General features: G+C 35.5%; 4 protein-coding genes, 1 long non-coding RNA gene and 2 other non-coding genes across 10 annotated transcripts; 6 read left to right on the top strand and 1 right to left on the bottom strand.

Annotated features, from left to right (window-relative positions):
* The first annotated feature begins 17,119 nt into the window (after positions 1 to 17,119).
* Positions 17,120 to 19,135, top strand: LOC104091050 (transcription factor MYB93-like). The gene is made up of 3 exons (XM_009596303.4): positions 17,120 to 17,321; positions 17,468 to 17,597; positions 18,134 to 19,135. Exons 1-3 carry the CDS (start codon positions 17,189 to 17,191, stop codon positions 18,912 to 18,914), a joined length of 1,044 nt encoding a protein of 347 aa, XP_009594598.1. The 5' UTR covers positions 17,120 to 17,188; the 3' UTR covers positions 18,915 to 19,135.
* A 14,906-nt stretch (positions 19,136 to 34,041) lies between these two features.
* LOC104095251 (uncharacterized) lies at positions 34,042 to 36,305 on the top strand. The gene is made up of 2 exons (XM_070201479.1): positions 34,042 to 34,949; positions 35,741 to 36,305. Exons 1-2 carry the CDS (start codon positions 34,042 to 34,044, stop codon positions 36,303 to 36,305), a joined length of 1,473 nt encoding a protein of 490 aa, XP_070057580.1.
* LOC117276534 (small nucleolar RNA R71) lies at positions 34,313 to 34,415 on the bottom strand. The gene has a single exon (XR_004506796.1). It is a non-coding gene; the product is annotated as a small nucleolar RNA R71 (small nucleolar RNA).
* Positions 36,306 to 46,741: 10,436 nt separating the features above from the next.
* On the top strand, positions 46,742 to 52,026 carry LOC104095250 (cryptochrome-1-like). 3 transcript variants are annotated; one of them, XM_009601333.4, is made up of 5 exons: positions 46,742 to 47,538; positions 48,035 to 48,253; positions 48,692 to 49,398; positions 50,053 to 50,834; positions 51,511 to 52,026. In XM_009601333.4, exons 1-5 carry the CDS (start codon positions 47,220 to 47,222, stop codon positions 51,512 to 51,514), a joined length of 2,031 nt encoding a protein of 676 aa, XP_009599628.1. In that variant the 5' UTR covers positions 46,742 to 47,219; the 3' UTR covers positions 51,515 to 52,026. The 3 variants fall into 3 exon arrangements, with proteins under 3 accessions (XP_009599628.1, XP_009599630.1, XP_070056175.1); XM_009601335.4 differs by having other exon boundaries at positions 46,742 to 47,505; XM_070200074.1 differs by lacking the exon at positions 51,511 to 52,026 and having other exon boundaries at positions 50,053 to 50,838.
* A 2,708-nt stretch (positions 52,027 to 54,734) lies between these two features.
* LOC117276535 (small nucleolar RNA snoR83) lies at positions 54,735 to 54,853 on the top strand. The gene has a single exon (XR_004506797.1). It is a non-coding gene; the product is annotated as a small nucleolar RNA snoR83 (small nucleolar RNA).
* Positions 54,854 to 57,325: 2,472 nt separating this feature from the next.
* On the top strand, positions 57,326 to 64,848 carry LOC104095249 (probable protein phosphatase 2C 9). Of its 2 annotated transcripts, none has more exons than XR_011415549.1 (6): positions 57,326 to 57,710; positions 57,900 to 57,949; positions 58,530 to 58,769; positions 58,876 to 59,152; positions 61,120 to 61,411; positions 63,760 to 63,897. XR_011415549.1 is itself a non-coding variant. In XM_009601332.4 (6 exons), the coding sequence occupies exons 2-6, from the start codon at positions 57,911 to 57,913 to the stop codon at positions 64,449 to 64,451; spliced, it is 849 nt and encodes a 282-aa protein (XP_009599627.1). In that variant the 5' UTR covers positions 57,330 to 57,710; positions 57,900 to 57,910; the 3' UTR covers positions 64,452 to 64,848. The 2 variants fall into 2 exon arrangements, 1 of the variants encoding a protein (XP_009599627.1); XM_009601332.4 differs by lacking the exon at positions 61,120 to 61,411 and adding an exon at positions 64,314 to 64,848 and having other exon boundaries at positions 57,330 to 57,710; positions 63,760 to 63,914.
* An 894-nt stretch (positions 64,849 to 65,742) lies between these two features.
* LOC117276533 (uncharacterized) lies at positions 65,743 to 66,180 on the top strand. Its single transcript, XR_004506795.2, has 2 exons — positions 65,743 to 65,932; positions 66,091 to 66,180. It is a non-coding gene; the product is annotated as an uncharacterized lncRNA (long non-coding RNA).
* The last annotated feature ends 5,909 nt before the right edge of the window (positions 66,181 to 72,089 follow it).

A 72,089-nucleotide genomic window follows, 5' to 3' on the forward strand; every position in this document is an offset into this window, starting at 1 on the left:
CATCCAACATAAACCCGAGTGGACCTTCTTTCATATCAAACATTTCGGTTTATTGATGCCAATAATCCTCCTTCATATGTTAGGTGCTCTCATCATATAATCCGGTGGCATGGTAACATTAATAGGAACAAGGACACTTCCCCTAGGAACTGGTTCTTTCCATTCCCTCCTTGCTGCCTCGAACCCATGGGTTACTCATATGAAAAAACTAAGACATGATGAGGAATTTAGCCTCCTATCTTGAGCTCTATCGCACGATCTGGAGTATCAAAGAAGTGTGAAATTCCTAAATGTCCAAGTAGCCTCCCCATTATAGATGTGGTCGACAACACACTGATAAGAAGGACTCTACTGGACACGGCTTCGAGACATCCTATGACACTTTAAAACCTTAGGCTATGATACCAAGTTTGTCATGTCCCGAACTCGGGGAGCACGATCGGCGCTCAACCGAGTGAACCCAGATGAGCAAGCCTATTAGATTTCCTTCTGCCCAAACTCATTCATGAATAAATAGGAGATGCACTCCATTAATCAAACACGGAAAATATTTCATTAACAACTCCCATTTCATTCCATTAGCAGCTTCGTTCATAATTTCCAAAACATTACAAGTTTATAGATATAATGAAAAACATATTTTCCAAATACCAACATTTCTAGTTCAATTCCCCACATCAAACACCACCCACATCATGTATATGAAGCCTTTAGGTACAACATAAGAGTAATATGGAAATTCCGTCAACAAGGCCCCGGATATACCTCAAAATACAAAGTACAACATCAAATGATATCAGGCCCGGAATAGAGTAGGGCTCACCAAAACCTTCTGAATAGGGAGTAACTGCTAACGAGGACCAAAGTTGCCCGCTGATGAACCACCTGCATCCATTGAAGATGCAGTGCCCCCAATAAAAGGGATGTTAGTATATATGGAATAATACTAGTATGTAAAGCTAGTTGTCCTCCTTCAAAATAGAATGCCAATTTAAGAAAGGGAAAATCGTAGAAAGAATAAGTCACAATCAACAATATCCAAATGTCCAGTTAAAACATAACAATTTTCAAAATACAAAATTAATATATATTATTGATTGGGAGATCATTAGCACTGATATACCACCGTGTTTGTAGCACGGAGTCCGATCACGCTCGATTGGCTAAGCCATCTCCCCACGAACAAAGTGGTTCAACATGTGATGCGAAAGAAAAGTGTTACCAAGAGTAGTACCACCATATACGCAACATGGCGTCCGAGCTCCACCCGATCAGCTCGGCCACCCTCCCACATATGCCGTGTGGGTTGACTTTTCCCATCCACAATTATTACCAAATTCATCCCAATTAAGGGGAATAATATCAACCCATCAATCTCATCCCAAATAAGGGAAATAATCACAATCCACTCCTACACCGGCATGTGTAGTTTTAGGTGTGGGTTGTTACAACCCACCCTTCCTCGATTTGCTAATGATACTTCCCAAAATTATCTTTTTTTATTTTTGTACAAAAAGGTAACATATGTACAAATGTATTTACCTCACCATCTTTCACATTGTATGAATCTCCACTAATATTTTCAGCCAGTAACAACAACAATATTCCCTTGGCTCTTTTGGCCATTCACAAGATTCTTTATTCAAGGCACGGTGGCCGTATTTGATATTCCACACTTTGATTTCTTCCCTCTCATGTATCATCATCATAAATATCAACATATATAATATTCCGAAAATCACAACTTTAAGCTCATTAGAAATGAAGAATTTAAGCATAATATATTTTTTTCCAATAATGGAGTAAAATGACTGGCAATCGATGCGCAAGTTAAAATCATAAACAAGTAAGACGCCATTTATTCTTGAAATACCTTTTCCCAAAAAGGGCAATACACAATTTCTACTTGAAACTTACGGGAACATTATGGAATTCGATTCTAAGAAAGTAGTTTAGCCAATATACCTCGCTTTGAGCTTTCCTTAAATTACTACAATATTCCGAAAATCCTAGCAACTTCAATCTATTTTGAAACATAATAAAATTGAACACAAATTAGGAATATATTCATGGTCACGGCTCATTTGAGCATTTTATCAAACACTAGATGTGCAAATTGGTTGCAAGGTTCTTCTACAAGATTTCCTTCATTCCACAACCCAATCTTTACTTATTTGAGCTCAACAATCTTCCCACAAACCTTATTGGTATATGCATGTATAAATAATACTTTCATACTCAAGAATCATACTCCTAATCAACTATCTTCTACCTAAATTCGAAATTGAAAACTAGGGTATGTAACCTTACCTCTTAGATGAAGAACTTGGGGGATTTCTTATTGGATTTCAAGGCTTGAGCAAGATTTGATGAACAAGGGCTTAGGAATTCCTCCTCTCACTCTAGGGCACTTTCCCCTCTCTAAAATTATCAGATTATCCATCCAAAATGACCCTAAGATCATTTTATATGAACTAGGGCCGGGTTATGAAATTAGAAAAATGGACCCTCCAAAATCCGGACCGGGCTACAGACCAGGCTAGGACGCTATGTAGCGAGCTACAGACTAGGCTTCGCGAGCTCTGTAGCGAGCTACAGACCTTGTGTAGCGAGCTCTATAGCACGGTCTAGCGGGCTACAGACGTGGCTTCGCGAGCTCTATAGCACGGTCTAGCGCACTACAAACCAGGATTCGTGAGCTCTTTAGCATGGTTTAGCGCGCTACAAACCAGGCTTCACGAGGTCGAAACGATTCAACTCCCCAACATATTGTTCAACACAAAAAGTTAAAAAATATAATAAATTAGCCTACCTTGGCACCACGAGACCTTAAATTCCTTAGCGAAATTTTTCGGGGCCTTACATTCTCCCCTAATTAGGATCATTCGTCCTCGAATGAGGAGTAGAGTCCGTCCCCAAACACTTAACATAACTAATTTCTTCTTCCACACATCTTAAGCTTCAAAATTTGACTAACTCCCAATTTTTTCAGAAATTTCAGCAAAGTCTCTTTTGCAATTGGGCCTAACCACCTGCCAGAGAATCACCAAAACCACCCTAATAATACATCCACAACTCGACAAAGCATCCCAATATATATACCAATAACACTAATCTCAATATTAAGGGTATTACATTAACAGAAGTGGTATTTAGACATGAGTTGCACATATTTAAATCATAACACCTAACAAGTACCCTTTTGAACCATAACCATTTGGTTATACATGTAAGTGAGAATACTTCCTTTACTTTGACGGAGGAAGATCTCAATTTTCGGACTTATCTAATAGGAATGACAACTAAGTACCTCTTATAAGCCGATTACTCATTATCTTCACCTTCAATAGTTTCCACCGGAACGATAGACAAAGGATTTCCAACTACATTCTTAGACATAGACACATGAAAGACCGGGTACACGGAGAACAATAATAGGGAAACATCATACCCATAGTTTGGCTTATTTCCTTTAAGATTTCACTAGGCCTAATATGAACTACACCTGCTTCACCTTCCTTAACAATTCACCTAACACCTTTCATGGAGAAAATCTTAAGGATAACCCGTTCTCTTTCTTCAACTCTAAATATCTACGTCGAACATCCAATTAAACCTTTGGCGACCTCCAACAATTACTCTAAGATGTGCTGGCTTGAATATGACCATAAAACTTCTTATACAATATATTTGATCACGGGATGATGCTTCTTCATTAACATGTTTGAACCTTCAACCCCCATAGATTACTATAAATAGGAACAACGAGGTCCAAGATTAGGCTGGAATGTTTCAAGAATCCATCAATGTGCTGAGCAAGGCATTTTAGGAGGTTATATCGTAAGAGACATGAAGGTTACTACCAATAGTACTGACATGGTTAATCATTATGATGACATCATTGATTCGACAAACAAGGCATAGAGTTTTCTAGCAGCCATTGATAATTTAGGGACCATATTCATGATCTTAAGATGTAAAAGAAGTGAGTCATTTTAGACATATGATATATGGGAGGCATGATCGGGAGGATAAAAACATTAGCATTAGTTATTCTTGGAAGACAATGAGTTATGAAAAGGATAACAACAATGGTTTCATTCCATATGTGCCTTGTTCGGCAATAGTAGGCCTCAAAGAGAAATAGCCAAGTATGTGACACCAGTCACCTCTTGGAATATAGGAAAAATAAATTTAACTCGAAATGAGACTATTCTGGCACCCTGAATGTGATATGTGTTTCTAAATACATGAAGTTGTGTTACGCTCTTAACATTAACTGACACAAGGAATAGACATGCCACAAGCCCATTAGGTTGGAAAAAAAATTAAACACTTATGAGATTATTATCATCCTGACAGCTTAACCCTTCACAATAGTTGATCCTATATGAGAGGACTAGAGATACAATAAACTTGTCTTTCCAATCAATATGCTCATGATATGTGCTAAGAATTTAAACATCCACCTGAGGTTGGGAGGGAAAAGTCGCGGTAAGGCTGCTTAACTTTCAATCACACACAAGTGAAACCATGTAGCTAGGACATCTCAACATTGGGGTGAAATCATGTATTGGTTAGAGAGAATAAATATTTTGCTATGAGCTAGACATGTTTCTGCCATAATAATTCTCAAGCTGCAATACCATACCACTTCATGGGCAACAATAATACTCGGAACAAAGTGAGCTACTTACTGCGGAATGATCTAAGTGGACATGAAAGACATACTGAGATGGACAAATAAAAAGATCTTCATGTGACAAATTTGTGAAAATCTCAAATTTCCCAGAAACTTTATGCGGACAAGTGACCCCTTTCAATTGACATGTACACATATGATACGTGTTAAGATATACTCTCATGTTACTAGACAATGAAAATGTCTCATGATAATATTTACAAAGGAGTAAAGTGATTGTTCAAATCATATGAGTCACGTGTACAGGACAAAAAGACTGGCTCAAGAAAGATCTCGGCACTAGGCTGCCTTACATTAGATTCGATATCCCGTAGATAAACATTATGGTAGCGCGTGCACAAGTACAAGTGAGCAGATGTTATCCATTTGAATCAAAAGGTTCTTGTAAGAAATTCATCAGTTATAGTCCCTTGTTGAGAATTTAGGGAAGCAGTGGGAAGTATTAACCTACGGTCATAACTCATTCCAAGGAAATCATTATAGAACTCAATTCCTCAAGAGGTTGTACATAAGAGAATTTGTGATAAAGTGGTTTTATGAATAATGCGTCTCGTTCAAAGAGTAGGTACATGCAATGTTTTGTGATCTAGCATCTTGTTAAGACCATGTTTATGAAGGCTCTTCAATATGGATGTTCATATACAACAAGGAAAATAATGTGGGGTTTATAATGATGTACTAAGGAGTAAATTACTTGGTGATTTTAGGTTGATAGGGCAGTACCTTAACTGATGCCCCTCGACTCCATATCCGTAACATACATTGGTACTATAGTGACATACCCCTAAATGACATCTCCTACACTTCACACAACGAGGATGAGGTGCGTTAAACTGACTCGCTCCACCGACCTGATATTTACTCTTTTGCATACATTATAAGCATTCCCCATATCCTTCCTCCAGGACCACATGATGGGATTAACAATCACTGTAACAGCTCGTTGTATAGACTTTTGGAATTTCCCAAATCTACCACCCCTAACACGCTTCTGAGCATGCTCACAACATGATGCAAAATGCTCCTGCCTGCATATCAGGCAAATCGGGATGGGTGTATACATCCTAAGGGCATGTGTTCTTCTTGTGCCCCCTCTTTCCAAAACCATAACATATTCCAAGAAACATCCAACATAAACCCGAGTGGACCTTCTTTCATATCAAACATTCCGGTTTATTGATGCCAATAATCCTCTTTCATATGTTAGGTGCTCTCATCACATAATTCGGTGGCATGGTAACATTAATAGGAACAAGGACACTTCCCCTAGGAACTGGTTCTTTCCATTCCCTCCTTGCTGCCTCGAACCCATGGGTTACTCATATGAAAAAACTAAGACATGACGAGGAATTTAGCTTCCTATCTTGAGCTCTATCGCACGATCTGGAGTATCAAAGAAGTGTGAAATTCCTAAATGTCCAAGTAGCCTCCCCATTATAGATGTGGTCGACAAAACACTGATAAGAAGGACTCTACTGGACACGGCTTCGAGACATCCTATGACACTTTAAAACCTTAGGCTATGATACCAAGTTTGTCATGTCCCGAACTAGGGGAGCGCGATCGGCGCTCAACCGAGTGAACCCGGACGAGCAAGCCTATTAGATTTCCTTCTGCCCAAACTCATTCATGAATAAATAGGAGATGCACTCCATTAATCAAACACGAAAAATATTTCATTAACAACTCCCATTTCATTCCATTAGCAGCTTCGTTCATAATTTCCAAAACATTACAAGTTTATAGATATAATGAAAAATATATTTTCCAAATACCAATATTTCTAGTTCAGTTCCCCACATCAAACACCACCCACATCCTGTCTACGGAGCCTCTAGGTATAACATAAGAGTAATATGGAAATGCCATCAACAAGGCCCCGAATATACCTCAAAATATAAAGTACAACATCAAATGATATCAGGCCCGGAATAGAATAGGGCTCACCAAAACTTTCTGAAAAGGGAGTAACTACTAACGAGGACCAAAGTTGCCCGCTGATGAACTACCTGCATCCATTGAAGATGCAGTGCCCCCGACAAAAGGGATGTTAGTACATATGGAATAATAGTAGTATGTAAAGCTAGCTGTCCTCTTTCAAAATAGAATGCCAATTTAAGAAAGGGAAAATCGTAGAAACAAAAATTCACAATCAACAATATCCAAATGTCCAGTTAAAACATAACAATTTTCAAAATACAAAATTAATATATATTATTGATTGGGAGATCATTAGCACTGATATACCACCGTGTTTGTAGCACGGAGTCCGATCACGCTCGATCGGCTAAGCCATCTCCCCACGAACAAAGTGGTTCAACATGTGATGCGAAAGAAAAGTGTTACCAAGAGTAGTACCACCATATACGCAACATGGCGTCCGAGCTCCACCCGATCAGCTAGGCCGCCCTCCCACATATGCCGTGTGGGTTGACTTTTCCAATCCACAATTATTACCAAATTCATCCCAATTAAGGGAAATAATATCAACCCATCAATCTCATCCCAAATAAGGGAAATAATCACAATCCACTCCTACACCGGCATGTGTAGTTTTAGGTGTGGGTTGTTACAACCCACCCTTCCTCGATTTGCTAATGATACTTCCCAAAATTATCTTTTTTTATTTTTGCACAAAAAGGTAATATATGTACAAATGTATTTACCTCACCATCTTTCACATTGTACGAATCTCCACTAATATTTTCAGCCAATAACTACAACAATATTCTCTTGGCTCTTTTGGCCATTCACAAGATTCTTTATTCAAGGCACGGTGGCCGTATTTGATATTCCACACTTTCATTTCTTCCCTCTCATGTATCATCATCATAAATATCAACATATATAATATTCCAAAAATCACAATTTTAAGTTCATTAGAAATGAAGAATTTAAGCACAATAGATTCTTTTCCAATAATGGAGTAAAATGATTGGCAATCGATGCGCAAGTTAAAATCATAAACAAGTAAGATGCCATTTATTCTTGAAATACTTTTCCCCAAAAAGGACAATACACAATTTCCACTCACGAATATGTAAGAATGCAAAACACATTGAAAATACTCACAAAGCATAGCATTCGTTAAAACAACCACATATGGGCATGACTTGAGTACATATGCTTTTAGGCAATTCTATTTTTGAAATAATTTTGGAACAGTTGAATCAAAGCTCATTTCATAATCTTTCTCACATCATCTTATTTCATTAGCACCATTAGCCACAAGCATAACTTTCATTCTTGGCACATTGGCCACACTCTATATCCCCAATTCACTTATTTCATTTTTAAGCATCTTTATAGATTATCAGCAACAAGACATTTCCAATCAAGACTTCAGGTACACATATGAACAATTAAGAGTCTTAAGATTTTTCACAAAATTTGGCATAATAGCCTTCGTTTGAAACACGACTCAAATCCATAACATTTTAATACGCAACCCATACTTTGAACATATATGTTTCGACATAAGGCTCATTCATAATAGTAAAGTTTATAAGGGATAACCCCGAACATACAAATTAAGAACTTGAGCCAACCATACTTGAAACTTACGGGAATATTATGGAATTCGATTCTAAGAGAGTAGTTTAGTCAACATACCTCGCTTTGAGCTTTAACTACAACGTTCCGAAAATCCTAGCAACTTCAATCTATTTTGAGACATAACAAAATTGAACCCAAATTAGGAAGATATTCATGGTCTCAACTAATTTGAGCATTTTATCAAATACTAGATGTGCAAATTGGTTACAAGGTTCTTCTACAAGATTTCCTTCATTCCCAACCCAATCTTTACTTATTTGATCTCAACAATCTTCCCACAAACCTTATTGGTCCATGCATGTATAAATAATACTCTTATACACAAGAATCATACTCCTAATCAACCATCTTCTACCCAAATTCGAAATTGAAAACTAGAGTATGGAACCTTACCTCTTAGATGAAAAACTTGAGGAATTTCTTGTTGGATTTCAAGGCTTGAGCAAGATTTGATGAACAAGGGCTTAGGAATTCCTCCTCTTAATCTAGGTCACTTTCCTCTCTTTAAAATTATCAGATTATACATCCAAAATGACCCTAAGATCATTTTATAGGAACTAGGGCCGAGTTATGAAATTAGAAAAATGGACCCTCCAAAATCCGGACCGGCAGGCTTGGCACGCTCTATAGCGAACTACAAACTAGGCTTCACGAGGGATATAGCACGGTCTAGCGTGCTACAGACCTTGTGTAGCGAGCTCTATAGCACGGTCTAGCGTGCTATAGACCTTTCTTCGCAAATTCTATAGCACGGTCTAGCGTGCTACAGATCAGGTTTCGCGAGCTCTATTGCACAGTCTAGCGCGCTACAAACCAGGCTTTGCGGGGTCAAAATGTTTCAACTCCCCAATACATTGTTCAACCGAAAAAGTCCGAAAATACAATAAATTAGCTTACCTTGGCACCACGGGACCTTAAATTCCTTAGAGAAATTTTTCGGGGCCTTACAGGCGCCATCCGTAAAGAGGGTCCAAATTTTCGAGAAAGTTCCTGAGTTAACCAATAGCTCTATTTCGACCTCGGGTATTAGGGCCGGCGTAAAATCGGCCACAAAGTCTGCCAAAATTTGAGACTTGATGGCGGTTCGAGGTCGGTACTCAATATCGTACCCACTTATTTCTACGGCCTATTTGGCCAACCGGCCCGAGAGTTCGAGCTTATGCACAACGTTCCTCAACGGGTAAGTAGTTACGACACATATGGGGTGACACTGGAAGTACGGTTTTAGCTTCCTAGAAGCGCTTAGCAAAGCGAGCGCCAGTTTTTCTAGGTGAGGGTACCTAGTTTCGGCCTCACCTAAGGTTCTACAAACATAGTAAATTGGAAATTGCGTACCTTGCTCTTTTCGAACTAGGACTCCACTTACCGCTATCTCCGAGACTGCCAAGTATAAGTACAATTGTTCATTTGTCTTTGGTGTGTGAAGCAGTGGTAGGCTCGATAAGTACCTCTTGAGTTCCTTTAAAGCTTGTTTGCATTTCAGGGTCCACGAGAAGTTATTCTTCTTCTTCAACAGTGCATAGAATCGATGACTCTTGTTGGATAACCTCGAAATAAATTTCACCAGGGCGGCTATGCGCCGGTTAACCTTTGGACGACCTTCACATTGTCCACGACCGTGATATCTTCGATGGCTTTGATCTTATCGGGATTAATCTTAATTCCCTGATTGGATACCATGAATCTGAGGAACTTACCTGACCCAAATCCAAACGCATATTTTTCCGGGTTCAGCTTCATATTGTATCGCTTCAGTGTGTTGAAGGTTTCCTGCAAATGTTTTAACTGGTCCTCTGCTTGCAGGGACTTAATAACATGTTGTCATTGTAAACTTCCATTAATTTTACTATTTGTTCCTCGAACATCCTACTTACTAGGCGTTGGTATGTGGCATCGGCATTTTTTCATCCAAACGGCATTACATTGTAACAGTATGTGCCGTATTTAGTGATGAAAGAAGTTTTTCCTGATCACCCGAGTCCATCAGTATTTGGTTGTACCCGGAATAGGCATCGAGAAAACTGAGGATCTCGTGTCCGGCCGTGGCATCGATCATACGGTTGATGTTGGGCAAAGGAAAAGAGTCTTTGGAACATGCCTTATTCAAATCTTTGTAGTCTACACACATTCTTAGTTTATTCCCTTTTTAGGTACTACCACTACCTTTGCTAACCAATCCGGGTATTTAACCTCCCGAATAGACCCTATTTTAAGAAGTTTAGATACCTCGTCCTTGATGAAAGCATGTTTGATCTCGGACTCTTCTATTTGATCGGATGAAACTTCGGGTCCAGGCTCAGCTTGTGAATGGTTATCTCCAGCAGGCTCCATGTCATGTCAAGGGGGGACCAAGCGAAACAATCTTTGTTAGTTATAAGAAATTGAATGAGTTTTCCCCTGAGCTTGGAGCTTAACCCAGTGCCCAGGTATACCTTTCAATCGGGCAAGCGTTCTCAGAGTATGACTTGTTCCAGATCTTCGACCATCGATTTAGTGGCATCGGAATCATCGGGGGCTATAAAGGATTTGGGAACCCCATAATCATCATCCTCGGCTTCCCTTTGTTTGTCCGAATCTGTTGAGGATGGTATCGATGATTGCTATTTGACCCCATTTTTGACCATCTGGTTCGGATCCTTCGCTGTTGAGATTGCAGATGCCGTTATCACCTCCTCGACCGCGAATATTTTTCTTGCAGCCGGTTGTTCACCGTCGACTATTTTGACTTCGCAAGGTGTTGGGAATTTTAGTGCCTGGTGCAGTGTCGAGGTCCTTCTGCGTCCTCGTCATTGAAGAATAAAGGTCCTTCCGGAATGTAGTCTCGAGTTCGTTTCTCCCTAGTGATAGATACTTTGGTGCGTTTCAACATTGGACCCTGGGGATATTAACCCCACCGATGATCATGTTAATGACGTGTTAAGGTTCTTCTTGTTCTGCATTTTTGTTAGAATCCATGTTCCTGAAATGATTCCTAGCTCCGTCACTCAGGAATTCTCTAAGGTGCCCATTGTTGAATAGACGGGCTACTTCCTCTCTCAGCTGTCGACAATCTTCCGTTCTATGACTGTGAGTGCCATGATATTTGCACCTCTAGTTAGGATCCCTTTGGGTTGGAACAAACTGTAGAGGCCGAGGCCATTTGGTATCTTTGATGCACCCGATAGCTGATACAATGGCGGCAGCATCGATATTAAATTTGCATTCCGATAGCCTCGGTGCTTCTTTAGGCCTGACGGACGTGTCGAAGCCATTTTTGGTCGTGAGACCCCGATTGACTTGACCTCGATCATTTCTCCTTTCGTTTCTCATGGAGTTCCGCCCAGACCCACTACTTCTCCGATCTCTATTATATGGTTAGTACCGATCCCTTTTTGGCGTCGGTTCACGATCGATATCTCTCTTGACTCTGTCGAGGGTTCTGATGGGATAGACAGACCCCGAAGGGGCCCGACGCCCCGAGTTGATCATCTTCGACTATGATTTTTGATAGATACCGGTTATGCACGTCGGCCCACGTAACGGCCGGGTATTCTATCAGGTTCTCTTCAGCTGTTATGAAGCCACCGAGCTTCGAATATTGAGTCCCTGAGTGAAAGCTTGAACAGCCCAATCATTAGCGACCGGCGGCAGATCCATTCGTTCCATTTGAAAACGGGACACGAATTCCCTGAGCATCTCGTTATCCCTCTGTTTGACTTTGAAAAGGTCCGATTTCCTAGTCTCGGCCTTGATGGCACCAGCATGTGCTTTTACGAAAGAGTCTGCAAGTATAGCAAATGAGTTAATAGAATTAGGAGGTAAATTGTGATACCATATTATAACTCCCTTTGTTAGGGTCTCCCCAAATCTTTTCAGCAGAACAGACTCGATTTCGTCGTCCTCCAAGTCGTTCCCTTTGATGGCACATGTATGAGAGGTCATATGCTAGTTTGGGTCGGTCGTTCCATTATACTTAGGTATTTCGGGCATACGAAAATGTTTGGGGATTGGCTTCGGAGCCGCGCTCGAAGAAAAAGATTTTTGCAAGAACTTCCTGTAATCCAATCCTTTCAATATGGGAAGTACTCCTGGGATTTGGTCTACCCTGGAGTTGTAGGCCTCCACCTTTTTGTCGTTAGCTTCGATTTTCTTCTCCCCTGATTCTATCCGCCTTGTCAGGTCCTCGAGCATCTTTATAATCTCGGGGTTAGCCCCCAATTCATATTCATTTGACCTTTCTATGACCGGTTCATCCCTGCGGGTGACTTCCCAGGGCGGATCGGGCTCGACCCTGCGAGGTGCATGGCTTTGGTTCTGTAATTGAGCTATCACCGCCTGTTAAGCCTACAGCATTTCGAAGATCAACCGTAGACTAATCTCGTCTCCTTCAACGTTTTGTGTGTTTCGAGTTGCCGATCGGGCTCCACCATGAACGCTATTTTCGGGGTCGATGGGCAAGTTTGCATCGATAGCCACATGTGAATTAGCATCAATCGGGTCGGCGATCGGAATTCCAATGGGATCAGCAAGTGGTACCTCTTTCGGGCGCTATGTTGTTATTTTCACCTTGATGACCGGACTCGTTGTCAACATGCATGGGTGTTGATTGAGAGTTCGACATTTTGTATTTTAGCCTGGAACCAAAGACACTTCAAAGAGCAAGTGTAAAGTAATGTGTGTTATGGAAATTCGTATCAAATAACCATTATTATTCTTAGCCGCACGGTGGGCACCAAACTGTTTACCTTCAAAATCGGATAACAATTGAATTTGTACGTGGTTTTAAGGATATGTGATCTAACTTGATACAAAAATGAGAAATCAGATTAATATTGAAATAAACGATGAAAAGGTAAATGCAAACCACACAAGTTGAACAATCTTAGCCTTGAAGGTTGATCACCTTTGAGTCAAAAATGCTTTAATCGATGCCGGAACAGAATGATGAGATAATAAGAACTAGAAATAATAGTATATTGCTTAGGGATGCGTGTTACTATATGTGCAATGAATTATCAGACCTCCTTTATCTAGTAGAGGAGTCCTACTGTAGGTACATTTCTATTAAAGGTAAAAATCTCTTGATTTGCTAATTGTTAGCTCCTTGCCGATATGCGCCGAGATTCCCGCCGTAATATCCGCCCGGTCGCGGATATTTCGGTCTTCCGTTTGTTATTTCCGAGCTCGCTTGAGGCTAAGGTCGAGACCGTACTCAACGTTCCTCGAGGGCAGGTCTTCCAACCTCGGGTTCTAGCTTGGTGAGACTCGAGATCAATCTCCAGTCCGTGGTCGCCACGTTTCAAGCCAAATCTACTAAGTTGTAGTTGAGCTCGATTTCGACTGTATACACATATGTATCATATTTGAATCAAATGTGTATCACGTGTATATCCATGTATACCAGCGTGTGAGATACATGCGTGATACATGTGTCGCTTTTGAACTCGATTTTAACTACGAATTTTTATATCAAATCAGTCCAAATTACCTCCAATCTTTCCCAAATTTTGTATATTGACTTATCTATATGTTTTCAATGAATCTCAACCATACCCATTGAAAAAAGTCCTTTTTTATTTAACTTTTTGGAATCTTGTATATATACTTATTTTTTTGTATTTCATCACCTTATTTGTTACTTTATCCATGAAATTTCATTTCCGTCTTGGATCTAATGTTGCTAATCACGCTTAAAATATGAAAGGAGATCAATGTGTATGATTCTTTGAGAGAAAGAACCTTATTTCTTTGTTTTCAATTTTTATGTGTTTGGTTAGTTTTTGTACATTTATGATTAATGGCTAGAGGTTGGTAAGTTAGGACTTTTTGGGACATTCCCTATTTTTTATATCCAAGTAGCAATAGTCAAATATATATCTTCAGTATTTTTCACCCGTGCACTATTTCTCATCACAAAATTATACTTACTATATTTTTGACTAGCACTTCCCCACTGATTGCAAATGTCCCCTTTTAAACATCATTTAGATTTTATTCCTACTTCTAAAGATTGTACAAATATAACTATTGGGAAGTTACCTTTCTAGACAACGTTAGATTAAAGCTTAATATTCGCTCATATGTTAGTCAACCTTAAAGACAAAATATTAGAATGTCGTTTAATGTTTGCAATAATTTATAAAATTTTAGAGTATGGTCTAATATTTTCTTATAAGATTTACAGTTTGCTCAAAAACAATCTTCAAATCGCTGTTTAAAAGGTTCATAAGTTGCAAGAAAATAAAATAGGATCATTTACTAAGCAACTATCTCAAGAAGGGACAACCAACTAAAATTTCTGCTTCTTCGATCGACTAGGTCCATCTTGGACTACGTATATATAAGTTAAAGAGTAGCTTATACGATACTAAACAGTTTTTAATACTTAACCTTAGAACCTGTCGGAGAACAAAAGATTTTTGGTTGGCATAACAAGAAAGCAACAAAAGTATAAGAGTGTTTTATGATGTTCCAAAAATTAGGTGAAGATTTAGGACGTTTGCTATACCAACTTTACTTCTAACCAGCTTCTACCTCTTAGTCAAGTGACTCTCGTCACCCTCTGCCTTCAGTCACTTTCTACCCACACCTTAACTATTTTCTTATTCATTACAATATATTCAATCTACTTAATTTCTTCTTTAGAAAATCTTCAATATTATACTACTGCAAAATATGTATCTTTATTTTCCAGAACATTGGTGTTATTTTCTATAATTTTAATTTCCTTGATTTGTTAGCTTACGTGTTATCATTAACTAAGAATGACAAACACGAGTTTAATACGGCATATGTCATGGCTAACAATTACTTACTCCCCCCTTTATTTATGTTGGAGCTGGAGTTTTAAAAATTTTACTTTTCAATTTTCCTCACCCCCCCCCCCCCCCCCCAAAAATGGTCTTGAAAAACTCATTTTCGAAAAAATTTGAAAAGCTTACAAAATTTTATGGATAAACATATTTTTTTTTTTAAATAATTATGGAAAAACGGGCCTAAGAATTAGGTACGGTCAACCAACTTATTACTCGAATTAGGGGCCGAAAGGAAAAGCAAACTGAGTGCTTTCCATCTTAAGATAATTACATGTAAATGTTTTCGAGCATAGAGTGGTGTTGTGGTCAGAGGTGGACCTAGGTTTCGGGGCCGTGGGATGATGTTCAATATAAATTTTATTACTGTTCATAAAGATTGATACGGACACCTGTGTTAATATCTGATTATTTTTTGAAGATATTTGCAAATATATATAAAATTTTTATCGAAATTTCCGAATACCGGTAACCCCTCAACCATGACGTAACCTAGTAAATTAAAGTGATAACAAACATGCTATCACATGTTAAGCTATATTGAGAGTCTACAAAACTTTACATATCATATTATATCTGATAGAGAAGTAGGGGGCTAGGAATGGCCATTCAAGTCGGAGTGAATTGAGTCTATAGATACTGAAAGACGGAAGATAGTGATTTAAATCTTAATCTCTCATACAAGAAGCGTGGTTATCTCAATTCTCACTATCCCTTTTTCCTTTGTGTAATTCCACATTTTTTGGTAATATAAACTAAAAAAAACTAACCGCACCCTTGTGCCCTTAAAGAAGGAAGAACTTGAGGTTATATATTAATATAGGACAAAAAGGGGCACTAATTAAGAGCAGTCTAATGTTGACTTATTACCCGGATGATCACCTAAACACTGAAACCAAACCTAGATAAAAACTTTTTATCAAGTTTCGTAAATCAAAAGGTTAGCTGAATTGTACAAGTAAACTCTGTTACATCAAGAAGTTAAGCATAAGAGTGTGCATACACTCAATACAATTGAAAATAAAATTAAATGGGATAAAATTAAATGGCTCAACCGGACCAGGGTTTTAAGGAAATTAAAGTGATGGTGTTTGTTGTATAAAATTAATTTTGACTAATTAAAGTAATTTCAAACCATGCAAGCAAATGACGCAGTGAAAGCTCTTTCTATTCGTTGCATGGTTGCGTCTTTTTTGACTTGTAAATCACCTGGTCCCATTTTCACATCACCTGATCATTGTTTAATCCATTATTTCAATTATTTATTAAAAACTCGAGTTTTGTAGACTATCTATGGAGGTAATTGGCCAACCTAATTATATAACTAGTTTGGCCTACGGTGCATTATTTACTTATATATATATATATATATATATATATATATATATATATATATATATAGAAATTTATCAAACTAGGGAAAGAACATGGTAGGAGGCTTTTTCATAACTCATAAACTCTTGAATCTTTCTACATCATAGTTACCTCTCTACAATAGAAAATATGTAGTAGCACCCATATTTATAATACTACAAACTAAATTTGACTAGACTAACAAAACCTATTTCAATATGAATTTGGCAAATAAAATCCGACTAGACATGAATTAAGTAACCTAGTAAATACCCAATCCTAGACAACTTAGGAATAATAATTAATCTTGGTTTAACTTCCAACACACACACACACACACACACACACACACATATATATATATATATATATATATAAATTAAAGTCGTGTGAAGAAATGAAAAACAAGAAATCTACACCATTTAGGTATAGCAGGTTAGTGCATGGAGCATAATCTACGGACTAAATAATACAAAGAACAATCTATTGTCGGCAGTTTCCTCTAAACCTTGTCTAGAATTTTGACCAAGCAAATATCTAACTTAGATTAATGCTAAAAATAAATAATTTAGAGATTGTGCCTTGTCTACTTATTATAGTCCGCATTAGTTAATGAATAAAATTAAAAAATAAAATAACAGTCAAATCAAATCTTGTTAAATTGTATGAAGGACAAGAAACTAGCTAGACTTAGAATTGCATGTATAAATACTACAAACATAGCTTAGGTAGCAGCAGCAAGAAGAAACCAGCCAAACAAGTTAAAAGAAAAAATCTACCTCACAAAATGGGAAGGTCTCCTTGTTGTGATGAAAATGGCCTAAAAAAAGGGCCATGGACTCCTGAAGAAGATCAGAAACTTATTGATTATATTGACAAACATGGCCATGGCAGTTGGAGAGCTCTTCCTAAGCTTGCAGGTTAAGTATTATTCTCACAACAACAACAAAAAAATAAAAAATTCACACTCCATTTCACATCTTCTTTTTCTATATTTTCTCTTCTTTGCTTATATCAAATACTATCATTTTTCAATGATAACATTTGTTGTTTTCATATTCTACAGGCCTTAATAGATGTGGCAAGAGCTGCAGATTAAGATGGACTAATTATTTGAGGCCTGATATCAAGAGAGGCAAATTCTCTGAAGAAGAAGAACAAACAATTCTTCATCTCCATTCCATCTTAGGAAACAAGTAATAATATTCAGTACTTTATCACCTTTACTTTCGTTTTTCATGCAGGATTTTTGTTGTCATTTTTTATGCTCGTTAGTCATGTCATAAATGTATATGTTAGTAGAATATATAGAGAACTTCTAGTTTTTTTTTTTATTTCTATTTTTAACCGTATTTCATATAATATTAACCGGATAAGCTTACATGAAGCGACATGAACAATACTAAAAATTTACATAATAGATTCCAACTTATTCAGGATTCAAGAATAGCTTTGTTGTTTTAATTACCACCATGCGTGAGCGGAGCCAGGGTTGGGGAAGGAGGTTCATCTGAACTCCTTTTTACCGAAAAATTACATTATATATAGTAGGTCAAAAATATTTTTTTATGTATATGTAGTAGATGTTGAGTCCCTTTGATTTCTTAATATGTTTACTTCTTTATATATTGAACCCCTTACTGAAATTGCTACGGTTCGATCTTTATTAAATGTTCCATCTTTTTCTTATTTGTAAAAATTCATTAATGATTTTGTGATATTATTATTATAGATGGTCTGCGATCGCGACACACCTACCAGGAAGAACAGACAATGAGATCAAGAATTTCTGGAACACACATTTAAAGAAGAAACTGATTCAAATGGGATATGATCCAATGACTCACAGGCCAAGAACTGATTTATTTGCAAGCTTACCTAATATAATAGCTTTGGCAAACTTACTTCAGCATCATCCACTAGAAGATCATGCTGTAAGATTACAAACAGAAGCTGCCCAATTAGCTAAGCTTCAATACTTACAATTTCTATTCCAATCTTCATCAGCTTCAAATAATTACCCAATATCAAGCTCAAACACTCAATATAATCTTGGAGATTTTGGGGCATTTAATTTGTCAAATTCTATTAAGGAAAGTACTACCCCTTCTTTAAACTTATCCCATCTTGAAAATCAAACACTTTTCTCCAATGAAAACTCTGACTCTCAACTGCTCCAAAATCAAGATACTTCTTTGCATTTGCCAGACACACAACAAGTCCCTTTCAATTTCCAAACACATTTGAATAATAATATTAACACAAGTGATATTAATGGTCACAATTTTAATTTTGATCAAGGAAATGATTCAACAAGTTCCCCATTGAATAATATTAATCTTCCTTCTCCAACTTCTTCAAGTCGTTTGCCACCATTGACTGAAATTTCCATTAGCAATAATAATCAAGGAGATTCCAGCAGCACTTCCACCAATGCAGCTGAAGGAATTACTTCTTCATATAATTGGCCTGAACTTTTTTTCGAGGAGCACTTCATGCATGAGATTTCTTGATTGTTGGGCTTGGAACAAAGTTGAAGTTTTTGTGTATTAGTATGATTGTTGAGCGACATACATGGGACAGTGAGGATTTATATAGTAAATTTCAATGTTTGGGGGTGTACCTGTAAATAGAGGTTATATATCACTTTTCGGTTCTTTTTTTCTTTCTTTTTATATGATCCGTGTTGTTGTATACTTTGTTATAATGTAAATATTCCTTTTTCATATTTTAATTTTTTCCCGTATAATATTTTTCTATATCTTGGATTGTCTTAGGCTTAGAGAAAGGTTTAGGTATGGATTTTTCTATTTATTTGCCTCATTCAACTTTTTTTTTGATTGGGTAGAAGTTGCAGCGAGATGGCTATATATATATATATATATATATATATGACTATCCATCAATATGTTATATGCTTTGTTAAAATCCAAGAATAGTTTAAACGAATAACCTTTGTTGATGGTATTGATAGAAACTACGTTAAAATTCAAGCTAAGGCCCCAAAAAAAAAAAGGTAAAGAAAAATGAAAAGAAAATGATAAGAGGGTAAAATTCGAGAAGGAAAATCAACGCTTTAATTAATTAGCATGGAGCACATTATCCCTACAGAATATGACAAAGGTGGTGGACGTAATTGAGCTCTGGTTTCTCTTTTTACTTCATACAGATATATAACAAACACTTCTAACATCCCAAAAGAATGGGTAATATTTTCACTAGCTATTCTTCTTGTTTTGAAGAGAGAAAAAATCGCTCTACATGTTGCCACCCATTTCTCGTCCGAATTATTTGAACAGATCGATCCTCTCGTTCTGTTTGTTTTAGCAACTTATTCTGAGGTCTTCTCGCCACGATCAGCTCCCGGCACAACAAGGGGAGCGGCTATGGAAAAATAACAATTATATATAGCCGCTCTCAAAATAATAAGAAAAATAGATATATTTTGTATATATGCATTTCGGTATGTTACATACCAAAAATATACAAATTTATTATACTTTTGCGATTAACGAATATAAATAGTTTCAGTCGCGGACTAAAAGTGATATATGCCCTTTTTCTTTCACAAAAGTTTCTTTTGATACAGTTCATATAACTCATGGGAGGCGGGGGGGAGGGGTAGGGGAGGGATTTGTAGAACGGAAAGCTATATATTAGCGTGGGTTAGTTCAATTTATTTTCTAATTAAGACTAGGCCTGAGCTAAGAAATGATGCTCATGGTATTACACAACTAAGAAGCACCACTAGAAGTAAATTATGAAAATTATAGAAATAGAGAACGGTTAAATTTTTCTTGTAACACGAAAGCAAGAAAATTAGCTATTCCTTTCTTCTCCCTCCGTTCACTTTTACTTGTCCACTACGTTCACTTTTACTTGTCCACTATGGACTTTGCACACCCCTTAAAAATAATAAATGAAGTGCATAATTTACCATGATACTCATATTAATTAATGCATATTTTTAATAAATTTAAGAAAATGATTTGAAAAGAGTAACTAATATTGTGGGTATAACATGAAAAAAGAAATTGTCTTCTCTTGATATACTAAAGACAAGTAAAAGTGAAAAAATCTATTTTTAGAATACTAGACGAGTAAAAGTGAACGGAGAGAGTAAATGTTTAATAATTATGCATGTAATGATTGCATCCTATCGATCGATATTCTTCCACGTAAGTAATTAGTAAGTAATATATAGTCGCCGCGGCCTTCCAATTCTTTTTTTGGTTTTAATTCTTGAGTTTATATTTTAGATACTCATGATGTAAAAAGATTTACTCAAGCATGTCATTTATATATGGTAAGCACATGTACATCTTCTTCTTTTTTTGAAATTATACTAGGTATATTATTGTTGTTGTTATATACATCTTATTTTATTTTACATATAATCATTAATTGACAACTTGATAAAAATTGTAAGAGTGTATATAAGAGTGTGTGTATATATATATATATATATATATATATATATATATATATATATATATATATATATATATATATATATAACTACACTAATTATGTAAAAGATTTTGACATTATCAACGTATAACCTTAATTTTTTCTTCCATAGAAAGCCCTCAAACTATGGGGAAAAATATTAAGAAGGTGGTTTGCACGGGATTGCTCTATTTAGTGTACGTACCCACATGATATAATCTTTAGGATTTAATGCATATAACTTCTTTGCTGACTTCTCAACAGAAGATATTGATGGCCTAATGATTACATTAATTAGATGATTGGAAACACAATTAATTAGTAACATACGAACAAAACATCTCTTTCTTGATGTTGCCATTTATAGCCACTATAATTTTTAGATGGCTATTCCATGACTATTGATGAGGGCAACGGGCATCCTACAGAATATCCATCACGCTCAAATAGGCTACATCATTTAATTATTTATTTATTTTAAAAGAAATTTTAATTTTTTTACATGACATAAGAAACTTTGAAAAAAATCAAACAGATGGTAGGATTAGGTGATTTGAAAACCTTCTTTCTTCACCATCCAACTATATACGGGGAAGAAGAAAAAAACCTAACGCTATCTAAAATTTTCTCACCTTTGCTTTGACAACCTCGACTCAACTTAATTGACATTAATCAAAGGTACTAAACATCTTAATCATGAATTAAACCACACACTAAAAAAAATCAAGAAAAAGTAAAAGAGACCATGAGGAGATCGACAAGTGTGTGAAGAAAGTCTTATTAGTAAATTGAGACTTTGTTTACTCATGGGTTTGTGTGAATTTAAAGTCTTTGGCAGTCAATTTCTTCATAGAAAAGAAATACCCTTGCTAACTACTTGAAGGGAGATTTATAGCTAGGGCTGCCAATTACACATACAATATAATCTACTAATTTTAATATTGGGTAATCTACGGTCGTTAATTAATTACTAGCTTATGTGCTCAAATTATGTACATCTTTGTCTAGCCAAGATCAAGAAACTATCACTTTCATCAGATCGGATTTTTATCTAGAAGTACTTATTATAATACAAACAGTAAAGATAAAAAAATATTGGAAGAGAGATTCAAAGTGATTGCGAGTGAGATGATACATTAGCATCGAATCTTTCTGAAATCAATTGAATCAAATGATAGATAAACTTGATCATTAAGAAACTTGGAGGGTGGTCAAACGCACGCCCTTCCGTCGAAAAATTATATTGCGTTTAATACTACTTTATACGTGGTATAAATACTAGTTTATATAATTATATATTATATTTTGAACACCCTTAACATTGTTGAGTGAGACAGTTCAACGGTTCAGGGTATTCAAAGTGTTGTTCACGGGTTCAAAGTCCTGCCCATTTTATTTGTCAAAACTAAACAGAGACCACCATGTATGGTCTTTTTTTTTTTGTTATTGTTTAGCTAAATGTTGCGTAGTTTGATTTAAAAATTTTGGTATATCATTCATCTACCAAAAAAAAATTATTAACTTGTTTAAAGTTTGAACACCCTTGATGGGGAGGGGTCACAGGTTGACCCTCAAAATTATTAAATGGAGTGGAGAATATATATATATATATATATATATATATATATATATATATATATATATATATATATATATATATATATATGTGTGTGTGTGTGTGTGTGTGTGTGGGGAAATAATTTCGAAAGTGGAAATGACTTCCTTACATGTGAATGTGTACAGACAAATCAAATGATCCCATCAATTGGGGGAAAATGGGCCAAGCCCACATGCAAAGAACTATTTTTTGCTTATCTTTGTTGAATTAATCTCATGTGTTTGCACAATATAACCATATTAGAAGTGTAAATAGTGCAATTCAACTACTGCTGTTAAACGAGAAAATAACTAAGCATGTATGAGCGTTTAAAAACAAAGTTTATTGCTCCTAGGGCTCTTTAATTTCTCAAGCAAATAGTGAGTACAAGTTTATATGTGGAATTCGCTGAGATGTTGGCAAGAGAATGCTGATTATTTGTCCATTTTAATTTTTTACCTTTAAAAGACCAGATTTCAGAGTATCCAAAAATGTATCTTTTTAGCCGCTCCCAAAATAATGTCAACAAAATATTTTATATATATATATATATATGTGTGTGTGTGTGTGTGTGTATTATATAAAAATAATATACATATTTTATACACTTTTTGGCTAGCGAATGTAAGTAGTTTCGACTGATCGGTCAATTCTATATTTATCCTTGCTTCAAATGGTGTCGTTTGGCATTGCTTTGCCAACATTTTCTAATAGATGTGTGTGTACACATATATTGTCTAATTTATAGGACTACTTTTTCGTTCTACAACTTCGTATAAAGGTGAAATTACATGGATCTTTACTAAATCGAATAAAATTTTCTGCGTGGTCCATATATTTCCTTTTGTCTTTAAATACATTGAAACAACATCTATGCCACAATGGAGGAGATCCGCAAAGATATGTTAAAAATTTACCTTCAAAGGTAACTTTTTAAAGGGTGAGTCGATTTATGCATGTTGTATTCGTTTTGCAAATGAAAAATTTAAGTGTTTTATTTTCGCAAATATGGTACCCTAATTTTTATTCAATTATCTAGCTTAAGGCCCCATTGGTTTCAAATACGTCTGACACGTGTATTTTACAACTTAAATCAATTCTTTTTCACTGTTTATCGATTGAGGTTAACTTCAATATCATAAACATATGTTTTAGTTTCTCTAAAACGTTAAAGAATTTTCCAGTTGTATCTCACTATGAAACGCTCCTTTTGTCTTTCCCATCTACTTTTCTTGATGAGTATTATTGCTTGTTATGAAAATTGGATGGATTAATGATTGGGACCCACATCCAATCGTGTTATACAAATCAAATCGCACTCGACCTAGTATTTAATTTTTGAAACTTCCATTAGTTCATAAAAGCAAGGTTATTTATTAAAACTTTAAATTCTTAAATGGGTTAATAAATATTTTATAACTATTCCTTATATAATTGTTTGTATTGTCAAAGCAAAACATTACTCTACCTGGTCCACTTTAATTTATTTTTTCGTCTTTTTCTTGTGGTCTCAAGAAGCAATTAAGTTCTTTTTTTTCAAAATTGTCCTTGAAATAAAGAGTCTTGGGGTATCTATTATATTTTCAATGAACAAATTAAAGAGATAGTAAAGGTTAATATAGCCAATTTTATTGTTAATGAATGTCAAAAGGTAGATTCTTTAATATGTGTGAAAACATTCAAAAAATCAACTAAAATGGACTGGAGGGAGTAATATTTTCGTTTCCAATCTTCTAGTTCTTTATTACTCCCTTCGGTCTATTTTAATTGATTTTTTGATAATTTTTGTGGTCCATAATATTTAATTTTTTCAGATATCAAGAAGTAATTAATTTTTTTTTTTCAAAGTTACCCTTTGAGTTAATAGCCTAGGAGTAAGGTTCATATGATCAATTTAATTATTAATTAATGATAAAAAATAAATTCTGAAAATAATAAATAATCAATTAAAATGAAAAGGGATTAGTAATATTCTACTGCTTCAAAAGTGGTTTAATTAATATGTCGGTAAAGCATAGAACAAAGTGTGCTCTTTTCTGGTGGATTCTTTTTCAATAAGTCTGCCACAAGTGAGTTTATTGATGTGAGTGTGAGCCATGATTTGCTTCAAAATGGAAAAATTATAAAAAATTTACTTCCCATAATAGGCAACAGCAGTTTGATATGCACATGCCAACTCATAAAAGAAGAAATCACCTTAATTAGTGCAAAAAAATGACATACTAATTTCTTTTATTTTAGTCTTTAATATATTTCGCTTTCTAAACCAAGAAAAACAAAAGGTGAAAGACAAGAAGGCTTCATCATGAAACTCCAAACAAATGTAGAGGGAAGATCGGATCCAAACCCTTTGACCAAAACTAATATTTCAGTATTTGCCCTCATTAGAAATACTGAAGTATACTTAAAATACTGGTGAAACACTATAAGTTTGATTGAGAAATATTTTTAGTGAAATAATAGTTTTCCATGAATGTTTAATTTTGGGGAAAATCCAGCTATGTCCATTTATAAGTAACTTATAACAAAAATTGGTCAATTCATAAAATATTACTAATATTAGTTAATTAGCTATTTGTAACCAAAAAAGGTCAAATTTTTTATTTCTTTTGAGTTGATGTTATTAGAATAGATTGGGCACACTTTAAGGAACTTGAATCTCAATTTTGGGATGATTTGGTAGAGTTTTGAGGTGGTTTGAATTAAAAATTCAAAGTATAAGATGAACATATCACACCGTGTATCACATATGCATCATACTTGTATCAGTTGTATATCACATGTATATCCATGATACATGCGTGATATATGTTTGATACATGTATCGAAAAAGAATTTTTTGAACTCGATTTTAACTACAAATTTTGATATCAAATCAATCCAAATCACCTCCAATCTTCCTCAAATTTTGTATATTGACTCATCTATATGCTTTCAATGAATCTCAAACCATACCCATTGAAAAAAGTCATATTTTGCTTAGATTTTTGGATTCTTGTAAATATGTGTGTGTGTATACATATATATATATATATATATATATATATATATATATATATATATATATATATATATATATATATATATATATATGTGTATATATTTTATCACTTTATTTGCTACCTCATTCATGAAATTTTCTTTCCGTCTTACATCTAATGGTTGTTAACCACGCTTAAAATATGGAAGGAGATCTTTGTGTGTGATTCTTGAACAGAAATAACCTTATTTCTTTGATTTTTCAATTTTTATATGTGTTTGGCTAGTTTTAATAAGTCTATGATTAATGGCTAGAGATTGATAAGTTGAGACTTTTTTGGGACATTTCTGTAAGATTACCTTTAATTTTTTTCAAATGAAATTTATTATTTATGTCAAAATACAGCTTGCCAAATACTATTTTTTATAACGTCTACTAAATATTTTCCAAATGTATTCTGCAAAGAATAGGAGACAACCATTAAAAATAGGTTAAATACATTGTTCCTTATGTTGCTCGGATTCGAGCATGGTATTCGATTGGATCTAGAGGTCGGATCCTTTATAATCTAAATTTTAAGATTTGAAGGTATTGCTCGAGTGCACGATTTAGACTAAAAATTAATTCAAAATTTCAAAAAAAAGATTTATAAAAATATCCTAAATTATGATAAATATTCTGTGGAAAGCTTATAAGTTGTGGTGTACGGTCAATAATTTAATCTTTCGTTTAGAAGATTTCTCAAGTTCTAGGCTAGCACTAGCAGGTAGCAGCTAAATTCAATCTTTTATTTTTACTCAAATTTGTCGATAAGATATGGTCAAAGTACTCGATCCCGATATGAATTGTTGCTAACTATTTATACGATGATGGTTAAAATAAAGAGTCCGCGCAATATAGATCGTTGCCAACTCTTTATATAATGAATTATTTTTCTTTCTTTTTAACAAATTAAGAAGTCCTTGTTTACTAGTGGATTCTTCTTTTTCTATGAACTTTTGAGTGTTTTTCTTTTTCTGTTTTTGGTGTGCTCGCTAGTTTAGAAGGACCAAAAGTTGGTAATCAGGCTTCGACAGGTAATGTTTGAATTGAATAGAGTACCAAGAAAAATTTATTTCCTACTCCGTAAGTATTTTTCATATTAAAGATAAATAGTTAAATCTAATTGATGTGATGCCAAAATGCTTTACTTTTATCACATTACCCGCCCTATATTTTATTGGTCTAATGAGTTATTGTGCGATATTTGAGCTAAATTGTGTTATTTTATGTGTAGGAACATCGGAAGAAATCATCAAATGAAAATTGCACAAAAAGAGAACAAAAATACAAGAAAAGAGCACAAAAGCATCAAGTATCCAAACCGTGCTACAGACCAGGCTTTGCAAGGTCTATAGCCAGGTTGACCGTGCTATAGACCAGGCTTTGCGAGGTCTACAGCCAGGTCGACCGCGCTATAGACCAGACTTCGCGAGGTCTATAGCCAGGTCGACCGACCAGGCTTCGCGAGATATATAGCCAGATCGACCGCGCTATAGACCAGGCTTCGCTAGGTCTATAGCACGGTAATTAAAAGTCACGGGTTAAAATAGGCTCGACATGAGTTATTCTAGGGTTGGACATGATTTTGGAGAAGAAATAGATTGCCAAGCACTGTGGAGCAAGAATCAAACGAGTTTTCCCTTCCTTTATCTCTTTACTTTGTAGTTCCATGTCTTTAAACATTATGTTAATTGTTGTTGTAGTTATGAGTAGCTAAACTCTTTAATCTAAGGTTTGATGGAACCTATTGGAGGATGATTCTCTACTGCGTTTAATATAGATTTGCCTTTGATTTTTATCTACTTATTCAACTATATTTTTATTGTTGTTAATTGAAAAGCTCTCAATTAACTGTGCCTATTTAGTGTGTGTATTTCTTGAGAGAGAGTACACATTTAGGTAGTTGTTGAACAACATCACTCCTAACTTAGTTGAGAGATCGATACGGAGGGTTTAAAGATGATATTAGAGATAACGAAGCCTTGGTGCGATCGTCGTGAGCGGTAAATTAGTGCCAGCTAGCGTAGTTCGAGAGAATGCGTTTAGTAAATTGTAATAGTTACTCAAGAGATAGCTACGGCACTTAAAGTACTCATGATCGGTAGAAAATATTTAAGCGAATTTATAGGAAACGTAGCGAGGAAGATTCCGACAATAGGGGAAATCATAACCTTAGACTTTTTCAAATCCTGTCTACAATATTTGCCTTGTTAGTTACAAATTACTGTATTTTTAATTACTTTGATCTTAGTTAGTAAACTCTCAAATTGTTATATAATCTTTCTGAAGGTTAATTGCTTGAATTCGTGCAAAACTATTAGTTGTAATTGGCACGTTATTTCCCTGTGGGATTCGACTCCGGACTTATAAATCGGATTATATATGCAGCGACCGCTAGACCTCTTAGGAGGCATAGTTAGGCGTGATCAAATTTTGGCGTCGTTGCCGGGGAAGCAATAGTGTTACTAATTACAGCTATAAGAATTGTTAGGATTCTTAGTTTAGTCAATTTTCTCCATTTGTATTCATTACATTGAAATTCTAACGTTTGTGGTCTTGTGTATTATAGGTGTATGCCTAGAAACTCTTCAAGAACCGGTGAATTATTTGAAGCATTGCCGGATCCTGAGAAAACTTTCAAGACATTAAATCGTGCAAACTGTAAGCACCTAATTTTTGACTATATTTGAATTTTTATCACCTTCTACTATGTAAATATTTTCAGAATTTAATATATATTTTATAAATATATATATATATATATATATATATATATATATATTTAGAGAGAGAGAGAGAGAGAGAGAGAGAGAGAAAAAATTATTAATAAGTTAAAAGGTCTATTAGTATTATTTTTATTATTATTTTTATCTTTACTTTTAAATAAAATGAATTAAAAACCGAAAATAAATAAAAATTAATTATTATGTTTTTTAAAAAATAAATTTCGGATGGGAATTAAAAAATAGAAAAAGTAGAAATATAAAATTAAAAAGTAAAAGTAAAACTAGGTAGAAATTGTTTAATAAAAAAAATAAAAGAAAGTGGAAAATTAAAAAATAAAAGTAAAAGAATGTGAAAATTTAAAAAATAAAAAGTAAAATAAAGTTGGAATTAAAAAAAAAAGAAAGGTTATCTGATTTTTTTTTTTATAAAAAAAAGGTAAAAGTAAGTGGAAAATAAAAAAAGAAAAGTAAAATAAGTGGAAAATAAAAAAAAAAGTAAAAAAGTGGGATTTTAAATATATTAAAAGTAAAAAAAGTGAGAAATTAAAAAATAAAAGTAAAGGAAAGTGGGGAATTATTTTTTTAAAAAAAATAAGAAAAATGGGAAGTGAAAATTCTTTTTAATTAAAAATAAAAAAAATAAAAAAATAAAAATAAAAATCTGAAAATACCGAAATAAATTTCTATAAATAGAAGAGAAATGTGATGAAAGAGAGAGAGAGAGAGAGAGAGAGAGAGAGAGAAAGGAAAAAATAGGGAGGAAGGAATTGAGAAAAGTTTATTTTCTTCTTCTAGGATAAGGAAATTTCTACTCGTGTCATTCTTTCTTCGGCTTTCTTTCGAAAAATCCAGCAGCTTCACCACCCCAAAACTACCATCCCTTGACCACTTTTGAGCCATCATTAACCCCTCCCCCCTCCCCCCCAAAGAAAAGCTCCAAAAATAGCCACTAAATCGTCAGTTTTGCAAGGTCGTTTGAGGTTGCAAGTTGAGATTTGCCGCTCGAGTTTTCCGTGGTCCGAAGGGTCCAGTTGAGAGCTATCCGATCATTGAGTGGTTGTAATTTAGATCCACAATCATCAATACAAAGGTTCACTTCTCTTTCTATTTTATTTTTTTCTCATTAATGTTTTGGGTCACTCAGTTTTAATTTAATTTTGAGTATGATATGATCGAGTTCGCATCTGAGTGTGCTAAGATTAATTTATTCTCATGTTGAGTATTTGTTAAGATTAATTTATTGTCCTTTTTAGTAATTCATATGGTTAATTTTATTGATGAATATGTATTAATTCGTTACTTTTTTTGTTTATTCAATGAAGTAATGGCTTTCCATTTTAACATGCTTCAGTTTCATTTTGATCTCCTGTCTTAGCGACTAAATTGATCCTGCCTGTATCTATCTTTTCCTGCCATAAATTTAGTCTAATTTCAAATATTGGTTAGCAGTAAAATTATAAGAGATTAGGTTGGGCCATGATTGGTGTAAGACTTTTAATTAGACTTCCCTAGCGTATTTATGGGGTAATTGTTGCACATGACCAAAAACAAATAAACATTCACAAGCTAGCCAACTTTTTTCATAATTAATTTACTTCATTTCCTCCATAACAATATACATACCTCATGACCTTACAATAATGTCAAAATTAGTAATTGAATAATATTCGAACACCGTAACTTGATTTAGGTGCGATTAATAATAAATCATCGTGACTATGGGTACGGATCTTGTGGTATAGTCATGATACGTAAACCCCAATTCAAGTGCACGTTTCACGCGACTTGATCATAACTTCAAATAATAATAAAAATAAACATGTTGTAAATCGCGGGTGCATTTCACATGGCGCGGTTTGCAATGTGTACCAAAATGACAAGTGTGCGATATCGCGACTTGTTCAAATAAATTCCATAAATATTAAAAAGCGGTAAAGGACAAAAATGCACAATAGGTTTAAAACATATAATAAATCAGATAATTACGCCAAGTATTAATTGTTAAGCGACCGTGCTAAAACCACGGAACTCGGGAGTGCCTCACACCTTCTCCCAGGTTAACAGAATTTCTTACCCGATCTTCTGTGTTCGCAGACCATAAATAAGAGTCAAATTTCCTCGATTTGGGATTATAAAATAAATCGGTGACTTGGGACACCATAAATTATTCCATGTGGTGACTCTAAATAAATAAATAATCCCATTTTGAATAATGTCACTTAAATTGGAAAAACTCTCTATACCCTCGGGAAAAAGGAGGTGTGACACAAACAAGAAAGAAAAACAACATCATCACCCAAGAGAACAAATTGAACCAGACATGGGTGACTGTGATGACCCAAAATATTATTTTTAAATTTAATGATTAATTATGTGATCTAAACACTATTTACCATTACTCGACTTGCGTGTGCAGTCCGTAAAAATTTTCCGGAAATTTTTCAGGTGAAAAATGGATTAAAATGTGAATTAGATGCTTAAAACACAACTGAGTTGACTTTGATCAATATTTTGAGCAAACGGACTCGGATCAATATTTTGACAGGTCCGGTAGGTCCGTATCGTGAATTGGGACTTAGGCGTATGCCCGAAATCAAATTCTGAGGTCCCTAGCCCGAGATATGGAATTTTGATGAAAAATTTAAAGTTTAAGTTCAAATAGTGACCGGATGTCGAATTATGTGTAAATAAACCCAAAATAGAATTTTGATGATTCCAACAGCTCCGTATGGTGATTTTGGACTTAGGAGCGTGATCGGAATTTTATTTGGAAGTCCGTAGTGGAATTAGGCTTGAAATGCCGAAAGTTGAATTTTTGGGAAGTTTGACCGAGGGATTGACTTTTTGATATCGGGGTCAAAATCCGATTCTGAAAATTTTTATAGCTCCGTTATGTCATTTATGACTTGCGTGCAAAATTTGAGGTCAATTGGACTAGATTTGATAGGTTCCGGTATTGTTTGTAAAAATTGAAAGTTCAAAGTTCAAGATTTTGATTTGAGGTGCGATTAGTCGTTTTGATGTGGTTTGAAGCCTCGACTAAGTTCTTATTGTATTTTGGGACATGTTGGAATAATTGGTTAAGGTCCCGAAGGTCTCGGGTGGAATTCGGAAGGTAAACGGAATAGATTTCGGACAAAGAAGGTTGCTGGAAATTTGTAGAAATTTCGCCAGAAATTTCTGGTATGTGGAGCCAATTTTGGAAGCTTATATCTCGTAATTCATAAGGAATCAAAACATTGTCAAAACATGAAAGTTGTAGTCGTTTGTTTATAGTTTCCCTAAAGTTAAACCATTCATTATTTGGACATTTGTACAGAAAGTTATGATGGATTGAATGAAGGCTGGTAGAGCAGCTTCGCCAGAAATTCTGATGCATGGAGCCGACTTTGGAAGCTTATACCTTGCAATTCATAAGGAATCAGAAAAGTTGCAAAACATGAAAGTTGTAGTCGGTTGATTCTGATTTCCAGAACGTTAAACCATTTATTATTTGGACATTTGTACATAAAGTTATGATCAATTGAAGGAAGGCTAGCAGAGCAGTTTCTGATGGACTTTTAGTGACGAAAAAATGGACTTTTAGTGACGGATTGGCAGAAACTTAAGGACCAAAAAATGGTCATTTCATTCATTTCGTTTTGGATTTTTGGAGCACGGTTCTTGAGCGATTTTTGGGCGATTTTCACGGAAAAACATTGGGGTAAGTGTTCCTTATCCTATATTGATTATATTTCATGATTCCATACTCATTTACATCATGAATCCGTGAATTTATGGAAGAAAAATCAAGATTTTTGCAAAATCTTCCAAAAATAAAAATTTAAGATTGGGAGGTCGAGTTGTTATCGGATTTTGATAAAATTGGTATGGGTGGACTCGTAATTGAATGGGTTATCGAATTTTATATGTTTCGTCGGATTCCGAGATGTGGGCCCCACGGGCAAATTTTGAGTTAATTTCGGATTTTAATGAAAATGTAACATTTTCTTATGAAATTGATTACTATAATTTTTGTTGACTGCATCGAATTAACTATGACTAGATACGAGTCGATCGGAGTCGGAAAATCGAGAAAAAAGCATAATACTTGGTTAAATTGGAGCAAGTCGAGATAAGTGACTTGTCTAACCTTGTGTGGGAAAAATTTTCCCTAGAATTGATATTAATGTGATTATTGAAATGTGTTGAAAGTCATGTACACGAGGTGACGAGTGTGTACACGGGCTAAATTATGAAAGATTATATTTTTAAATTGTGTAGATCACTGTTGCGCATTTATTAAATTATTTTATCTTGTTATATTCTTCATCATTGATCTGAGATATATACTTCAAATTTGTTTGATCTTTTCTTACTAATTGTTTTACCTGTTTAGTTGAAACTTGGTTTCTTTTATTCTGTGCATTATTTGAAGGTTGATTTTCTTTAAATTAAATATTATTAATATGAAGTATTTGACATTTTTAAACTTGATATTGAAGCAACGTAGTAAAGATTTTGAAATATTATTTTCCTAAATTATTTACTCCTGAATATTTTTATACTCATTGTGAGGGAGCCGTGAGCTCTTTATTGTGGAAGAATATTATTGTTGAATTATTAAGACATGAGTCGTGAACTCTTTATTGTGGAAAAATATTATTGTTGAATTATTTTGACATGAGCCGTGAGCTCTTTATTGTGGAAAAATATTGTTGTTGAATTATTTTGGCAAGTTAAATTATTTGAGCACCTGAGGTGCAAATTGTGATATATTGTGATATTGATACGCATGCGGTGGTATAAGGTCTGGGTGTTGAAACGCATGCGGTGAGATAAGGGTGGCTTGATACGCGTGGGTAGTAGGGGAACTACTAGAAGTCATGCGGTGTGATAAGGATAGCTAAAACGCGGGATGCTATTTCGGAAAAAATATTTTCTTTAAAATAAATTGTGAAGGCTCCCGCTGTGAGATAAGGAAATGAGATATTGTGAATTTGTTTATAATTTGGGATTACGAGGCGGTACCTCGGGAGTGCCCTTATTGATATTGATTTATAGTCCCAGTTGCCTTTGATTATTGTTGTGATTTTCTTCAAGTTGGAAATAATTCTGTTTTGTTTTCACGAGGTATTTAATTGCCATTATTTGATGTAATTAAATATGACATACTACTTGATTCATTTCCATTATCATTTTATCTTATAATATTATTTTCATTTTACCATGCCATTATTTATTCTCCAGTAGGGCCTGACCTGACCTCGTCACTACTCTACCGAGGTTAGGCTTGGCACTTACTGGGTACCGATGTGGTGTACTCATACTACGTTTCTGCACATCTTTTGTGCAGATCAAGGTACATCTTATCAGACCACGCATCGGTAAACTAGCTGTACGAGGAGACTTCGAGGTATATCTGCCAGCGTCCGCAGACTCCAGAGTCCCCTTCTATCTTACTATGTTGTCTTCCTTATTTGCTTTAGATTCTAATATAGAGAGACATAGAGAATAAATTCTTAGAAGCTTGTGACTTATTTCTACCGGATTTTGGGAGTTGAAATTGTTTGAATTGTAGTTTATTTATTTCAGATATTTATTATTATTCCGCATTGATAGGCTTACCTTGTCTTAGAGACTAGGTGCCATCACGACATCCTACGGAGGGAATTTGGAGTCGTGACAGTGACGCTTTGGATAATCAAAACAATCGAAACAATGTGAATGACCCGAATAATCAGGGTGTGGCGCCTCTTGTGCCAGAAGCAGCTTTGTATGATTGGGCACAACCCACTGCTGAAAATTTGGCAACTGCAATTGTAGTCCCTCAGATACAAGCAGAGTCATTTCAAATCACAAACAACATGCTATATCTGCTGCAAAACAAGGGACTGTTCTATGGATCTTACATTGAAGATCCACAACAGCATCTGAAAAAATTTCTGTCAATTTGTGTCATGCAAAGGCAACCAAATGTGACACCAGAAGCAATAAGACTGTTGTTGTTTCCATTCTCAATGATAGGAGAAACCCAAACTTGGCTTAATTCTCTCCCCATAAATTCCATCACAACTTGGGAGGAATTAGTCAAGCGGTTTTTGAATAAGTTCTACCCACCCAATAAGACTGCCAAGCAGGTTGATGAGATATTGAGCTTCGGGCAGAAACCATGTGAAACATTACAAGAAACGTGGGAGAGATTCAAAGGTATACTGGTTAAGTGTCCACATCATGACATCCTAGATCACATGTTGGGACAACGGTTTTACATGGGATTGGCGGACAGCTTGAAGGCCAATGTTGATGCTTCAGCAGGTGTAGCATTTTTAAGCAAGTCATTTAGAGAGTGTACGGTCCTGCTAAATAAAATGGCTCAAAAATCGGGATGGATGACAAGAGATTCCACAATCACCCATATAGTTCACTCAGTAGCATTGGACCCGAACAATTCCATAGCCGAAAATATGGCCACTCTGCTGACGCAAATGAGTATCCTCACCAAGAAGATTTATGAATCATGTCAGAAGCAGGTACGCATAGTTGACACGACTAATGGGGGATTATGTATACCACGCATTAACCAACCATACGTGTGTTCATGGAGCGGTGAAAGTGACAACCAGAATTATCAAGAGAACATGAACTATGTGGGCAACTATGGAGGACAGAGACAAGGTGGTCAGAACTGGGGCAGCAAAATCAGCAGTATAGACCAGCACAACAACAGTACAAAAATACCAACAATCCTGGAGCTATGCGACCACAAGGTCAAGTAGTACCTTACCAAAAGCAACAAGGATACATCCAGCAAAATCAGCAACCAACTAATCAACAACCTCAACAACAGCAGATAGTGAGATAGGATGATGGGTTATCTGAAATTAAAGAAATGTTGCAACAACTCATTGGGGCCAAAGGGAAAATGGAAGAAAAGGTCCACCAAATGCAAGAAAAGGTAGTGTCACACGATTCGGCTATCAAGGGTATTGAGATTCAACTAGGGTAATTATCTATGGCCCTTAACAATCATCCTCAAGGAACGTTACCTGCGGACACACATGTCAATCCAAAAGAGCAGGGCCCGAAGCCGCTTATGGCGGCGATCTTGAGAAATGGTAGAGATCTTGATTTAGAGCAATAAATTGCTCGTGAGAGCGGGTCAACTGAAACACTTGTGTCAGTGCCAATTGAGTTAGATGAGTCAACTGGGCTAACATAAGTAAGAGTGCAACCAGCCCACGAGGAAATAAATAAGGAAAAAGAGGTTGCAGAGGAGACTGAGAAAATACAAGAGAAGGTTTTCGAAAAAGCGCCTGAGCAGGGTCTAACTCAAGCCACGGAAAAGAAGCGACCTTCAGCACCCTTCCCGCAGAGGTTGGCCAAATATCAGAAGGATGAACAGTACAAAAAATTCATGGAAATGCTGAAGCAAATTCAGGTAAACATTCCTCTAATTGATGTTTTGAGGGAGATGCCCGGTTATGTAAAAATGATGAAGGACTTAATGTCTCGTAAGTTCGACTTCCAAGACTTGGAAACTGTCACATTGACATAAACTTGTAGTGTTGTTGTGTCAAGACCTATAGCTGAGAAGTTATCCGACCCTGGAAGCTTCACAATTCCATGCACCAGAGGTAGCTATGCATTTGCCAAAGCATTATGTCATTTGGGAGCAAGTATAAATCTGATGCCATTATCTATCTATAAAAAGTTAGGCATTGGAAGAGCAAGGCCCACATCCATGTTACTGCAACTAGCTGACCGAACAGTGAAAATACCATCAGGTATACTTGACGATGTACTTGTGCATGTTGGAAAATTCGTGTTTCCAGCAGATTTTATCATTCTAGACTGCAAGGTTGATGATGAGATTCCCATAATTTTGGGAAGGCCGTTCTTGGCCACAGGGAGAGCTCTGATTGATTGTGAAACAGGGGAGCTGAAGATGAGGCTGAATAATGAAGAAATAACATTTAATGTGCAAAAGTCTATGCGACGACCCAGTGAGTTCGCAAATTGCTCTTTGTTAGACACGGTGGATGCAATCATGGAGGAAGATGATGATACACCTAATGCAAAAAAACCCTCTAACAGCCTGGCTTATGAACTTAGAAGAAGTAAATGGTGAGGACTTGGCGGAATGGGTGTTGGCTCTTTAAAGGCAAGGGTACTGGAAAAGAGAGCTCGAATTCGAGCCTTTACACTCAGAAGAAAAAAAGAACTCTCCAGCCAAGCCATCGATCGAAGCACCACCACAATTGGAGCTGAAACCGCTACCATCTCACCTTAGGTATGCTTTCTTGGGACCTAATTCAACTTTACTTGTTATTATCTCATCTGGTTTGTTAGATGTGCAGGTAGAATAACTTTTGCAGGTATTGAAAGAGTGCAAGAATGCAATTGGTTGGACCATTGCAGACATTAAGTGTATCGGCACAGCCTTCTATATGCATAAAATTCTACTGGAAGATGGGCACAAACCTTCCAGAGAACATCAAAGAAGGTTGAACCCTAACATGAAGGAAGTTATAAAGAAGGAAGTGATCAAGTGGTTAGATGCGGAAATTATTTTTTCCATCTCAGATAGCAACTGGGTTAGCCCAGTTCAGTGTGTGCCAAAGAAAGGTGGGATGACTGTTGTGCAAAATGAGAACAATGAATTAATCTCAACAAGAATAGTCACGAGATGGCGAATTTACATGGACTACAGAAGATTGAACAAGGCCACCCGAAAAGATCATTTCCCTTTGCCGTTCATTGATCAGATGCTAGATAGATTGGCAAGGAAGTCCCATTTTTGCTTCTTGGATGGATATTCGGGGTACAACCAGATATCTATTGCCCCGGAGGATAGAGAGAAAACTTCATTCACCTGTCTATATGGCATTTACGCTTTTCGAAGAATGTCGTTTGGCCAATATAATGCACCTGCCACATTCCAAAGGAGCATGATGGTCATCTTCACAGATATAGCATATGATATAATGGAGGTTTTCATGGATGATTTCTTAGTGGTGGGAAATTCTTTTGATGATTGCCTTAGAAATCTGAAAAGAGTGTTACGGAGATGTATGGAGACTAATCTGGTGTTGAAGTGGGAAAAATGCCATTTTATGGTACATGAAGGTATAGTCTTGGGACACCTAGTGTCAAGTAAGGGCATTGAGGTAGACCGTGCCAAGATTGATGTAATAGAGAAGCTGCCACCACCCACTTCCGTCAAGGCAATAAGAAGTTTCCTTGGTCACGCCGGTTTTTACAAGCAGTTTATAAAAGACTTTTCCAAGATTGCTAACCATTTTTGTAAATTGCTTGAAAAAAATCACCCTTTTGTGTTTTCTGATGACTGCGGGGTAGCTTTCAAAAGATTGAAGAAGAGGTTAGTGTCTGCACCTTTCATAGTTGCACCCGACTAGGAACAACCATTTGAGCTGATATGTGATGCAAGTGACCATGCCGTGGGAGCAGTACTTGGACAGAGAAAAAATAAAATCATGCATACAATCTACTATGCAAGTAGAAAATTGAATGACGCCCAACTGAATTACACAGTGACAGAAAAAGAGATGCTAGCAGTGGTGTTCGCATTTGAAAAATTCTGGTCCTACTTGATAGGCTCGAAGGTAATTGCTTATACTGACCATGCTGCTCTCGGGTACCTAAATGATAAAAAGGAAGCAAAGTCACACCTGATTCGATGGGCTCTACTGCTGCAAGAGTTTGACTTGGAAATTCGTGACCGAAAAGGAACGGAAAACCAAGTTGCTGATCACTTGTCCATGCTTGAAAGGAGCTGAAATGAAGGTTGAGGTGGAAGAGATCATGGAGACTTTCTCGGATGAACAACTGTTAGCCACGAGACTTGAGGAAGCACCATGGTATGCTGACATTGCAAACTACCTGGCAAGCTGTATTGTTCCCTATGAATTGTCTTCTGTGCAAAAAAAAAAGTTCTTTCGTGATTGTCGCATATATTTCTAGGATGAACCATATTTGTTTCAGATTTATATTGATAACATGATCCGGAGATGTATTCCCGAGATAGGCCAAGCTTCTGTACTGCAGGCATGTCATGCTTTGCTTTATGGAGGTCATTTCGGATGAGTAAGGACACCTGTTAAAGTTTTGGAGTCGAGCTTCTATTGGCCGACGTTGTTTAAAGATGCACACTTTTAGGTAAAGAGCTGTGATGAGTGTCAAAGGACGGGGAATATTTCCCGTCGATATGAGATGCTCATGAACCCAATCCAAGAAGTGAAAGTATTTGATGTATGGGGAATCGACTTTATGGGACCATTTATTAGCTCATACAACAACAAGTATATACTAGTAGCAGTGGACTATGTCTCGAAATGGGTAGAAGTTGTAGCACTCCCAACAAATAATGCAAAGGGAGTTATTGGTTTTCTAAGAAAAAATATCTTCACCCGATTTGGAACTCCAAGAGAGATCATTAGTGATGGAGGAACTCACTTCTGCAACCGAGCCTTCGCAAAGTTGCTGGAAAAATATGACGTACGCCATAAGGTTGCCACTCTGTATCACCCACAAACAAATGATCAAGTTGAGGTGTCAAACAGAGAAATCAAGAGTGTTTTGACCAAAACTGTAAATGCTACTCGGACTAATTGGGCAAAAAAATTGGATGATGCATAATGGGCCTACCGCACTACATTCAAAACTCTGATTAGTATGTCACCGAACAAATTGGTGTTCGGAAAGGCGTGTCACTTACCGGTGGAGCTAGAGCATAGAGCTTTTTAGACATTAAGGCAATTAAATCTTGACATGGAGGCTGCTGCTATTAGTAGAGTCACATAACTTCATGAACTCGATGAGTTCTGTTATCATGCTTTTGAAAGCACCAGGCTGTACAAGGAAAGGATGAAGATCATGCATGATAAGCATATTCAAGAGAGGATTTTCAAAACTCGGAGATGTCGTGTTGTTGTATAATTCAAGATTGAAACTATTTCTGGGTAAGCTGAAATCTAGATGGTCGGGACCATTTAGAGTGGTGCAAGTACTCTCAAGTAGAGCTGCAGAAATTAAATCTGAGGATGGAACGAACAGGTCTAGAGTCAATGGGCAAAGGTTAAAATATTACCTCGGCATGGAGGACGAAAAAGTTATATCGTTGATTCATTTGAAGGAGCCTCAAATATTGAGTGAACCTTAAGTTTGACTACCTGCGTTGTGCCGCGACGTTAAATCAGGCGCTCGTTGGGAGGCAACCCAATTCTAGTTTATTTTAGCTTAACTATAAATTTTAGTTTGTTTTATGCACTAACAAGTTTTTAGCTAAATCTTGGTGTCTGAACAGGTAATGGAGCACGATGGAAAGTCATGGCACTTGGAGTCGTTCACAAAACGAAATAAAAATTACATGCGTACGCTCCAAACAATGCTGCGTACCTTGCGTCACCTAGTTTAATGCACAACGCACCAGGAAGCAAACCTCACGTCGCAAACATTTCACCTCGCGACACAGCTTGCAATGCTTGCTGCCCAGCATGCTTTCCAGCTCGCGTCGCCCAGTCTTCAGCCCGCTATACAACTCGCCCAGTGAGGGTTATAGCGAGACCAATCTCGTGGCAGCCTCGCGTCGCAAGGGAAACAATGAGCAAAAACCTAGCAGCAGACCTCGCATAGCCAGGAAAGAACCTCGTGTTATGCCTCGCGTCGCCTGCTTTGCAGCTCGCTAAGGAGCTCGCCTCGCCAGGCAAGATTCTCGCTGGGAGTTCGCATCGCCAGGTTCTCAGCACTCATTAAAGATCGCCTCACACGGTCCTTTGCTCGATGAAATCCTCGCCAGCCATGTTTCTAGCCTACTATTGGTTTCGCCTGGCCATCTCCCATTTTCGCTGTAAAAACTCAATTGGCCAGCCCACATGCACGCTTCAGAGATCGCCATGGACCTCACATCACCTACTGTCCATTGCTGTAAACCTATTATCCATTGCTCACTTGGGAGCTTGCCCAGCCTAAGGACAATGAACCACTCCCTTTCTCGCTAAACACCACGCATCACCAGGTCTTAAGCGTGTTGTAGAGCTCGCCCAGCAAGGGATTAAGCGAGGTCAATCTCGCGGCACAGCTTGCATCGTCTGCTGCCCATCGTGTTTTCCAGCTCGCGTTGCCAGGTAATTACCTCGCGTTTAACCTCGCGTCGCAAGAGATACAGTGAGCAAAACCTGGCATTAAGCCTCGCGTCGCAAATGATACAGCTCGCTAAGCAGTACCTCGCATTAGCCTCGCATCGCGCGGGTTACAACGAGATAGAGCTCGTTTTTGCCTCGCGTCACACGGGTTATCACAAGGTCAATTTTCTTTGATTTTCAATACCATGCATCAGACCTCACCCAGCCAGACTACCACCTCACATTTAACCTCGCTTCTCCTGCCTCGCATCTCGCTATGGAGGTCGCTTCACTAGGTAAAATATGCTCGTTGGGAGTAAGCGTCGCCAGGTAACGTGTTTTAATTTTTTAAACTTTGTTTTCTAACTTCTTTCTATTAAAACACTACACAACACACACACCTCACTCAACACAATACACTGACCGTCCTTTTTCCCTTCCTTCTCACACACAAATTTCATTGAAGACAATTTGCATCCACTTTTTCACTCACTTAAGATATCAATTGCAGAACACGTCAATCCTCCTAAGCATCTAAGGTACGAGTATGCCTCCAAAAAAAAGACGATGGTAAAGGCAAGAGCCGGAGCAGTCCGACAAGGATGATGATGATGATGCTGAGGGAGCAGAGGATGAGGATTGGACAGGTGTAGATGGAGGCTTCGACGATGAGAGCGAGGATGATGACTGATCAAGGAGTTTTTCCAACGACCTTACTTGTTTTTGTGTTTATGAATTTATATATGTATTGAGGACAATGCATGATCTAGGTGTGGGGTGGAAGGTATTCTCTGACATTTGTAAATATTAGATAAACTATTTAGTTTGTGTGTTTAATATTTATTTTATTTTTGTATTTCCCCTTATTTAATAAATAAATAAATAAATAAAAGTAAAAAAAAAATGAAATGACTTGACTTTTCCCGACGATGGATCTCTTAGGCAGTTTTCTTGAGGGACTTAAGTCTTACAAAAAAAATAATATATATATATTATTACTATATATATATTTGTAGATAGTAATAATCCCTCGTGGTTTTTCATTGTGCATCGGTTCTTTTCCACGGGATGTAGTTGAACCGGGTAGTAGTTTTTGTTTTGTCTTTAGATTAGAATAGAATTTAGGGAATAAAAGAAAGGGAAAAATGAGAAATGCTAGGCGCCTTTGACTAGTTTGATAGTAGTATATTTAGGCTCTAGCATGTGTAGTACCTACCCTATGATTTGAAAATGTTTATTATGCCTTGTTGAGTAATAACGTGTTTATTGACGCATATATCTCATTTTCTTGGCTTGTGTCACGTTGTGTTTGATGCTTAATATTTTGTGGCTCTGTGAATACTTGCAATTGTTTGAGAATAGGAATGGAACCGTCCTTGGTGAGTCATGTGCCATGTGTGGTAAAAAATTATATAGTCCGTGTCATTGCATTAGAGTCTAGAACTTGCCCGGCATCTGAGTTGAAGCGAAATTTTAGGTTTAGCTCGGTTTGAAAAATAATTTTAGGCTTTCTTTGATCTTTTTAAACTTAATGCCTACCACAAATAAAATTTATCCCTAATCAACCCTTTTGAGCCTATAGACTTTTATTTGGCAACAACACTACAAGCCTATGCCCATTTGTTTTTAATTAATATTATTTTGATCCTTGTACCTCGTAAAGTACTTTAATTGTGAAGTGAGCGCTAGAAGAAGTAAGGACTAAGTGTGGGGTGGCTTTCGAGTGGAACCAATGAAAGAAAGAAGGGTTCACTTATTTTGTAAAATAATACACACTAGCGAAAACTAAAGAAAAAAAATATTGTTCTTGCTAGTGGGTGTGAATTAAAGTAGTGCTTAAAGAAAGAGAAAATACTTTGGGGTTGATATTGTTTGTGAAAATGCAGTTGGGTTGAAGAAATATGCGCTTAAAATTAATTATGTAATGTGTTAAAGTGTTTAGGAGGGTTAGTCACTATTCCTAAATTTATCCTACCCGTCCTTAAGCTAACATTACAACCATAAAAAGTCCTAATTAATTTTAGATCGAGCAAGCCTACATTAGTAGAGGTTTACATAATGGGCAAGCAAGCCTATGGTACTTTGTGCATGCATTGGACTTCTTTGTGAGAGTAAGGAATTTTTTTGATATATGAGAATCCTTAAAATATATTTGAGCATTTTATTCGAATGTGTGGATTCAACTTACTCTCTTGTTCTTGTTGTGAGGGCACATGATTTTGCAAGGGATATGTGACGTTATTAGATTTCTCTATGATGTTAAGTGTTCAAGCCATGAATGCATTGTGATATTGAGTCGGTTTGTGAGGTTAGGATTGTTAGAAACATATTGTCCTTTTATTGAATAAAGATTTGAAGTATGGCATAAAGTAAAGGGAATTGTGTGTCAAAGACATATGCTAAAGTTTAATTGTTGCTATCAACCATAGTCATAGGTATGGGGTGCTTCGGATGGGCTAAAAGAAAATAAAAGTGCTCTAGGAATTGGTGGTTGACTCGATGACGATCAATGTTTAAGTGTGGGGTGGTGATGTGATACCAAAATGCTTTACTTTTATCACATTACCCGCTCTATATTTTGTTGGTCTAATGAGTTATTGTGCGATATTTGAGCTAAATTATATTATTTTATGTGTAGGAACATTGGAAGGAATCATCAAATGAAAATTGCACAAAAAGAGGACAAAAATACAAGAAAAGAGCACAAAAGCATCAAGTATCCAAACCGTGCTACAGACCAGGCTTTGCAAGGTCTATAGCCAGGTTGACTGTGCTATAGACCAAGCTTTGCGAGGTCTATAGCCAGGTCGACCGCACTATAGACCAGGCTTCGCGAGGTCTATAGCCAGGTCGACCGCGCTATAGACCAGGCTTCGCGAGATATATAGTCAGGTCGACCGCGCTATATACCAAGTTTCGCGAGGTCTATAGCACGGCAATTAAAAGTCGCGGGTTAAAAGCCCCAAACCCGAAATTGGACCGGGGGATTGACATAAATACTCCCCAAATGAGTTATTCTAGGGCTGGACATGATTTTGGAGAAGAAATAGGCTGCCAAGCACTGTGGAGCAAGAATCAAACGAGTTTTCCCTTGCTTTATCTCTTTACTTTGTAGTTTCATGTCTTTAAACATTATGTTGATTGTTTTGTAGTTATGAGTAGCTAAACTCTTTGATCTAAGGTTTGATGGAACCCATTGAAGGATGATTCTCTACTGCGTTTAATATAGATTTGCCTTTGATTTTTCTCTACTTGTTCAACTATATTTTCATTGTTGTTAATTGAAGAGCTCTTAATTAACTGTGCCTATTTAGTGTGTATATTGCTCGAGAGAGTACACATTTAGGTAATTGTTGAACAACACCACTCCTAACATAGTTGAGAGATCGATACGGAGGGTTTAAAGGCGGGATTAGAGATAATGAAGCCTTGGTGCGTTCGTCGTGAGCGGTAAATTAGTGCTAGTTTGTGTAGTTCGAGAGAATACGTCGAGTAAATTGTAGTAGTTACTTGAGAGAGAGCTACGACACTTAAAGTACTCACGATCGGTAGAAAATATTTAGGTGAATTTATAGGAAACGTAGCGGGGTAGATTCCGACAATAGGGAAAATCATAACCTTAGACTTTTCCAAATCTTGTCTACAATATTTGCCTTGTTAGTTACATATTACTGCATTTTTAATTACTTTGATCTTAGTTAGTAAACTCTCAAATTGTTATATAATCCTTCTGAAGGTTAATTATTTGAATTCGTGCAAAACTATTCATTGGGCGTAAACCGGATTTTATTTGCAACGACCGCTAGATCTCTTATGAGACATAGTTAGGCGTGATCACTAACAAACTTTCATCTTTTACACGATTATCACAATTTTTTTAAACAAAATCAGTTTCTGTTAACCAGAATTAGTATTTGGTATTGGAGAAAAACAATCATTTTTAAATAATAATCTATTTTAACAAAAACGTAAAAAGGGAATTGAGTTCATTAAGAACAGTAACAAGGACAAGAAACATAAAGCCTCATCTGAGGTGAAGCACTTTCTCAGGTTTCTTCAAATTACATTTCAATTCAAATATACTCTAATAAAACTCTGACCAAAGAAGAATGGAAAACCCCCCTAATTAAACTGTGTATTCAAATATTTTCTTCTTATTCGTGATTTCTTATTGTGAAAATATATTTGTCTAACTAATTTACATAAGATTGGGTAAAATGTTAAATTTCCCCATGCAATTTTTGAAATTGAGCATCTTCATCCTCTGTTAGACTTTTGGTCTAGTACTACCATGCCGTCAAGAAAATATCTCGTTTTTTCCTATGAGCATAACTTCAAATCATAATCAATAGCTTAGGAATAAATGTGGATATTTTTTCTCGAAAACATTGGAATCCACCTATTTCAAGCTAGAGCTTTATTAAAAACAAGAGCAAATACAAAGACAATTTGCTAACAATAAAGGTATAGAATGAACAAAAAGTATAACGGAAAGTAAAATTAAACAATTTCAAATTATACATGCAAAAGGAAAAAGAAAAAAAAGGGGCAAAAAATGGCATGTGCCTATAGAAGAATGTAACTTGCACATTTAAATAGACGGGAAGTTATTAAGATTTTGCCTTATTAATCAGAACTTCAAAAGTGGTTCTAAAAAAATAAAGCTGTGATTGTGGAGACTTACCGTAACCACCACTCGACAAAATAAATGCGTACCAGATAGTTAGATACCAGTGGCGGAGATATTCATTAAAAAGAACTCATCCTATTGCAAATATGTTTTTTTTTTAAAATACGCTAAATCGCTTGAAAATAATATAAAGTAATATAACTTGGATAGAACATAAGACTTTAAAATAGACATGATCTTATAAATTGACACTCCTGTATAAAATACTGCGCAACTTCACTTACTTCTACTAATGTTGCAGCTGATCTGATAATAAAAGGATAATTCGGTGCATTATGCGCGGAGTTCGGAAAAGGGTTATGCTATAAGGGTCTATAGTATACAATTTTATCTTGTATTTTTGCGAGAGGTTATTTCTTTCACGAATCGAACCTATAACTTTCTGATCATATGACAATAATTTTATCAATCACGCCCAAACTCCTCGATAAAATAATAATAAATAAGAGAATACAACAACGTGTGAAAGTAGCAGTAAGGAGAAGGGGTGGGGGAGTGCCCACATTACAATTACAAATCTATCACACTTTAAATAGCAACAGATGAATGGAATCTAATGCCCCATTCAGAAAAAGAAGAAAAGGCCCACCCTATAGAAAAATACCAAATCCAATATAGTCAGCACACCTATCTCTTCTCCATGTTTGCTGTCCCCTTCCAACTCCCCAACTTAAACTATTGGCAATCCCTACTTGAAATCCATTATTATCTCATTCACATTGGAGTAACAATCTTTGGTAATCTAGAATCAGATGCGACCAAAAAAGTTCCTGTGAATCAAACTTTGCCACTTTTACTGCTAAAAGCTATAATAAAGTTTTTGATGCTTTTAAGTTCCATGCGCTGACCACTGACCATGTAAGAAATATTAACATAATTATATTGATTAAAATTTAGTTGTTAGTAACTCCAATTAATAAGTATTCGTTTATAATTGTAAGTGACTTGTCATAACATGTTAAATTATAGTCAGATGAAGCGTTCCGACATCGAGTTCATCTTAATCTAGTATTTTCGATATGGATTTATAAAAATTCACTGAAATTATAAAAAATACAGTAGTAAATATGAACCTATTATTTTGAAAATACAATAAGTTTAATGCTTAGAACCTTAAAGGTTAAACCTTTAGGGGTCATCTGGTTGAGAAATAAGTTATCCTAGGGTTAATTATCCCGGAATTGTTATTCCACCATCCTATAAAGATAAAAATTACAGAAAAATTCGGGATTAGTTATATCGCAATTTTATCAAAACCAAACGTGAGATAAACTCGTTTCAAATTTTATCCCGAGATTAATTATCCCTTTTAACCCTAGTACGAAATGAGCCTTGAAGCTTGAATCTAGAATACACCTATGTGTTAAATTGCATTATTAGGCAAAACATATGTTATACTGTCAGTATTATGACTTTAAAATCCATTACAGATAAGGAACACAATGTCATTTCATTTTGGTTGATAAGGTGCACAATGTCATTTCATTTTGTGATGTCCCATTGTCTGATTAAAACAAAAGCAACCAAATCACCGTCAATTTGCAATGATTCATGATAATCAAACATCTAAATTATATGACTTTATTGTACATAAGAAAGCCAATCTTGAATTTAACAAAGAATTTTCCACCCTGTCAAAAGAGAGGGAGGATTAGAGAAGGCACTAGATGAGAAGCTTGTGTGGAATTTTGTTTCCTTCTTAGGATAAGAAAGAAGATATAAAAAATAAAATCTAGACAAAAACCATAAAGTAGTGGCTGCAATTTGCTCATAACTTCTCTTGTTACCCCACCACCTTAACCAATCACATTCACTCTCTCTTTCTCCTCTCCCCCCCTCTCTCTAGAACCTGTTTTTATTTTTTGTAGTAACTTGTTCAGAATAGCATAATTCATTCAAGAATTGAGAGGATTAATTTCTTGTACGTATAGATAACATCTAGGGAAGTTAAAGATAGGTTCTTTACTCAATCCTTCCTATAAAGTTCACTTTTTTTTTTGTTGATTATGGTTTGTAATCATTATCTCCTTAGTGAAAGCTACAGGGAGCAGTGAAAAAAAGAGATAAGATTAATCCCATTATTCTTCTACTATCCAAGAAAAAGACACACTAACATGGTGTTTACATAGAGAGAAAAATATAAAGAGAAAGAAAGAAAGAGAGTGAGAGTTGTGGTTGGTGTTGAGGTTGAGGTTGAGGTTGTTGAAAGAGGATGTCAAGTGGTGGTAGTAGCATAGTATGGTTTAGAAGGGATCTGAGAGTAGAAGATAATCCAGCTTTAGCTGCAGGAGTAAGAGCAGGAGCAGGAGCAGTAATTGCTGTATTTATATGGGCTCCTGAAGAAGAAGGGCATTATTATCCTGGTAGAGTTTCAAGATGGTGGCTTAAGCAAAGTTTGGCTCATCTTGATTCATCTTTGAAAAGTCTTGGCACTTCCCTTGTTACTAAAAGATCTACTGATAGTATTTCTTCTCTTCTTGAAGTTATCAAATCTACTGGTGCTACTCAGCTCTTCTTCAATCATTTATATGGTCAGTTCTGTTTCTCTATAAAAAAATAGAATTCCCTTTTATAGTATTTAATTATTCTGTTTGACTTGATTATTTCTTTCCTATTTTTTATGTTGTTATTTAAAAGTTTAATATATTGTTTTGAGATTACTTTAATTGAGATTGGTGCTTTCTGTATGTCCTTTAAGAATAAGATAATGAATTGTCTTCTGGTAAGTATTAAATTATTGGCATATGATTTCCTAATTAACTAATGAAATTTAGGTACAGTGCTTGTATCAGAATCACATTAATCTGGATTTGTTGTACTAAACATATTGCATATCCTTGATATTTGATAAAATAGAAACAGAAATAGTATTGCTAAACATTTGGTATGACCTTAGTTGAATGGTAAATTGCTAATAGAAATGGATGGCTTTTATTTTAAGCATCTCATTTCAGTAGTAGGAGTAGAATACAGCCATTTTCATCCACTGCCTTATCCTGACCAACACCTATATTTCTTTTGCTTTAGATCCAATTTCACTTGTTAGAGATCATCGCGCAAAAGAAGTGTTAACAGCTCAAGGTATATCTGTGCGCTCCTTTAATGCCGATTTGCTCTATGAACCATGGGAAGTTAATGATGAAGAAGGTTGCCCGTTCACAACATTTTCTGCTTTTTGGGAAAAATGCCTTAGCATGCCTTATGATCCTGAAGCTCCACTTCTCCCGCCTAAGAGGATTATAACTGGTTTGTTCTCATTTGAGCTTCCCCTATCTCTTATTGGCTTTCCGGATAAAATTTCTGCTCTTGTTTGTACATATTCTGTTTAAAATATGTTGCTTTTGCTTACTGTTATGTTCCAACAATGAGGTATACAAATAGGGAGATCTACCTCGAGGTAATAGATATATTGACTGTCAGATTAAAGTAATGACATTCCACTGTAATGAACCTGTCGCAAGGCGGCTCTAAGCTCCGAGAATCACTACATGGTGCATAATGTGCTTGTTGGCAGATATTGAAGTGCTTCAAAAATGAAAAAGGCGACTCTGAACATGTAGATGTTTAAGCTGTCACTAATAAGCTAAGGATCGAAACAAATTCCTATAATTGTATTAATGCACTTATAAGAGTACTGGTTTAGAGTTTACCCTTTTTTACATTTGGTGATTTGCAAACTTCCAGGTGATGCATCAAGATGTCCTTCGGACAACTTGGTATTTGAAGATGAATCAGAGAAAGGAAGCAATGCACTTCTTGCTCGGGCATGGTCGCCAGGGTGGAGCAATGCTGATAAAGCACTAACTACTTTCGTTAATGGACCGTTACTTGAATACTCACAGAACCGCAGGAAAGCTGATAGTGCGACGACTTCCTTTCTGTCTCCACATTTACACTTTGGGGAAGTCAGCGTTCGTAAGGTATTCCATTTTGTTCGCATCAAGCAAGTTTTCTGGGCTAATGAAGGAAATAAAGCTGGTGAAGAAAGTGTCAATTTGTTCCTCAAGTCCATTGGGCTTCGGGAATACTCCAGATACATGAGTTTTAATCATCCTTATAGCCATGAAAGGCCGCTGCTCGGTCACCTAAGGTACTTTCCGTGGGTAGTGGATGAGGGCTATTTTAAGGCGTGGAGGCAAGGTAGAACGGGTTATCCTTTGGTTGATGCTGGTATGAGAGAGCTGTGGGCAACCGGCTGGCTACATGATCGTATCAGAGTCGTGGTATCTAGTTTCTTTGTGAAGGTTCTGCAGCTTCCGTGGAGGTGGGGAATGAAGTATTTTTGGGACACATTGTTAGATGCAGATCTTGAGAGTGATGCTCTTGGTTGGCAATATATCTCTGGTACCCTACCTGATGGTCGTGAGTTTGATCGGATTGATAATCCACAGGTATGTCGGGGTAATTTTTTTTTAGGGAGAATCTCTTCTTTCATTTAAAATTTCAAAACTTCAAACATAGTATACCGACTCACCAGTTATAGACAGTTCATCCTATCATGGACAATTCTAATAGCTCCAGGACTAGTCTATGCTTATGAATATTTAAAGCGTTCCACGTTATGGCCATTGTTATTTTCAGATTGTAAGTTAGTTCCAAGGCACTGACTTGCTAGTAGACATTCCATGAACATCTCATGGGCGTCAATCTTCTTGCTTTGGCATTCAACAACCACAAAGTGCTAAAGCTAAGACGGAATGCATCTGTGAGCGCAAAATTGCAAGTTGTGATTTTTTTATATCCTGAGATATTAGTACAGTGCTTGAGAGATTCTTTTGGTATTGAATTGAATTGAAGTTTGAATTTCTATCTATAAAGCACAAGTAACCTAAAGAAATACTGGTGAGAAATGAATAGGACGGACTTCAGTTTAATTCTGTATCATTTCTTTTGTTTTCCTTTCTTGTTTTTTCATGAAAAACAAAAGAGACCTGCAGTTTTTACTCTCTATCTTTTTATTTTCTGTTTTTCCTCTTGTTTTATAATGTAACTTTATTTGAATAAGGCTGAGTAGTTATTTGAACCTGTTGTTCTCTTTCGTGTAGTTTGTGGGATACAAGTGTGACCCTCACGGGGAATATGTGCGGCGGTGGCTTCCTGAACTGTCTAGGCTGCCCACCGAATGGATACACCACCCGTGGAATGCACCAGAATCTGTACTTGAAGCTGCTGGCATTGAGCTAGGTTCCAATTATCCTCTTCCCATCGTCGAAATTGATGCAGCAAAAGTAAGACTAGAACAAGCCCTATCACAAATGTGGCAGCACGAAGCAGCTTCACGAGCTGCAATTGAGAATGGTATGGAAGAAGGTCATGGCGACTCTGCTGACTCCCCGATAGCATTCCCTCAGGACATGCATATGGAAATGGACCACGAACCAGTTAGGAACAACCACCCCGTTATAGTTACTGTTCGACGCTATGAAGATCAGATGGTCCCAAGCATGACGTCGTCTTTGTTCAGAGCTGATGATGAAGAAACCTCTGTGGATATTAGAAATTCAGTAGTGGACAATAGAGCAGAAGTTCCAAACGACGTCAATGTAACTGAAGATCCTAGGAGAGACACACTTGACCAAGCCGTCACACAACCAGCTCGAACCAACCCCACGGTTGGTAGGAGAAATTCTGAAGATTCTACAGCAGAATCTGCCAGTAGTACTAGAGAAAGGGATGGGGGTGTAGTTCCCGTATGGTCTCCCTCAAGTACTAATTATTCCGACCAATATGTTGGTGATGACAATGGCATTGGGACCAGTTCATCTTATTTGCAAAGGCATCCACAATCTCACCAGCTAATGAATTGGCAGCGGCTTTCTCAAACAGGGTAAGATACTTAAAGAATCTTGAATCATCAGAAGAAAAAACGTTTATCGGAAAAGATAAAAATGAGGGAATGAATAACATTCCTATTTTAACATTCAGCTTGAGCGTGGGCATTAGTGTTGCATGTAGCACAGACAAACATGAGTACCATGAAGCGCACTAGTCACCGATATGCTGATATGTCATTTGTTTGTCCGTCATATTTCTTGGTTGTCATGGTTAACTGGTGAAAGAAGCAATAGAGAATCAGCTGTTAAAATTTGCTGTTTCTCCTGCATATCATGTTTGGTACAGCTATGGCTAACTTCTCCATAACAAGTGTCTGTTTTGGTGCTGATGAGATATTTCATTTCCTGTTCTAAGACTCATACGCCACCCCAACAATTGATTCTTTTTTTTGGGGGGGGGGGGGGGGGAGTAGAAGAACACCAACTCAAAACTCGATGAGCACAATGTAAATGATTACATAAAATTAGAAGTTGGCCACTAAGAAGTGCTATGTGAAATTTTTTTGAAAGTCAAACAAGCACAAGAAACATAAATCTGTCTTTTGAACGGAATATAGCAATATTTGTACACAAATATGATGCCATTTATTAAGGCCTTATCTTTACTACAAGAGCATCTTGAAGAGTCCTGAAAATTTATTGACTTTTGGTTCTTTGACTTGCTAACAGGTGATCATTTATATGGAGTTACAATAGCTACGAGGTGGAGAAGCAAGTAGCTAATCTGGCTATTTGGCTCAGCACATTTAGTACAGCATTTATCTACTGCTTTCTCTCATAGTCCGATCCGAACGGCTGTCACTTCGTGTCCATATTCTCTAATTGATCAGGTGGTTTTGTCTGGAATTTCTTCCACATCTTTCGGACAACCCCATTTTCCTGTTGTACAATATATGTGTCTCTGCTGTATAGTATAGAAGTCCTCATTTAGGCTAAATAAGTGTCAGAGAGGGGTTTAGAGTCCTCAATCAAGCTCACATTTGTGCCTCTTTCTTCTTTTTTCTGCTATTAAGTTTTGATGGCAATAACTTATTACCCAAGTACTGGCACTGATTAGAAGAACATTGTGGATATCATAGTCTTAAGCTCTGTTTGACAGATGTACATGTGGTTTAAGAAGCTTCATCTCATATTTATGTTGTTAGTACATTTGTCACTTATTCTATAAGATTTCTAGTTTGAATATTTTTATTGTTTTGCTGGGCAGTTGGGTCTACAAAAAATGAAAGTTGTAAGGTGAGTTGTTAACATTTTCGGCTTAGTGTTGTGTGTGTATTATATCACTGCTTCAGAAAATATTCGGGTGTGTGTGTGAATTATACTACTGCTTCAGAAGATATTCAGGTACTCGACAAGCAGTTCAGGTTCTCATTGGTAATGTTAAAGCACGATGTTGAACTTTATGTTCATAATATTACAAGGACAGCAAATCATGATAGTGTTTGATCCAAAAGTATTAGTGATGATAATCATGGTAAACTACAAGGCTCAATTGTTTTATATTAGAGTTTATGTTTTGTGTATTCACAGTGTACAAACTTTTACACCTATCTTAAATTAACCTACAATAATATGTAACTCTTTATAGCAGGTCTGATATGATAACTTGAAAATAGAGTAATAACTTGCTTCTATCTTTTTAGTTTGCCCTAGTAATGTAAAGATTTTTTTTTACACTTGTATATATATTTGACCTTTTTGTAAACACCTTTGGCTATATCAAGGCCTAAACTTCTTGCGAGATTATAGAAAGTCTAGTATCTCCCTGCACGTATAAATTTTGTGTTGAGGTTGTCGAAAAGCATGTTATGCTATGCAAATTGCATTCATAGAAGAGTTGGGACATATGGCTGGGCTGGGCTAGGCTAGCCAATTTTGATAGCTCTATTGTGGTGGTTAATACGGTGGTGCCTCCTCGCCGTGCTTCACTCGGAAATTAGCACGGCGTGACCCCCAAAGACAGGGGCGGATCCATCCCTTTACAGTGGGGTGGCATGACACCCCCTAAAATGATAAAAAATTTATATTCCTATGTTGAAATTTTCTTAAATTAGGTTAAATATCTTATCCTACCACCCGCCGTAAATTAGTTAAAGCTGTCATGGCTGGTAGATCTTTTTGAAAGTTTTTTTGGTGTGTAAAATTCAAGTTGGAAATTATCTTGACCCTTGTCCAACTTTCACTTTTCGTGTGCTTTTTATTTTCTTTTTGCCCCGGTCATTTTCCTTTTCGGCTACCTCCCAATTTTCTATTTATCGTTTTATTATTTTTTGCATTTTTTTCTTTATTTTATTATTTATATGCGGTCTCTGACAAGAATACTCAAAAAAAGAAACTCCAAACTTATAAAATTCTATAAAATAAGCATTCCTCTTAATCTCAAATTTATGAGTTTTCTTCTTTTATATCCAAAAAATTTGGGTCTTAATGGGAATTTTCGATTGAGATCAAAAAATTTCATCTTTTTTTATTATATCATAAAAAATTGTGTTATTCTATGGTTATTAAATATAATTTAAATCTCTTTAGTATTAGATTATGACAAAAATTTCATAAGCATTGCTTAAAAAATATGAAATTTATGATTTTGATTTTTGAGAACTTGTAGTTTATTTAATTCTATACTTGTGGGGTATAATTTATCTATTGAAGATATTTTTAAAAATTTCTTATTCTGATTGATGTAATTCCCTTATTGAAGATGTTATCTTACTTGTGTAAATTTATTTTTAATATACAAAAAGAGATGTAATTTCCTAGTAAAAATGTTGATTTTACTTGTGTTGTTTTAATAAAGGTATGTTCCTTATTTAAAATGCTAATTACGTCTATTTTTTAATATCTGAGATGTAATTTTTATATTTGAAAATAAAAAATATCTATTAAGTTGACCTGAATAAACTCAAAAAAATCGAATAAACATTCCTAACAAATTTCATATTAGTCATTACAAGGAATACATTAAAAGAAATTATGGCATCCGTCACCTTCAAATCCTAGATCCGCCTCTGCCCAAAGGGATGCTTTTGGTGGAATGTCTTCATTTTTTATGGTCTTAGCAAAATGTCCCCCCCCCCCCCCCTTTTTTTTTATTTGAACGCCATAGTTCTTTAATTTTTAAAGCTTAAAATTCTTGTTTGATGGTGAAAAATAAAAGTTAATGATCGATTTATTATTAAAATCGTTTGAATGTTGATAATTTGTGCTTAACCTTTTAGTTTAGACACATATTTTGTTGATTTACCGTAGAAAACTTGAAACTCCATTGTTGGACCTTAGAAAGTGTTAAAGAAGACAAGATTTTTTGATTTGGTGTTATTCGACTAAATTGGGGACTAAGGATTGTTTGTATTCGTATTTAAAAGTTTTGTTTCAAATTTGAGATCATTTGAAGCAGATTTGGGTGGTATGATCGAAAATAAAGTTGCAAATTTGAATAACACAAACAACCCAGAAAAAGTATGTCAATCCCATAGATTTCGATGAACAACTTAACAAATAGGTAGATAAAATATAACATCAACTCTATCGGATTGGGAGAGAAATCTTGAAGAGCAAAAGTATGATAATCCGCTAGACTTCAATGAGCAATTTAATCCGATAGAGAAACCGTTGAAAAACTTGTGCGGGCCCGGAGTCATTTTTTAAATACCGAAAAACATTCCGCTAACACCACCCAAAAAGTCTCTTATATGTCAGTCGCCCTGCTTCACTACTCCTGAGATGTGGCCTGTTAAGGTTTCCATCACTCCCACCGACTCGAAGGCTCCTCAAAAGCTCAAGTACTTAATTTGATATTGTTGTATTTGTTATAACTTATAAGTATTATGTGTAAGGCAACTTAACTTCTTAGCTTTTGTCCCTAGGCAGGTAATGTAATGCCTTCATAATTAATCCCAAATAAACTACTACCTATTTATTTGATTTATGGGAGGTATATATTAATATTGGGAGTTCACTAATAGCACATTTCTCATTTTCAAAGGGTATTTCAGAGCCCGTTTGGACATAAGAAGTATTTTTTTTTCCAAAAAAAATTTACTTTTTTCGAAATCAGCGTTTGTGCATAAAATTTCTAATTTTCACTTGAAGATGCATTTTGAAAATTTTCGAAAAATTTAAAAAACTCCAAAAATCTGTTTTTCAAAATTTTCATTCAAAACACTCACAAAACTTCAAAAACAACCCAAAATTATATTCATGTTCAAACACTACTCTAAATTTCAAATATCATTTTCACTTTGAAAATTTTTTTCCCCCTATTTTAGATTTTTACGATTCTTATGTCCAAACGTCCACTCAATAGAACCTCGCAATGCACTTAAAGTTATCTTTATTCATAAAAGATTTCCTTTGGAATTATTTTATCTTTATGTGGAACAATGTTTTAAATGGCTTTTCTGGGACTCGTCCCGGGGCAGAGCACTATCAAAATACTTTGAGACCCATGTATGAGGCTTAGTTCTGTGAGACTTACGTCCCCAAGCACCCGATTGTGCGTCCTAAACACGCCTAACACTCAACGCTCGAGACTTACCCCATAATTCCTATGCAAATCATGTGTTGAATTCGCTAATTAGCACTGTTGACTCTCAAAATTCTTAACAAGTGAATGATTAAAGTTCTTTTTATCTGTTGGAATATGAAAAATGGGAACAACTCAAATAACAAATCATAGTATTACATATTTACTAATTTAGAGTATCGTGAGGGTGAATATCATTAGAATATTTCTTCTGAAAATAGATAGCCAAAATTTATATCTTCATGTCTTAGTTCTATATCTCACTGAATTAATATATGTTTAGTATTTTACTCTTTAATTTTTTTTTTATATTTCTTGTGAAGGAATAATATTTTAAATTACAGCGTTGATAAAATTTATTGAGTATTTACTTTTAAGGAGGTAAAATATGCAATTTGATTTTTAAGAGATTATGATTTTTAATTGTTTGAAAGTTAAGATGTTGTATTAAATTAATATTTCATATTAACGTTAACAACATTGCATTATTTATACTTGTAAAACATGCTAAATATTTTATTTTATATGGGTTTCTTCAAAAAAAATTAGTTTTCATGAATTTTTAATGTATCTTTTATATTTTTTATAATGTTATATTATTAATTCATAAATTAAAAAATTAAAAATCCATGGGGCTTACGCCCATGTCTCGAGACTTTCGTCTCGCTCTGTATTAAGTAAAAACGCCGCGCCTGCCTCACGTCCTTAACTTTTAAAACACTGATGTGGAATGCATAAGCATATATCCCTATTTTAAAAGCTTTTATCTATCCAAGAAACAACATGGACTGTGTGGCTGCACAGGGGCGGAGCTACAGTTGTGGGTGCGGGTTCGGGCGAACCCAGTAACTTTTTCCGGAACTCTGTATTTGTATTGAAATATTTACTAAATCTATATAAATATATACTGCCAAACCTAGTAACAAAAGGGGTCTTGGTTCAATGGTAAAGGTTGTGGGTTCGCTGGGAAAGATGGGGGTTCGATTCCCCCTAGAAGCAACGTTTTATTTTAAAATTTAGAATCCACACACTTAAATCCCTAGCTCCGCGCCTCCGTGGCTGCAGCGATTTCTCCTGCAATGGGATATCAGATGTGAAAAGAAGTTTTGGTTTCAAATAAGGCATGAATAATTAATCTCTTTCCAAAAAAAAAAAACTCAACTATTTTATTATTTCAACATTATATGTGTTTGAAAATTATTTATCGCTTTTTTTACTTTAAAAATAAGATTTATTTGTTATATCAACAAGTTCAAAATGTAATAAAATAGAAAAAATATCATAATCTTTAAAAAGTTAAAAAAAAAAAAAAGACAAAGGTTGAAAATTTAGAAGGTTAAATACGTATTTGACCATCAAAAGTTTGTACAGTGACAAAAGAAATATAACTTTACTAGATTTAAGCGATTTTGAATCTCCAAATACTATGATCCTCTAACTTTGTTTGCTCGCAATTTTATTTCTCACATGTTGCATCATCAGTAAATTAAGACCTATTAGTTTTATATTGAAAATGAATAAGTTAGAGTTGATGGGTTTCGAACACCAGATAGTCAAACAAAATAAGTTCTTTTAAATACTTTCATTTAAAAGGAATTTCACAAATAATATATTGTATAATATAGAAAACGAAGGACTTAACTGGACAGTAATAACTATGATATTATTGAAGTTCAAACTTGTATACTGCAATTTGAATTGTGATTTTTTAGTAATGAGTTGTCCCTAAGGACATATATTTTATAATATAATTAGATAGATGCTCCAAAAATATATTATTTCCTATTATAAAGCTGGTACTTGAAGTTATAAAATGCAGAACTTAATTGCCAAATTTTTTTATGGTATTTGTAATGAATGCTTGCAAGAGAAATGGCAAAGACTTGTCGTTATCACTTATCATATATAAAACCGTAAAGCAAGGGACAAACCTTTGACATATTCAAACGGGAGAAACTCAACATATTACTATTATTGATCTTCCCATTTTGCTCACACTTGCTTGTCTCTTCCTAAACAAGCCAAAAATATACTCCCTGTCCTTGTCCTGAAGACAGTTAGGGGAAGAAAAATAGGATTCACAGAGAAATTTCCAAATCAAATAATTCATTCCTATTATTTTCTTAACATAAAAGAGGAAAAGAATAGAGATAAATTTTTTACCTTTGTGAGTGAGTGGGAAGCCAAGAGGGATTTAAGTGTTAGCTTAGCTTCCTTGTTGTTCACTGTTATTCTTTAGCCTAATTGGTTCAGCAAACACAGAAGAGGAAAAAGGGGGGCAAATTCTTGGTGATGCAATCAGCCAATTAATCCACCTTTTGTTTTTATTTTATCTTTAAAATAGGTAGGTTTGATTGAATTCTTGATATACCCCAATTTATATTTTCTTTTTCCTTTTCTTGGTTTATGGCTTGTATTGAGTGGTTAAGTTCTGGCCTTTTATGGTGTGATTTTCATGAGGTTTATGGTTGTTTCTTGAAAATTGGTTGATCCTTAGAAATTCTCAAGATCGATTTTTTTATTTTGGTGGCAGATTTTTTAAGGATGGTTAAGCTGTGCTTTTTTGGTGCTAACTGTGGCCAGGTAATATTTATTCTTTTGTTAAATTTTAATTTTTCATGTTTTTTTGCTGATATAGTTTGATGGTGTTTTTCCGTTTTCCTTTACACTGATTAAAAAAGAAGTGAGTTTTGGGGTGTGAATGAGAGAGATCCTGCAGAACTCAGAAGCAACACTCAGTTGATGTTGCAAATGAATTAGAGAGTTATTGCCTCATACTTATTCATTTCCTCTATGAATGCATTACTTGTAATTGATAATTCAGAGAAAGTTGGCCCTCATTGTCTAGTTAGTGAATTACTTAAGTGCAATGACTAAAGTTTCGTATAAGGTTTCTTCTTAGAGAAGAAAAAAAGTTTGCAGAAGGTTTTTTCTTAATTTGCATGCCACAGAACTTCTGATGGGAAGTTGAACTATGCCGCTCAACTATATTGAAATGATGTGTGAATGGCTGATGCAGCCTTGCTTAATTTGGTCGAAATGGAGTTATATATATATTTTTTGGTTGAATTTGCTCCACTTAGAATTTTAATTGGTTGAATTTGCTCAAGTTATTCTCAACACCATTATAGATTTGTTTCTACTAACTTTTTTACTACCATAGTGCGTAGGTGGAGAGTCGTCTTCTAGTTCTGGTAGAGGAAGAAGCCACGAGGGCAATACTAAGTATGGTTTCAGCCTAGTGAAAGGGAGGGCTGATCATCGGATGGAAGATTACCATGTCGCTAAATTTGTACAGATAGAAGGACACGAGCTTGGCTTATTTGCTATTTATGATGGTCATTTGGGGGATGAGGTTCCTTCTTATCTGCAGAAACATCTGTTTGCCAATATCTTAAAGGAGGTAGGTTTTCTATGCATCCTGAATTTGCAATGCTGCTTTGAAACATATAATATACTGAAAAACTTAGAGCAGTTGGCATCTCATCTTTGGGTTCGTCTTTTACTAGGATGAGTTTTGGGTTGATCCACGCAGAGCAATCACAAAAGCCTACGAAAAAACTGACCAGGCAATACTTTCGAATAATTCTAACTTGGGCCGAGGTGGGTCCACTGCTGTCACCGCTATTCTGATAAATAGCCTAAGATTGTGGGTAGCTAATGTGGGAGATTCACGAGCTGTTCTTTCTCGGGGTGGTCAAGCTATTCAGATGACAATAGAACATGAGCCAAATACAGAACGAGCCAGCATTGAGGACAGAGGAGGTTTTGTCTCAAATATGCCAGGTGCTTTCCTGAAATCTGAGCAATGTATTCATTGATTGAAATATGTCTGTCCAAGATACTATTTGGTGTGATTGACATTCCTAATAATTAACATGTAAAACTCGTTGATTTATTCTTTTATGGCGGGCAGGGTTTATTGTTTTGTCTGTCTTGTATTTGTGTTTCCAGGAGTACTGAGAAGGCTTGTGTCATCCAATAAAGCTGTTGTATTAATTTAATCCGCTGTGTAGATGCTTTGGATGAACTCATGTACCATAATCTGCACTGCCACCACCTTTTGTGCTTGTCGAACCACTTGCAGTTTTTATTTAAATTTCTGAAAGCTACATTACAATAATATAAAAGCTTTTTCGATTTTGAATTCCTTTGGTTTGGACCCTTGGCGGAATGAAAATTTTAGAACCTGAGGGTTTAATACTAAAAGATGAACTAAACTGTTGCCTGTTCTTGGTTGTCTGCTTCTTTCTTCTCTTAGCTACCTTGGTTTCCTCTCTCTGGCCCTCTCTTTCAGACTGAAGATAATCGGTTTATGCTTAAAGTTCCATGAAATCTTATCACAATTTTCCATCTGAAACGGAGATAAATTACTACTTGTTTTTTTGTAAATACTGAGAATTAATCATCCACCAAAAATAGTCCTTATCAATAGATATCTAGCAGCAAAAGCAACAAAGGGGGAAAATCCCTCTCTCTTTTTGGTACATCATTCAAACTCTATTTCCTCCTCTGCCACTCAGTGTTATCAAAGGCGAAAAGCGCAAAAAAGGCTCTAAGGTCTGGTGGGGCTTTAAGTGCAAAGCGCAAATAAAATGTGGGCTTTAATGAAGAAAGGCGCAAATGGAGAAAAACTACAAATATGTATGTGTAGACCAAGACTAATATCGATAAGCATGAATACCAAATATATGGACAAAGAAATTGAAGAAAATTTACGATAAAGTGAAACATCAATTGTTTAGTGTCGCCTCTTCCGGATTACGCTCATTAGCAAGGAAAAGTATGCCTTAGAGGCTTAGAGCCTTGATGACAACATCGAAGCTCCCGTTAAGCGAGGCGAAGCACTCAACATGTTTTGAGCCTCGCTTCAGGGCTTAAGCACGCCTTTGATAACACTGCTGCCACTGGATGGTTGGTCATACTCAGGTGGGAATCTATTAGAGCTAGGTCATGCTCGTCTGCTCGATAAGTCAAACTTTGAAAGAAATATGATCAGATTAACTTTTTGTTATGATTTTGAACCTCTCTTTGTTTTTAGCTTCCATCATGCCAATTGGTTTTCAGTATCGTTCCAGTAATCATATTACTATAGCATCCTTACAACTGCTGGGCTGTCAGTTTCTTTTATATTAGAGCTTACGGAGTCAAAGTTTTAACACGTATAGTTGCACTATCCATCCGGAAATGATTGACACTATTCGAAGCTTGAGGGTGAAATAGTCCAATCTTGGGTTTGTGGACATCAATTCACTTAGTAAAATCAAATATGAGTTCTATATTCGGAAACTGTAGAGAAAGTATCAGAAACTATTTTTTTTTTTTTTTGATAAGGTATAGAATCAATGACCTTACAAAGGTTTTGAACCCCCTTGACCACTAAGCTATGCCTTTGGGCTATGTATTGGAGTTTTAAAAATATCGTAAAAAGTTCAAGCAAATCATAGTCTAAGAAAAAGTTGGGTGACTCCCAGATAATAATTGTGCCATGTAAAATTGGATTGGGGGATTATTTGACCTGCTTATCAACATTATTCGGTCCTCTTCTTCTTTCTCTTTTTTAGTTTTTTTCTGGGTCATTTCTTTTGTTTCTCTCAGTAGTTTGCCGGATTTGAGATTTGCGTCTAGTTCAGTGCTAAAAAGTTTTACAATTAGATGTGGCAGTAATCTTTGTACTTTTTGTGCTGTACTTTCTATCGCGTCTCCTTAAGAAGAAAGGGAGGGATACTGATGACTTCATTTGATCAATGCAGAGATAGAGAATGGAAGTTTGAATAGGTGACTCAATCAGACTGAGTTATAGATGCTCAGATAATCACTAAATATTTAAATGATGTTCAAGAGAGGTTCTTTCTGAACCAAAATATTACTTAGTCTCAGATTTTGTACGTGGAAGACTCGACTTAAGCAAGAGTTACATGAATTGGAAATGACAAAAACAATAAATTAGTCAACTAAATATGGAGTGGAGATAGCATGAAACCAAAATCTACCACAAAATACTTAATTGCCCATGCTTCCATGCTATAGCTGCTTGTGGTTATGGTGAGTTGGACTTATCCATTCTATTACTTCAATTAGGGAAATGCTTGGTATATCTATTGTCTTTTTCTCTCAACTTTCTTTTATGAGAGAAAATTTCCTTATGTGACATTAGAGAATGTTTGACACACTTCCATACAGAACCATTCGATACATCTTTCTAAAGTTTTATGAGTTCAAATCCATTTACATAAAGCTAATATCAACTGACATCATTCAATTGTCGTCTATGATTTATATCAATTCAGACTTAATGAACTATGCAATCTCGTTGTCCAATTAAATTACAGACAATGGAAAGCCAGATCTGTTAACAGTCGAGAGAATTCACGAAGCTAATCGTGTCTAGATTTGCAGCATCTGTATATTCATTGAATTTAAGTAGTAGAATACTGGAGAATATATCATAATATTCCTTGGGATACAGTAGAAGATTTACTTTCCTTGTTAGGAGTACAAAGTAATTGTTTACTATATTGTATGTAACCTAAGACTCCTATATAAGGAACTCGGCTTTTAGATTGTAGCACGACCAATTTTCAAAAGAGTTCTATTCTTTTTCTTTTAACTTTCGACAGGATGCGATATTAATTTTAGTGGGATGACTGTGTAGGTTATCCCACGTGGATAACGGTGGATCTATGTCTTATTCGTATCTGTTTACTATATTGTAAACAAACCTAAGACTCCTATATAAGGAACTCAGCTTTTAGATTGTAGCACGACCAATTTTCAAAAGAGTTCTCTTCTTTTTCTTTTGACTTTCGACAGGATGCGATATTAATTTTAGTGGGATGACCGTGTAGGTTAATTCACGTGGATAACGGTGGATCTATGTCTTATTCGTATAGTTGTAGTACCCCTGGATTTACTCTTTTTAGTTGTCTCTCATACAATGTCCCGTCAACTATTTGGAAAAAGCGTCATTAGATTAGTGTAAAACCTTTCATCCTTCCCTGAATGATTAATCCAAGCTCCTGTAGTTCTGAGAGTGTGCAGATGAACGTGTACTCAGTTTGATTCTATTATTATGGACTATAATTTTCAAACCCCGGAGATTTACAATATGGAAACGACATTCCAAGCATTCAAAATATATGGTCTCCAGGGATGGAATGCCTCAGCAACATGCTTTAACTTATTCGAACCGAAGCAAGTGAAAGATTAATTATATTTTTGTGGCACCAACTCTGCATTTTCATTTATGATATCTTAAGACACATAATAACGTTCATCATCGTATCATGATTCCCAATGGCAGAGCTGCCACTGCCTGTCCAACCCCCCCTCCCTCCCTGCAAATTTGCATTTTTTAATTGTTATCTATCAAAATTTCAGAAACTTCTAAGTAACTCCAGAGAAAGTGCTTTGTTCCTCATATTTTTTTGGTAAACATTTTTTAGTTAGCATTTTTTGTATATTTTGCCCCTTTCTTCTTGTATCTTGCCTCTGCTATTAATGATTTCCACTGCTAAGTATTGCTAGTGTTTTAAGATGACCATCCTTGTTTGACCTTGATAGTCAAACTTAAATGTCTAAGAAATCAGATTTACCGAAATAATAGCTTCTGGTAGGATATCTTTCTGAGTTAATATTATCCTTTTACTTTGTTTAGGTGCTTTCAAAATTTACTTTAAATCCTGGAGATGTTGTTCATGAGCCAATAAATTGCATAATGTCATGTCTGTAACTTTATCAAAATTCCGTAAAACTATGTTACTGAGATTTTAGGAAAATTTGCGTCAATTGTCTTAATATCCTGGATATGGCTCTATCAATGGGCGAACAGGTTTCATCAACTCCGATCCCTATTGGCTTAATCACTAATACTTCTATCTGTCTCTAGGTTCTTATGGTTAAAATTTACACCGGTACTGTTGATTGTTGTCTTTGGACTTCAGATGCACCATTTAACATTTTTGAAGAAACTTGTCGCTAATAATTGTACCCTATGCTTGTGACCTTTTCGCTTTAATTTCTTGCCATTAGTAGGTTTGTGTTTGTTGCCCTATGTTTCTGAACTATTTGCTTACACTTGCTTGCCATAAGTAGCTTCACGTGCATCCATCTCATTTATGTGCGGAGCTCTTTTAGCTATTATTATTAGTTAATATCACTTTATGTGCGGAGCTCTTTTAGCTTCCATTTCTGAACTATTTGCTTACATTTTATTTGCCATTAGTAGTTGGTTGTGTTTTTTGTATAATGATGGCCGAAGGGCCTATGGGTGAAGCTTATGCATCTTGATATAATATCAATAGGTTGGAGGTTCCATTACCCAAAAATGGGTTCTGTGTCTTCAGGAAAACCTGATGTATTTTGTATTGATAATTTTGCTGCATTTTTATCAGGGGATGTTGCGAGAGTGAATGGTCAGTTGGCTGTTTCTCGTGCTTTTGGAGATAAGTCTCTTAAATCACATTTGCGATCAGATCCTGATATTCTAGATATCTACGTTGATGTCAATTGTGATGTTCTTATCCTTGCAAGTGATGGTCTTTGGAAGGTACGCATCTTTTCCGTAAATTTCTGTTTGCATGAACCGTGATCAACAGGGGCGTATGCAGGATTTCTCGTAAGCGGTGTCGATATTTATATATTTATAAAAGAGTGGAAGTTAAATAACATTATTTATCACATTATAGACAAGAAGTAGCCTTAAACCATCGATTTTGTTGAGTCTTAAGTTAGAAGAGGTCCAGAGTTCAATTCTACCTGAGGTTTGAACCTCCGATCTCGAAGAGCAAAATCAAGAATTTAACCAGCGTGCCAAGCAACAATCTGTGTTAAGTGGTGTTATTTTCTTTCTGTTATTCGTTTCCGCACAGTATTAATTCACCGCTTCGTTCCACGTGCATCCGCCCTTGGTGATCAAGAGTTGCATCTTTTGGCTTGATTAATTCAGGTGATGTCTAATCAAGAGGCAGTCGATATAGCTAGAAGTGTTAAAGATCCCCAGAAAGCAGCCAAGCAATTAACAGCTGAAGCATTGAAGAGAGACAGCAAAGATGACATATCTTGTGTCGTCGTCAGATTTAGGTGATAAGCTTCTCATACCATATGTTCCTAGTTTCGGAGAAACAAGTGTGTTTTCTATGCAGTGTAATCTGGAAATGTACAAAGGGTATTGAATTTGTGACAGCTTGAGTAAAACCATAAAACATAAAGAAAGGGCATAGGTTGTTTGAACTTTCTGAAGCGACATTTACATCGTATGATATATTTGTCCAAGTTAAAAGTATACAGCTATGCTATTGCTAGCAGACCCTGTGAAGTACAATAATTTTTTAACTTCATTAGACCATATTGGTCTCTGGGTTTGTACATCTGGTGCTTGTTTCTAGATAACTGAAAGAAACCTGTAATTAGCTTTGCCATTTTCATTCTTGTAATTACCTGCCTGAGTAATGAACACGCGTGTGATCTTTCTTTGTTTTCTTTTTCGTTTATGCCTCTGGTACTAGTCACAGGTGTGAAGGTATCTTTGATAGTATTGTTTTTAGTGGAAATCTTTAGCTAGGGGTTGCAAATGGGCGAGTCAGGTCCGGTATGGTCGGGTCGAAAACGGGTAAAATATTCGATCCGATCCATATTTAATGCAGATAGAAAATGACTTAACTGTAATATGAATATCATATTATCCATGCCTTCTTGAATATGATCACTTTTGGAAGGATTTTTAGTCTCAAATTTTGTGCAATCCCCAAATTGAGTCTTTGCAAATGTAAAAAAGTTAAACCCGTTATCTGTTTTTTAGGTGGACAATATAAATTTTATCCATATTTGATTCATTTTTTCAAAAAGTTCATTATCTAACTTATTCTTGGATAATTTGGATTGATAATTATTATCCATTTTGCCATTACTATCTTTAGCTACTGTATTCTTGTGAAAAAGGAACAAATAACACTTTTGTGGAATACGAACACTATAGGAAATTTTGGTAAGTTTCTGAGTCTTTAACAATAATGTGTGCTGAATAGGGAAATTTGAAAAATATTAAGGATATTGTCTGGATATAGATGTTTCTAATTATTAGCGATGTGTTTTTTCGATTTCTATAATATCTAACATGAGCGTTTGCTACACATTTAAAAGAAATCAAAAGTACTTACTTTTGAGTTTTGATATACTTAATGAACTGAAATTATCGAAGAGTATATTTGGCTCGATATTGTGTTATACGCTAAGTTTCTTAGGTTATTTTTCAGGTTAAAATAATAATTTTATATCGAAATTTACATTGATTTCCTCTGTAAAATAGTAGAATAAAATGCGGAAGAATCATGCCATATCCTAATACTAATCCAAATCATTTCACGAATAAGATGTGACCATGATTACTAAGTGTACATTTCTAACATTATAGAAACTTGAGGGACTAGTTTGCTATTACAGCAACAACTGAGGATGCTCTCTATCAACGCTGATCCATAGAAACCCTAGCCCCACCTTATAAATAAGGGCTTGTTCTATGAACAGATAAAAGCAGCTGCTATTCTGTGTAAAACTTGTTGCGAAGCGGTGGGCTCAATATCCATTGAAATAGATTTTTATTCTTATTCTTTTTTTGACTATTTGTTTTTTTCCCATTATTTTTGGATATAGATTTTGAATAAATGTGATTATGCAAATTAAAAGTGTTGTTTTCTGGTGTGTAATGAGAATGCCTCTTCTTTCAGCTACAAGAGAAGAGATCTGAGGATCGATTACTTGTGGCTTTGTTCTGGGGGCATATATTTAATTACAATTCAAGGGTTTCTTTTTGCCCAGGTTTTGTTTCCATTCTTTTTCTGGGTTCCCTCGTCTTGGTACATTTCTCTCTTCATTATATCCTTCTCTTTGATTTTTTTCTTCTTTTTTCTGTAGCTGATCTACCACTGTTAAATACAAATTCTAAATAGGAAAAATAATTTAACAGCAGATACTTATAATTGGTTTTCAATCAAATTGGTTTTAAATTAGTACTAGATTAGTAATTTAGTACTTTTCTACTATTTACACAAATAGGTTCGATAAAGTGAAAAACACATTTTGAGAAAACATAATATATATATATATATATATATATATATATATATATATATATATATATATATATATATATATATATATATATATTTATTATGTTTGCACAGAGAATTTTATCACGTATATTTTTAATTTATTATATTAATTAGGTTAGGTGTAAACATTGTCACACCTGGTATTTATACAAATTAATAGAAGTGTGATATGTGTTTGCATTAAATTTTATTATTATTTAATCATAATTAATTAATAGATATTTTCAATCCATTATAGTAGTTAACCATAGTAAATTCGAAATTAATTAATGCATTTTTTAGATAAATATACTAATTAATCATCATAAATTAAATTGATTCAATGCAAACATTGAGTGCAGAGATAAGTATTTATTGGTAAATATTTATTTATACTTGGGTGTTTATATCAAATCAACTTAATTTATAATAGTTAGCTAGTATAATAAATTAAAAAACATATATATTAATTAAACATGATTAAGTAATAAAACTTTAATGTGCAAACACATGTTATATTTTTATTGGTTTGGTATATTAAGATGTTTACATCTAATTAATTTAATTTATTATGATTAATTGATATAAAAATTGAAAATATGCATTACTTAATTATGATTAAGTGATAAAATTCTATGTGCGAATATATGTCATATGTGATTAAATCTTACTGGTAAATATTTATTTGTACTCTATTTGCACCAAACCAATTTAATTTATTAGTTCTTTGGATATAGAATATTTTTATAATGCCGAGGCGTAAAGCATATTTTTATAATGCCGAGGCATATTTTTAACTCTAATTTGAACTCATAAGAACAGAAGAACTCAACAATGGAAATTCGGAATACGTTCTTAACCAATTCCAAACAACAAATAATTTACATAAGTTTTAGATTTCAGATTGCATAAACCTATAACTCAGTAACTATTTTTGCATTCTACTCACCAATGACGTCTTTGAAATCAGCAGTTGACTTCAAATTCAACCCAAACAATTATTATCTATTGATGTACGTACAAATTCGAGTTCCAAATTGAATTTTATTTGTGGCTCGAACGATGGAAGCTAAACATCAAATTTAGCTTGGGTGGATTAATATTCAAAAATCGAATTGTAATCAATGTTTGGGTTGAGTTTGGTTGGATTAATGTTCAAATCACCATTGTCGGCAAAGCTTTTAAGGTTGATGTTGGAATCACATTTGAATATGAAATTTCATGTTCAAATTCAAGTGGGTGTTCTAGGTCCTTGTAAAAACACTTGTACAAGGCTAAATCTGATCTTTCGAATGAATTGTAAAAACACTTGTACAAGGCTAAATTTGATCTTTGGAATGAATTGAAACTGATTAGGAGTGGCTTTGAATTAAAAAGAAGCAACTAAAAGAGAAGCTGGATCCTAAAAAATGTACAGAAACCTAAGAAGGAAGTTGATGAGGGTAGATTTGTAATTTTAAGGAGATGTGTTGCAACCCTATTGGTGCAGAACATAGACATATTTTGTGAAACTGGTCAACTATAAAAGCGGGCATACTTTTGAAAGATTGAAGGTATAAAATAGTGTATAAAATAGTTTTTGCTAAAATTGTGTAATAGAGATTTAGTACATTGTTCAAGTAGCCATCTATGTATTTTGCCTAATTTTGATGAAAGGCAAAAGAAGACGTCATTTAGTGAAAGAAAACTTGTATTAGTGACTTGTGAGATTAATTTGTTGATGGGATCTTACATTTAGTGGATTTGCGCATTGGTTCTATTTGGCACAAGACAAACCATTTGTAATAATGAGTGTTTGTGGAAGTTATAATCAAGAGGGAATTCATTTGGTGGTTGCAAAAGGGGAAAATAAAATAGAACAATTTAGTAAGAATCAATACCTTTAACCTATAGAAAATAATAGAGGATGAGGGATGGCTGATTTCCCATGGATTGTGGAGTTTCCACTAAAGGTAGATAGATTTACCGTTTATCTTTTTCAGTTGGTATATATAAATTATACATAATTATATACATATATTAAACATAGGTGATCTATTTTTAGTTTATATAAGATAGATGACTATTTAGGTTAATTTTTCATAACATTATTCAATGGGTCAACATGTAACAAATCCAAAATATACAAAATTAAAGTTGGAGATTAAAATTATGTAAATTTAGAACTTAAGGTGATAATTTTTTTATTTTTTTGTTTATTAATTCAGATTGACTTTAAGAAGACTTACTTTGAAAGGTAATTATTGGAGGATAAAGCACTTTTAATGTAATAATTTAAGCTTTCAGTTTTTTTATTCAAAAAGCACAAAACAAGAAAGAAAGAGGGAAGGCTTAGGTTGTGATGTGTTGTTATTTGACTCATATTGACCAAAACAAATTTTAGATAGATTGAATCAAGCTTTCTAATTCTGACATACATCTAACTTTCTCTAGCTTTAAATAAACTTCTTTTTCCAAAGGTGCTTGAATGTGTTTTTACTAATAGCATGACCAATTTAGCAACCCCTGTCATTTGGGAAAAAAGGTTTTGTCTTGAGCATAGATGCCTTTCACTTTTTTTTTTTTGGTATTTAGGTTGAAGGGAAGGGGAAGTTAATTTAAACATAGCATCACCGTAACCCTAAGAAAACGAGATTGAATTTGTGTGTGTAGACTATTCTTGGAAGTGTTTATTCTACTAAACGATAGGACGCAACCGTAGATCGAACCTGGGAAGTCCTCACGTTTGCGGCTTCCTACGTTTATTGTCGAGGAAGTAGCTCTCGGCACGAGAAATATACAAGAAAAACCCGCTCTAGATCCCCTAAAGGTCAGCTTCGATACTAGGCAAATACCCCAGTAGCAGTTCCTATCCTAGTTCTCGTTCAGCATTCATTCAAAGAATTCTCCCCTTGCCATCCTTTAGCGAAAATACAAAAGGACAAGAAGAGGAAGAGGCGACCACAATTTCACTTGCTTGGGAACCTCTTTCGGGAGGGGAATATTACATTGATTGGATTTGATACATCATCATATGTGCAACAAGAATGAGTACTATTTTTCTTTCTTCTACTTGGCAGTTCCAACATTTAAAAAAAGAAGAAAAAAACGAACTTCGACATCAAGAAAATATATTTATAGAAATGAAGTGTTCTTTACTATCTAATCTTAATGCTTTCCATCAATTAATGAAGTTCACTTTCATCTTTAATTTGTTCTTTATATCGCAAGTTCGCAATACATCTTGAAAGCAGATAATTTCATAAATGAAAATCTGTCCAGTTTGAATTGATTTTGATTTTTAATGGATCCTTTATTTATAAGACATAGAGGTTGTCGACCAATCTTGGCATTGAGTACTAGTAACTACTGAGCTGCTCTTGGCTAACACCATCAATTTTGTTTGACTATGAATTTATGATCTACCTAATTGATAAATGCTCCATACCAATTATCATCACGTATACACTAAAAGAAATTAAGCCTATGGCAACCCTTTCAAAATCGTAGCTATAGATACTGTAATCGTCCATGTAGGGCTAATGGGACGATTTGGGACGCGTTCCAAGATCCAGTGTTACAATAGGTCAACTGGAACGGTTAATTGTAACGGTATCAACACAGTCTCCGTATATGGCTACTGGAACAGATATGAAACTGCTACCATTGATCAATCTATGGGGACAATTTGCTATTTTGTTGGGACGGTTATAAACCGTTGTGTTATAATTATACTAACGATTTATTAAGTCTATTGCGACGGTTTTCATGATATATTGCAACGATTTTTATATATATTGGAATAATTATCTGTATCCTATTGCAATGAATATTGCAACATATTGCAACGGTTATTAGAGGGTTGCTATTGTTTTTTGCTAGGTCTATTGGAATAGTTATAGTCTATTGCAACAATTCACTTTTGTAATTTCTAATATTTATGGAACCAAAATGACGAATATTTTCCTATGCAATGAAATTTTATACACCATAACTTTTTTTTAAGCAACTATACCACTCGGCAGCATTTGCCTAGTGGCTAATATATAAATACAATCCCAAAATGGGTCCAAAGCTTACAAGATGTCCAAACCAAAATAGAAGTTGCATGAAGCTACTAGCTATTAAAAAGAAATCTAATGAACTAGCTATTACAACATGATAAGTTGAATGTTTCTTTCTCCTATTAGTGTATGTGAATCCAATTGTCATTGGCAAATACCAAGCAACACCTATCAAGCTCTCGCCAGGCGCCAGGGTATACTGTCCATATGCTAAAATGAATTCCAAACATCTCCACCACAGAGTTGAAGCCAACATAGTCTTCCAAGTGTAGCTACTATATGATCTCTATATGTAGTGGACTGATTTTGTCCAAGTATTAATCATGTGCTCACTCATCAAAATTAATGTGTAGAAGAGGAGCATGGCTTTAGGCAGGTTTTGCAAGGCAAAAGCCAGACTTGAGCTGGCTTTAGGCAGGCTTTGCAAAGCAAAAGCCAGGCATAAGCTGGCTTTAGGCAGGCTTTGCAGGGCAAAAGCCAGGCTTGAGCTGGCTTTAGGCAAGCTTTGCAAGGCAAAAGCCAGGCATGAGCTGGCTTTGCAAGGCAAAAGCCAAGAATGAGCTGGCTTTAGGCTGGCTTTGCAAGGCAAAGGCCAGACTTTGAAATTGTGCCTTTTTGTGATCTTGTAAGCTCAGATCCTTCCCTACTAGAACTTTTAATGTAGACATCATTCTAAACATTACTAAACCATCCTCAAATTGAGCATGAAAGCATGCTAATGAAAAATGATTCAACAATCTCCAAAAATATCATATGATGGGTTCAGCATTTTCCTTAGCATTTGGACATATCAAAAGTAGGATAAATTGTACCATCCCACACCTGCTTATCGCATATGCAGGTTTGTGCAGAGTCTAATCTTGTGAAGCCATCAGTCTGGGGTTCTTCTCTTTGCTATCCTAACCCTAAGGTTAGGTGATTGAGATTTGTCTAGATTGATCAACCTCCTCCCTGCACTAGGCAGTTCAGAGAATGAATGAAACTCAGATGTACCTGCAAAAGAGAACACAATGTTAGCTATAAAATCCGCCACTGAGTTGCCTTCTCTGAACACATGTTGAAAGATCACATTGAAGTTGTCCTTCATCTCTATAATTTTCTTCACATCCTGTGTAATTACCCAAGGAGGATCCAATTCCCCTTCTATCGCCTTCTTGATCACTAATGAATCAGTCTCCAGTATGAGAGGGTGAAGATTATGCTCCACACAGTATTCCAACCCTTGAAGAATAGCCTTAGCTTCAGCTACCACATTAGTTGTCACTCTCAGGTCTACTGCCCTAGCACACACCACATCACCTTCATCATCCCTCACACAAAAGCCTAGGAAGCTAGGTCCAGGATTGCCCTTTGAAGCTCCATCAGTATTATATTTGTACCAACCATGAAAAAGAAGCTGCCATATTACTCTTGTAGTGATCAATATAGGTTTATATCCTTCAAAGTATTGAATCATGTCTGGCCATAACAATGGAATATTAGGGATCCAAGCATACCTCACCCTTGCCAGTTGATGCAACGTCTTATTTATCTCATGAATCACCCTATTTGTGGACATTGAACCACCATATTTACTTGTATTTCTTCTCTTCC

Source organism: Nicotiana tomentosiformis, chromosome 4 (assembly GCF_000390325.3).
Source record: "Nicotiana tomentosiformis chromosome 4, ASM39032v3, whole genome shotgun sequence".
Lineage (NCBI taxonomy): Eukaryota > Viridiplantae > Streptophyta > Magnoliopsida > Solanales > Solanaceae > Nicotiana > Nicotiana tomentosiformis.

Bases quoted from the DNA above. Each gene is read 5' to 3' on its own strand.
- LOC104095250 (XM_009601333.4), top strand. From the start codon at position 47,220: ATGTCAAGTGGTGGTAGTAGCATAGTATGGTTTAGAAGGGATCTGAGA. The intron at 47,539-48,034 runs GTCAGTTCTGTT...CTTTTGCTTTAG, and splicing joins CTTCTTCAATCATTTATATG to ATCCAATTTCACTTGTTAGA. The intron at 48,254-48,691 runs GTTTGTTCTCAT...GCAAACTTCCAG, and splicing joins GCCTAAGAGGATTATAACTG to GTGATGCATCAAGATGTCCT.
- LOC104095249 (XM_009601332.4), top strand. From the start codon at position 57,911: ATGGTTAAGCTGTGCTTTTTTGGTGCTAACTGTGGCCAG. The intron at 59,153-63,759 runs GTGCTTTCCTGA...CATTTTTATCAG, and splicing joins TTTTGTCTCAAATATGCCAG to GGGATGTTGCGAGAGTGAAT. The intron at 63,915-64,313 runs GTACGCATCTTT...TGATTAATTCAG, and splicing joins CAAGTGATGGTCTTTGGAAG to GTGATGTCTAATCAAGAGGC.
- LOC104095251 (XM_070201479.1), top strand. From the start codon at position 34,042: ATGCTATATCTGCTGCAAAACAAGGGACTGTTCTATGGATCTTACATT. The intron at 34,950-35,740 runs GTAGTACCTTAC...ATAAACTTGTAG, and splicing joins CTATGCGACCACAAGGTCAA to TGTTGTTGTGTCAAGACCTA.
- LOC104091050 (XM_009596303.4), top strand. From the start codon at position 17,189: ATGGGAAGGTCTCCTTGTTGTGATGAAAATGGCCTAAAAAAAGGGCCA. The intron at 17,322-17,467 runs GTTAAGTATTAT...CATATTCTACAG, and splicing joins AGCTCTTCCTAAGCTTGCAG to GCCTTAATAGATGTGGCAAG. The intron at 17,598-18,133 runs GTAATAATATTC...TTATTATTATAG, and splicing joins CATTCCATCTTAGGAAACAA to ATGGTCTGCGATCGCGACAC.